Here is a 71,166-nt window from a genome sequence, read left to right as displayed (position 1 = left end):
GGTGCTCTGGTTGTTGACACCAGTGCCACTGAACCACAAACCATCTTTATGATGGTCTTCACGAGACGGCTCTGCCCCTTAACAGCCAAGATGGTGAAATCGTTGCGTCCGCAAATTAGATCACAGCTCAGCCAAACAAATGTGTATTTTATGAAGGATTTATTCTCTGTGAGGCCCCGCCATAGCCCAGAGGCTTATGCCTTCACATGAGAGGCCTGAGCGGGGATCTGCCAGCATTTCCATCTAATTGACTTCAGTGTGGGGACCCCTGATTCCTTCTCCTTTAATCATCACCTTATATTGGAAGCTAAAAGCCTGTAATTATTTGAAGTAGCTGAAATTCGAGTGACCCAGATAATTATCTCAGCAAGATGGGCTTAAACTTTATTGACACAAATGCCAGTTTCATTAAAGGTTTGGTACAAAAGGCGAGTCCGTGAGACAGCTGGTCGACCGAGGTGAATCGACAATGAATGGCACCAAAGACAGAATCACCAGGGGCTTTGAAGTAATTGCCATCATTTCCATAGACAGTTAGCAGAGGATTATGGGAGGCCAGGAAAACCTTGATAGTTATTATCCTTTGCTTTGCCCAAATCGAGGCCAAGCTGCTTAGAATCAGAGGGCTTCTTCCCTCCTCATTCCTCATCGTGGACCCCATGGCACCAGAGCTCAGACTCCACCCAGGCCTACACTTAAGTCTAAAAACTGGTTGATGAGTCAAAACAAATAAAAACTATGCTCTTCCCTAGACTGTGGGTAACCAAAGCTGACACCATGACAATAGTAAAATTGGCTCAGGTATAGATCTTTAAATCCTACCTTTGGAGTCTATTTCTTTTGCATGTTTAATGGATGACTAAAAATGGTCCCATACCTGCCTGCTAGAAAGTTAAAAAAAATTTTAACAATCATCATCTGAATTGAAACACACACAATTAAGCCCCCAATACTGTATTTAGGGTTTATTATTTATCATGAAATAGTAAGAATTCCACTGTAGATTAACCATAGATCACTTTGGAAGTTGAACATGTCTTGTACCACTTGTCAAATGCACCCCTCCTGTTGGTTAACAGAAGGAGGCATGTCATGTTTCCCCAACTGGATTATAAGCTACTAAGGCAGGTGCCTCTAGTAACAATAATAGCACAAATTTAGTGGCTTAAACACATCCTGATTATCTCATAGTTCCTGTGGGTCAGGAAACCAGGCATGATTTCACTGGAGGCTCTGCTTCAAGATTTCTCAAGATGTGTCATCAGAGCCACGGTCTCATCTGAAAACTTGAATGGGGAAGGATCCACTTCCAAGCTTGCAGTCTTACCATTGTTGTCCCCTCCAACACCTGGCACTGTGCTTTGCACGTGCAATAGGTATTTGTCAAGAACAAATGGAGATTTTTACTTCTCCATGTAGAAATATATGGGGCGGGTGCATAGCTAAGAATGAGTGAACCCACTCTCCTGGGCTTGACCTCCTCTCTGAGGGAATGGATGGGGCAGAGATAATAATTTTCCAATCCGGGTGGACTGTAACCCAGTTTTTGAATAAGCATCTGGACCGATCACACCTCTGGGTGGAAAAATGTAACTAACAATGACAGTAGCTTCCATTCACTGAGCACTTGACCTGTCCCAGGTACTGTGCCGAGCAGACGAGGAAGCAGAGGCCTAGAGAGGTTGAGTGTCTTGTCCAAGGATCAGGATGCTGGTAAATGGAGCTGGGAAACCTTGTTCTATTGGTGCCAATGTGCGTCTTCCCATCCACTATGCTTTACTGCCTGTGAGAGGTGTCTCTCTGGGTTGGGCATGGAGCAGGTTACCTCTGTGGGGAGTGACGTATACTGCTGCCTTAGTCTGAGGGTTCTTTTGTCCAAGAGAAGACTTGAGAAGGGATACAAACTCTCACAGCAAGGTACTGTTAGAATTGCTCTCCTCTTTATATTGGCCGGTTTGAACAGCAAACAAGCAATAAATCAACGTCTAACCCCTAGCAGGTTTAGCAGTGGGGGTCGGGGGAGGAGGCAATGGTCACTCAGCTCGCAGCAGTGTCTGGAGCCGGTGGCAGGGCTCGTCTCCGGGGCAGGGGGTCAGCAGAGCATGATGAGAGAGCAGAGTGGGAAGCCAGTTGCACACATGCAAGCTATGTTCCTTGTCAGCTGTCACTCTGGCCTCTAGCCAGGGCAGGATTTTCCCCCCAAGTCAGGTTACTGTGCCCTTGTGGTTTGGGGGCCTCAAGGTCCCAAACCATTAACGTAATAATCATATCGCTCAGGGCAGATTTCTGCCCAGCGTCCTCTGTGACATATCGCAAAGACAAATCAGAGACACATTCATCAGTCAGAACAAGTCACCACCAGTCATCTCAACTAGCAAAAATAACTTAACGATTGCTATTTCTATATATTGCACTAGATGTGCACTGACATTGCCCTTGAATACAGGCACTGAGCAAGTGACTATCGTTATGTGGTGATTTCTCACGGGAAGGAGCAAGGCCATGGTTTTCTCCAAAAAACTTCAGACCCAGCATTTACTGGTTGGTGATGATACAGACCCAGCGGTTGCTGTATGTCCTTATGATGGTGGCTCTTAGTCTGTTACTTACTACACTTATAAGCTAGAATATTTGATGTTTTCTTGAAACTTCTTAAACAGTGCCAGGCTGTGTCACTGATGGGTCAGAAATGTTATACCTCATCCCAGATTTCCAACTCCTCCTTCCCTCCCAACAGACACCACCACCCCACACCACCCAACTGGGTGCCATTACCATGGGGCCAAAGTACAGGCGCCACGGAGGCCCACTTCTCCCTTTTCGGAGTGTCACTATCTATAGACGCCATATAACTGCTGGTTTGTCAATGCCGTTTGACTGGAACACAGTATTAAAGAGTGAGCATGTACGAGGGAGGGAAGGATTATGCGTTCCCAGGCAGACCAGAGTCTGAAGTGAGTATGAAGTACGGTGATTCGTAGGAGAGCATCTGAGAATAGCACAAAAGTGACAGTTGAAAAGGAAACATGAAATAACAGCCTTTGCAGGGGTTCCCAAATTTTGCAGCAGATTAGAATCATCTAAGTCATGTCAAAAAATTGTAACATCCAGGCCACGGCTCAGACCAATTAAATCAGAATCTCCGAGGGTGGCACTCAGGCAAAAGCATTCTTGGAAACTCCCCCACTCCCTACACTGACGACCTGAAAGGAGAGGAGGACGGTCAGTTGTCTATCACTGTGCAAGAACATCACCACGAACTTGGTGGTTAGAGAACACACATTTATTATCTCGCAGTCTCTGTGGGTCAGGAATCCAGGCATGACTTAGCCGGGGGCTCTGCTTCAAGGTCTCTGCTGAGGCTGTCAGTGCTGTGTCATCAGAACTGAGGTCTCATCTGAAAGCACGAAGGGGGCAGGATCCTCTTCCAAGCTCATGTGGCTGCTGCAGGTTCAGTTCCTTGTGGCCCAGGACCCGCTGGTGAGTAGTAGAACTGGAAATAAAAACAAGAAACCCAGTCCAGATGGTTTCCCTTTGATATTTGATTTATTATGAAATATTTAAAAAATCATGAAATGATTGCATAGAATAATAGAATGATCCCCTTCGTACCCCACCCAGCTTTATAAACAGTTTGCCATGTTCCAGTGATGTTTTCACTTCACTCTATTTCTTTTCATGAGGAAACAGGTGGAAGAAAGGACGCTCTTGTCACAGGAGGGAACAGGGTGAGCTTGTCTGTCTTTGCCTCTCTTTCTGTGGTCATAATAGGAGGAAGGATCCCATCACCATACAGTTCATGGTGTCATGTGTGTTAACACGTAGCTAGAGGGGCGGAACCTGGAGGCTTCACAGGAGGTGAAGAAGATCGTCTTTCCCAAACAGCCTCAAGGTGAGCAAGATGCCAGTCGGAGGACAAGCGGCCTTGCATCAGGACCACCGTCCAAGACGACATGGTGAACGTAAACCCAAGGGAAACCTGGGCCCAGTGCCCACGGGTACCGATAGCTGCTTACCGCGGACGGTGGTGAGCAGAAGTCACTAACCCGACTCACCTGGGATTTCCGGGGCACATCTCTACTTCCATCTCCTGGTTTTGGCCTGAGTGACCACCTAGGTGTTGAGTTCCACGTAGGCAGTTAGTCAGGGTCAAACCGCAAATGTTACAGGAGTGTTTGCAGAGTTGAGGGATCTGCATTGTCCTTGGTACGGCTTCAGACAGTCTTGGGAATGGATGCTCCATAACTCACAGGGCCTGCAGGTTCCGGGGTCAGGCCAGGAATGACAGATTCAAGGAACAAGCGAGGTTTTGGGGATCTCAGCCTTTCAGGAGGGACAGCCACAGCTAAGCCAACAGACTGTCGTAGATAAGTCCTCTTAGTGCTTTAGTATTGGGCTTGTATTTATTTTAGATTTTCTTGTCCCATAGTTCAGATGCGTTTCTCTCACACTTAGGTAAAAAACCTCACTTATGTCCAAAACCCTCATGAGGATGTTTAAACCTGCTTCACTGATCCAGGAAATGGTGCCTGGTAAGAATTAAAAATAAGCCAGCAAGGCTCAAGCGAGGTTTCAATGGCAGAATCCAAGGAGTTCCAGGGATTTCTAAACTTGGCCAAAGGCTTTCCTGGTTTTCTATTTCAAGTTCATTCACTTGAGGATTTTCCAGATCCGAAGATCATTCCTTCCTTTTCCTGGGGTTTAAAATAGAAGAGCCCTGGCTTAACTTTGGAGCAGATTGCAACTTGTACTTTGGTCCTTCTGTGCTGCAGGTGACGACTGCATAATGAGGTGGTAAAAGGCTCGGCCATCGAGTTCGACAGCCCGGGTTCAAGCCCCAGCCCTGACTCTCCGTCAGTCCTCGGGCAGGTGACGTACCCTCTCAGCCTCGGTCTCCTCTTCTGCGAAACCAGGGGTGACACAAGGATTCAATAAGAGAATGCGTGCATTTAACAGGGGTTCTAGAGCACAGTAGGTGCTCAGTGAACAGTAGCTCTGACCTCATTGTGTTATTACAGTAAACATAACCATCTCTGTCTATAAAGGTCCTGGAAATGAAGCATCCAGATTTGTGGGGGGCGAGGGGGAGATAAATATACACAGCTTCTGGGTCAGAGATGGCTAAATACTAAATAATCTGCTTCCTGATACTCCTTGGCACTCAGCGAAGACTATATTTCCCAACCTCCCTTGCAGATAGGTGAGGCCATGTGACCAAGCTGAATGTGGACAGAGTCACATGTCCCATTTCTAGGCCGTCCCATTGACATCTCCCTTAAACACGCCTCCGTGATCTTTGCCTTGGGATGGAGCTGACTATGCGGCCTTAGAAACCATATGAGGAAGATGGCAGAGCCCCTGTCAGCCTGAGTCCTTGAATGACAGTTGGGTGACGGAGATAAGCCAACCAGCACTGAGAAGGAACACGCACCTTAGACTCAGTTGACTCAACTTCTACTGCGTTTGAGCCATTCTGTGTTTTGTTATTTCTTACAGCAACTGGTTCCAAATGCCTGGTGCCATCTTGGCCACCTCCTTCCTTAGCTGATACTCCTTTCTTGCTTCCCATTTCCTGTTTAAAATTCCTGAATTAAGTAAAAGGAGTTATAAAGGTTCTTGAGGAACCAACTAACCAAAATAACATCTGGGCTCCCATTGACTTCATGGAGCACTCCGCTTTTCATTTTCTGGGACTCAGGAATCTTGGGAACTCAGTCTCATTAAGACAGAGCTTTGAGGGTGGATGTGGGAGGGCTCGGATTACCTGGATTTTACTGTTCTTGACATCAGAGCCTCAAGTGTGACAAGTAAGATTCACCTGGCGGTGTATCTCCAATTGAACATACTCAGAAAGGTTCGCGAAAGTGAAGAAAGAATTGAGAACGACTGAACTCACTGATGGAAATTAGACACAATTCGTACACACAGGAACTGCAGGAACTTGAGAGAACATACACTGGTTTTCACATCAGTCTCCAGGTCCTGCTCACCACAGAACGTCGGGCGCCCTTAACAGTGAGGGTCAGGAGAGAGTCTCGGCTCCAGGGCAAACTGCATCTTCTCTGTGGTTCCCTGTTCTATTGTTCCCAAGTCGCTCTGTGTAGGACCAACCTTCTTTCCTTCCTTCCTTCCTCGCTCCCTCGCTCTCTGTCTTTCTTCACGTTCTTGCTTTATGTACTGACTCTTGCTAATGAATGTTTCTGCACGGCTCTGCTTTTTTGCAGAATGCTGGTAAAATGCTGGCTGCTTCATTCACCTGTTGATAAAGGTGGCTGCCTGTTAACGAAATGGCTGGCTTGCTGGAGCCCTCTGCGGCCCTCTCTCTGAGCTGTGAAAAGAATGGGGTTCTAAGCTTCCAGTTTGGAAGAGAATGTCACGTCTTGCTTGGAGCCTGGAAAGATGTTTCACCCTTGGACAGCCCCTTGACACTTCCTTAGCTGTGTGTCACCTCGTTAACTGTCCTGTAGCAGCAGATTCAGAAAGAGTCCTGCTCCAGGCCTTGTTTCTCATGCAGAAGGGCTTGGCAGGGAGCTGCATTCTTGGATTCTATTCTAAGGGCTCACCATCTGAGGAGTTGTTGTGTAAATGTAAGATGCGACCACAAACCAAAACTCCTTATTAGGTCTCCTAAATGCAGGCAGGCTTCCCCATAAGGGATCTGAGAAGAGTTCTGGCAGCCTGAAAACAAGTGTCTGGAGGGGTATTGAGGGGTGTTGGATTTGGGGGCAGTGACTCTTCCAGTCAAACTAGATGCTACGTAGCTTGTAAGTAGATGTGTAGATGGACAGATAAAGCCCTTGCTTGTCAATGGGTCAGCACTTAGTTAAAAAAGCAGAACCATAATCATAGATATAGCCTCCCAGGATACCTCACACTGTAGTTACAAAGATTAAATATTATTCAGAAGAAAGGAATTTTTATGAAGGAGAATTCCAAAATCCCATAGCCTTCATATTCCAAAAGCATTTTCTCATGAAGAGACTTCCAAGATACATTGTAAAACAGAGAGCTTTCTAATTTTTAAACCCTTATTAGGAAAACTCACTCTGAAATTATGACAGAGCAACAATAATTTTTACAGGTAATGACTGATTAATTGAAGTCAAGCCTTAAATTAGGACTCCACGTAGGACAGATTGAGCCCCTCTTCTCCTAGACGGGCTGTGGGCAGCAGTCTCGTGCTGGGGTGGAATGGGGAAATGGCTTCTATCTGGGCACGCACCTTCCTTAGGGGAGAAGAGAAAGGAATGTGGGTCGAACAACTCATGTGCAGCAGGTGCCTTACAGATACATTATTTACTCACTGATTTTCTCAAATATCAAGGTTAGTATTATTATCCCCATTTTGCTTATGTATTTATCGACTTGAAGAAGTTCTCTCAGTTGTTACGTGGAAGACACACTTCTCTGATCCAGGTCTCCCGGGCTCCAAAACTCACATGTTTCCACTGTCCGATGCCCTGGCATTTATCACGGAGCGTGTGCACACCGTGTTCTTGTCCAGCTACATGGGGATGATTTAAGAAGACAAATAACACGAGAATGACTATTCTAATGTCAGCATGAAATTCTAATTCTACAACTGAGCCTTAGAACTTTCTCCTTTAACATTTCAGTTAGGGTCTTGTTTTTTCCAATGTTCAACTCCCTTCTCCCAGGCCAAAGAGCCCTTTGAAATTAGTAGGGTTTCAGTTCACAGAGGTGCGCAGTTCAGAGAAATGGGGAGCATTTGATTTCTCCTGCATCTCAGCATCAAAGCTTACTCTGCTGTCTTTTCTGCGGCCTTCAGTGAAGTGATTGTCGGACTCTGGGATGCCTAAGAAACATCTGATGAAACTGTTTAAAAATGAATGCCTTGGGGGCCGGCCCAGTGGCCTGGGATTTGCTGGTTTGGATCCCAGGTGCGGACATGGCACCGCTTGGCACACCATGCTGTGGTAGGCGTCCCACATATAAAGTAGAGGAAGATGGGCACGGATGTTAGTTCAGGGCCAGCCTTCCTCAACAACAACAACAACAAAAAGAATGCCTTGGGTCAGCCCAGTGGTGTATCAGTTAAGTTCACGTGCTCTGCTTTGGCAGTCCGGAGTTTGCCAGTTCAGATCCCGGGTATGGACCTACACACAGATCATCAAGCCATGCTGTTGTGGCATCCCACATAAAATAGAGGAAGATGGGCACAGATGTTAACTCAGGGCCAATCTTCCTCAGCAAAAAGAGGAGGATTGGCGGCAGATGTTAGCTCAGGGCCAATCTTCCTAAAAAAAAAAAAAAAGAAAAAGAAAAAGAATGCCTTGGCTTGCATTCTAGAGATTCAGGGGGTCTGAGGCGAGACCAGAATTTTTAAGTTCCCTGCCCTCTTGGCATTGGGATTTCTTTTCTAAGCCATGCTTTTTGGTTCTCTGCCCCTCTGGAGCTGCTCTGATGAGGTATGGCCTGAAGCCAGAGACAGGGAGGGGAGATCTCACAGCCAGAGTCTCCACAAGGGAAGATGCCTCCCTTAGGAGGGACGCAGGAGGCTGCTAAATAAAGTGTTACTCTGTGAAAGAGAAAGGGCTGATAGTCAAAGACAAGTGCAGAGCGTGACACAGACCTGAAGGAGTCACGCCGGAAAGGGGAGGGCGCAGAGCAAGTGGAGGCTGGTGGAAAACGCTGAGGGTGAAAACAAGGGCTTTGAAGAAGCTGCACAGGGATCAGGGACGATGGCGAGATGAAGGCCAGGAGCGGGCACGGAAAGTTGAGGACGCAGCGCAAGCGCCGAGCTCGCTTCCTGTTCTTCCCTAGACCATCAGGGAGCAGGGGCTCCAAACTGGAAATTTGCAGAATAAACGGGGCTTAGAGGGCACGACACCTGACGACAGGAGGCGGTGGGAAAGAGGCCCTCACGGCACAAAGCCAGTGCAGCTTTCAAGACAAGACGGGTCATAGCTCAGGGCGCCAACAATTGGCGGGAGTGTCATGTTCCTGGGGTGGGTTCTCTTCAAAGCCTACAGAGAAAGAGGCACCAAGTGGCGGGGGATGGGGAGGCCAAGCAAATAGCCTGGTTTTCCTGAAGTTGGCTTCTAGAAAGCACAGACGTTAATACCCTGTAAACTCCTAGAGGAGATGACAAATCAGACAATTTGCAGAACTTAGAAGAGAGTGGAGCCCACCAGGGGCCAGAACGGGCCCTGCGGAAGCACATTTTGTCCAAGTCTCTGCTTCGCCTTTTTTTATAATGTTGCCCTGCGGGTAGATTGGGGAACAACGCAGACCGGGTTCAACAACGTCAGATCCTGCATCGGGAGCGTCTGCCCAGTAAACCACTCTGGCGAGAGAGGACCCCACCACTTGAAAGAGGCTTGTTCAGAGACGTGTAGATCATCTCTGGACTTAAATCAGGTGGCTTCTCTCGCTTCCCACCCCTTGGTTACACCATCAGACTCACATCATTTCTTGTGAATTCCATAGAACAAGTTGCCATGGTGACAAGGCTCGTTTGTCTTCAGATTCCAGCGCTGAGGCCTGTCCCGTCTCCCTGGTTTCACTGGGTGTTCAGCAATGTCTCTCGACCTTCCGTGCCCTGTTCTGACTCCACCTTCTCCACGGCACTGCCACTGCCTGTCCAGTCTGCAGTCTGGTGTCCCGGCCGCCTTCCTGAGCTTGGTTCTCACCATGGGAACTCTCCAGACCCCACTCCATGCTCCGTCAAACAGCTTCCAGCAAAGTTCCTCAGGTCATCCCGCATCAAAGCCTTAAACAGTGACTCACTGGTCCTCTGCTGGGAGGAATTCAGAGCTGTTCGGACCACCACGCCCAGGACCGCTGTTGCATGGACAGACCTCTCCCACGGACAAGTCTCAAACAACCACCATCCCGGCCGATATTTTCATTAATAACCTCGATGAAGACCTGGAAGGTTGGGTTTTCAAATATGCTGGTCCTGGAGACCTTGGATGAGAACAAATGTATTGGAAGGTAGGACTGAGATTCAAAAAGACAGACAGCTCAGGAGGCAATGTGAGTAGAGACAAACGAAACCTCCAGCGATCAGGTTAAAAGAATCAGCCGCGTGGAGCTGGTACTGGGGCCACTGCCCGCGCTGACAGGAGTGAGTGTGAAAACCCCTTGGAGGTTTGTTAGCTCCAAGCTCCCTGCGGGTCAGTGATGTGACATGGTTGTCAGGGAGCCAACGTCATCATTGGCTATTTAAGGAAAGCGTAGACTTGGTGTTCAGAGAAGTAATGATCCCACTGGCTGAGGACGTGGGGAGACTCCTGAAGTCTCAGTGACGACACCAACCTGAAGTAATGACATGAGGATGGTCGTGTCACAGAACGAGCTGGGCCTTGCAGAGACCTGCTCTGTTTAGGTATTTACGGCACAGGCTGCTGGCATCACCCAAGATGGGGGAGTGGCAAAACGTGAATCATGGGGGGTTTGATTCTGAATATGCGTCTTTTGAGGGGGACGCTGGCAAAGAGGCTCAGCCAGGCCAGAGCCGTGTCTGCAAATCATACCCCAGGGCTGATGCTCACGCAGCCGGGACATCTGGCCCGTGGGAAGGCACAGTCGAGAGACCCGGCCACGTGTAGTGTTCTGATGGGCTCAGACACAGAAGGAGAAGGCGTCTCCTGCTCACCAGGTGGATGTGGGGCCCCAGGGCAGGAGCTGTCGCCAAACACGGGCACCTCTGACTATGACAGTGTCCCGGGTGCCTTGTGAGGTGGTCAGGGCTCAGCCTGGTACAGGAGCAGAGGGTGGAGCCTCGGGGGCTCGTAGGGGCTTCTCGAACCTCCCCTGCCCCAGTGCTCTAGGCTTTAGAGGGAAGAGGTCCTGAGGTGTCCTGTGACCTGCTCCAGGCATGTCCCCAAGGTGCTCAGTGTTGATAGCAGAAAGAGTGCTTCTGTGGCCAGAGCCTGCAGGCATGGGGACAGGAGGGTGTGAGGGAGTTGTCCCTCCATGCTCGAGTCCCTGTTGACATAACACCTCTCACGGTCCACTTCTAGCCGGGACCCTTGGGGGCCAGACTGCCAGGTGCCGGGGGACGAGAAGTTGGCTCCCCTCAGGCCCACTCAGGGCAGGCCTGCTGGGAAGCGGTGTGGCCCAAACACAGCAATTTCCCGGCAACGGCATCTCCCCTGCTCCACCAGGGTCTGAGGAGAAGGGACGTGGAGAGAGGGAACAGGAGAGAGAAACAGAGCGGGGTGGCAGGAGGGAGGGGCAGAGGCCGCCTCTGTGCTTGGGTCTGGCATTTGGCATGAGCGCCACCAATTTCTGAGTCATTGATGAGAGTCTGAGGCAAAAGAATAAATAGCTCAACAAAAGGAAAAAAGTGGGTATGCTGTACCATCCAGATCCTTCCCGGGTCCTCCAGCTGGTGACGTGACCAGTAAGAGGACAGGGACCTCTGAGGGAGGAGATGCCGACCAACAGGACCTCGGGAAAGGTGTAGAATTAGGCAGGGGAGCAAGACTGACTCCCAGGGGACATTTGGCAATGTCTGGAGACATTTTTACTCGTCAGAGCTCTGGGGAGGGGATGTGACCGGCGTCTAGAGGGCAGAGGCCAGGGATGCTGCTAAACTTCCTCCGATGCACAGCACAGCCCCAACACTGAATGTTCACCCACATGTCAACGGCGCTGAGGTTGAGAAACCACGCCTTGGAGGGTTTAACCCCAGAGGCCTCAGTGCCCAGGGCCCAGCACTGCCCGGTGGAGTTACCGAGCCACAGGGCCTTAGAAGTCACAGGCTTCCTCTTGCACAGGGAGGATTTGAGGCTCGGAGGGTGAAGGGCTTGTCCAGGACTCGGGCCTTGGGCAGAAGAGATTAAGAGCCTTCGAGGAACACAGAGCTAGTCCCAGATCCCAGCTCAGCTAGTTAACATCCGTGCAACTCGGGCAAGTTACTTCACCTCGTGGAGCCTCGATTCTCTCACTGTTAGTTGGGCATCACTTGATAACTCCTTCCTTTTAAGGAATATGTGAGATGAGGCATGTAATAAATGGCTCCTCTGATTAGGAGTGGCAGAGATGGAGCGGAAGTTTTGGCTCCTATCCCCAGTCTCTCCTTCCACGGTGCCGCCTTAGCGAGGCCCAGACCAGCCGGCCGTCAGTTCTGAGAGGCGTGTGGCGTCGTGGCTGGGAGCTCTGGCACTTGGCCCAAGTGGATCTGGATTCAAAGTCCAGCTCTGCCACTTTCAAGCTGATAAATTGCTTAGTATCCCTTTAGGCCTCAGTTTCCTCATCTGTAAAACGGGGTAGTGCTACTGCCTGCTGTTTAGGCTGGTTGTGGGGTGTAAAATGAGAGCTCACATTACACAGGTTAGCCCAGAGTCTAGAAGACAGCAAGGACTCATATATATTATAGCTCATGTCTGCGGCAGGTTGGAGCTCCCAAACTGCCCGCCATGATGTCGCTCATCCAACATGCTCTTCTCACAATGTGAGAAGACACCAGGGGGGTGTCTTCATGAATGTGGGTGGACACGTGGCTATGAGGACACCTTTGTGGCTTCTGAGGCCAGGTCATCAGAACGTGACACAGCTTCTGCTGCTCTTCTTGGCATGCTCACACTTGAAACCCAGCCTCCACGCTGCAAGGAAGCCCAAGTCAGCCCGTGGAGAGGGCCACTCGAGGGGGAACTGACCACACAAACCTGCCGGCATATGAATGAGCCGTCGTAGAAGTGGACCCACCGGGCAGCTGCCTCCGCTAGTGCTGAGTGGAGAGAGAGGAGCCAGTGGAGAGTGTGGGACCGGGACACAATTCAACTCATCTCTTTCGGGAACAGGTTAATCCCAGGGCCTGATAGGATTCTTGGAGCTTGAGAAGAAGGCTCCCCGAGTGCACATTCTCCAGTATTATGCTTTCCTTCCTTCCTCCTTGGTTTCTGCCATGAGTGTGAGAGGCAGGAGTCACTGCCTTTGTCCACTTGAGTTTATCCACCCCCCGTGCCTCACTTATGATTTCAAAGGATGAGAGGGGAGGCTAGAGGGCAAGGTCTGATGGTGATCAGGGGGAGATTTTTGCCCTCCTTAGGAAAACAAACCATTTATGATACCAACCGTGGTGTGTGCGTGTGTCTGTCTGAGTGATGGAATGGGGAGATGCTGCTGAGACGAGAGGCTAAAGAGCCTCCTTGTTCCTCCTCCTGAGCACGGGAGTCATTGCAAAGCCCCTCTCCTTCACCCCAGTGGGAAGCCGCCCAGTGTGACCGCCGAGCCCTCAGGACCACCAGGCCTAGCAGGCTCTCTTCCTGAGGGGTGAGGGCCACGTGAGAACTCCGAGCCTCAGTCACCAAAACAATCCAGCCCTTTTTGGGTTTTGGCAGAAGGATGGAATAACAATGAGCCATCTGCTCCCTCCCCTGGGAACTCCGTCAGGTGGACTGGTGACAGTGACCCCAGCTGTCTTGGGGCAGATGTCCAAACCTGGGACCCCGGGTTAGAGGAAGGGCAGACAGTCACTTGCTGGTTTCTGAGAAATTGACAGTATGTTGGAAACGCAACTTCTTCCTGCACCAAATGTGAGACGTTTCCAACCCCCAAGGCCTCCCGTGCCCTCTGCTCCTCCGGCAGTGTGTGTCGCCTTCCTTGGAAGACCAGTGAGCAGCAGTGGCTTCCATTCTGGGATGTGCTCGAGAGGAAGGAGTGGGAGGTGGACCTGCTGCCCCTCAGCATTCCCAGTGCCCCCACCGTTGGAGCCTCACTTTTGGAAAAGGCCTGGGAGAAGGCGGTAGGGTGTACTGAGGCTGCTCTTGACCTTCAGCAGAAGGCAGCGACCGGCTTCTCAGTGCCTCTGGCTGCAGGAAGACGCAGCCTCACACCTTTACCTCCGCAAAGTGGTAGTTGAGCCATTTGTCATCAAGATGCGCTCCAGGTAGGGGCTGCTGTCCTGGGCTCTCCTTCTTGGTTCTTCCCTTGCAAAAAAGTTGGCATGTTTCCCGATGATATTAACTCAATAGGGAGGGATTTCTAGCATGTTGCTGACTGTCATACACATAGGTTATAAAAGCCGCACATACAAGGCCTCCAGTGAGGCTGTTTATTGAAAATGGTGCAATTCCTGGTGGCTAACGGCTTGTGAGCGGAATGAGGCCATGTGGCAGGAAGAGTGGCCTCTCCATTTGTCACTGGGGGAGGAGGATGGTGCAGGCCGCTGCGGGGAGACTGGACCATGAATCATGTCAACACGAGTGGGCTTGTGGGCAGAGAAGGCAGGTGCCCCCACACTCTGAGCTCTCCATGGAGTCCCCTGGTTTTCCTGGGGGAGGGGTAAGTGTCTGGCCCTCTTTGGTGGGTCAGGATGATCTCATTTTTGGCCTTTTATAGTTGGCTGTGGGAATAGCCTTTCCCCTCCAATGAATCACAGTTAACCCAGATGAGGAGTTTGGAGAGAGTGTGACTCATCTGCTCCTTGGGACAAACTTGTGAGGCTCCACTGGCAACAACACCGTGTGGATCCCTGGACAGAACTGGAGGCACAGCTAACACATTTGAGGAAGGCAAAAGGAAAGCAAGATGAGGAGGGCCCTCGTCAGCCCACCAGCAAACTGTCAGTCACTGCCCCCCAGTCAGACTGAGCTGGAGCCTGAAGGGGTTTGCTGATGCTCAGCCAAGCCTCCTTTTTGGCCAGGGCCTCCCATCTCTGGCGGCCACAGGAGACCAGACTTTCCCAGGCAGTGAGGTTGGATTCCAGCATGACTTGGAGGCTCCTTATCTGGCCCCTACTAGGGGTCCTGGGGCGCAGCCAGGCTGCTTTCCCTCTGTGACTAGGGATGGCAGAGACTCAGGAGGCAGCAGGCTGAAGGGAAGAAGGAACTGTTAAGAACAGAGGAGGCTGGGAAACTCTCCTCCAGTCTGAGAGGATGGGAGGACCCCTCTCAGGTCGGTTGCTTAGCAACAGTGCCTCCCCTCTCTTCACCGCCTCTCAGGCACCTGGGGTCTCTTGTCAGCTCCTCCCTTCTCATTTTTTCCTTCACAACTGCCCTCTGTATGCTCAATAACCAATTTCCCCTGGTTAGAAATGCTTCTGGGGGTGTGGGATACGGCTTAGCAGCAGCCAGGGCATATTTTCCTCCAGACCATGGAATGTCTTAGAAAGTTCTGCTCTGGATTGGTCTTCCTGAGAGGACAGAGAGGGTTTGGAACTTAGATGCTAGAGCCAGATCTGGGTTCAAATTCCAGAGCCAAGACTTATTAGATGTCTAACCTTGGGCACGTTTCTTAACTTCTCGATGCTTTGGTTTCTCCATCTATAAAACAGAGAGAATAATAGTGCCCACGTCAATTGAGGTAATGTGAGGATTCACGCGGATGGGTAGATAGATGGATAGATAGAAATAGATAGAAAGATAGATAGATAAATAGGTAGATGATAGATGATAGAAAGATCAATAGATAACAGATAGATGATAGATAGAAGATAGATATATATAGAGAGAAAGATTATAGATAGATAGATAGCAGATAGATGATAGATGATAGCTAGATAACATATAGATGGACAGAGAGAGAGAAACTTAGAACAGCATCTGGCACCTGAAACATCCACCTACGTGCCAGTTATTGACAGTCCTGGAGGACAGCTGGACACAGAATCTTGCTCCACGGTAGGCAGGGGGACCGGAGAGGGCCCCAGCGCTTCGACTTCACCATGGTGTGTAGGTTGGGAGATGTGGTTCCAGGCCTGGTTCTAACAGTGCTTTGCTGTGGGGTCTTGAGCATGTAGCAACTTTCCTTTTCTGCCTCAGTCTCCCCATCTGCAAGATCAGAGGTCAGGGCTGGAAGGGCCTGAATTTCCTCCCACTCTTCCTTGCCTTATGACTTTGGGATGTGGATGGGGTGATTAACCGCCTCTGTCCCCACAGCTATGGTGATGTTAGAAAATGTGGCAGTGGGAGGGGTTTCCAGCGAGCCCCAGAAGGGAGGTCTTGGGGAGCCACAGGCAATAATCCCTCCGCGTGGCCTCAGACAAGGAGAGTGTCCGGTCCAGACCTGGGAGGGCTCAGGCCGTCCCGCTCAAGCTCTATCTCCTCGCATTTATGTTTGGCAGTTGCTCTAGGGGTTACAATACACACCCAACTTTTCAATTGTATTTAAATTTAATATGGGGCTAATTTAAGTAGAACATAGAAACCTTTCAACCACCCATGTTCCTTTTCTCTCCCCCTTTACGTTATATGTGCATCATTTATGTTCCGTCTCCGCCATTAAGCGCCCCCATCCCCAAGTGCGTTATAGTTTCGGCTCTCAGTTGTCGTACGTGCTGTCAAAGCTTAGTAGAAGAGTAGTTTGTGGTATTCACTAGGATGTTCACCATTTCTGCTGCTCTTCCTTCATTTCCGAAATTCTAACTTCTCTCTGGGATCATTTCCCTTCTATCTGAAGAACTTCCTTTAACACTGATTTTACAGCAGGTCTGTTGGCAACGAAACCTCTTAGTTTTCCTTCGTCTGAGAAGGTCTTTATTTTACTTCGTTCCTGCAGGACGTTTTCATGGCATGCAGAATCTGAGCTGAGCGATCTTTTCGTTCTGGGCTCTGTGGTTTCTGTGAGAAAACTGCAATCAAATTTGTATTCTCCTGCTTGTAATGTGTCATTTTCTCTGGCCGCTTTCGAGATTTCTTCATTTCCTTTGGCTTTCACAGTTTATGACGGTTTTATTTGGATTTATCTTATTTGATGTTCCCTGAGCTTCTCACACTTATGAATTTATGTCTTTCACTGAATTGGGGAAATTTTTTGTAATTATTTCGTCAAAAGAGTTCTTTTATCCCAGTCTCTTTCTTCTCTCCCTGGAGCCTCCAATCACACACTTTAGACCTTTAAGTGGGGTCCTGAGGCTCAGTTCACTTTTTCAACCTCTTTTCTGTCTGTTCTTCGGATCAGATCATTTCTGTTTATCCATCTTCGAGTTAATGGAAGCTTTTTTTCCTGTCATCTCTAGTTTTTTGAAGGTGGACTCCAATTATTTGAGTCTTTCCAGTGAATTTTTCAAGAGTGTTCACTTTTACTCCATTTCATGCTTTGAGGTCTTTATCTGATGATTCCAACGTCTGGGTCATCTTGGGGTTAGCTCCTGTTGATTCTCTCTTCCATTTGAGCATTGGTCAGGTTTTCCTGGTTCTTGGCACGTCGGGTAACTTTGGATGATACCCAGGCCCATTTGCGTACTGAGCTGTGAGACTCTGAGTCCCATTAAAACCTTCAGGAGAATGTGGAGCTTTCTGCCTCAGCAGGCAATCAAGTCACTTAGGTTCAGGCTGCAAGTTCTGTCTCACCTTATGGGAATCGTGGTTCCCGCGTCACGCAGCTTTCAAAGCCTTTGTGATGCTGGTGGGGGCTGCCCCTTGCAAATGCCCTTGCCCGTGCTCCGGGACTTGAGTGGTGATTCATACGGTGCAGTTCTCAAAGGCTTTGCTATGCTTCTTGGGGTGTGCTCCACACGTGCACACTTGGCCATGACTCAGGAATTTTGTGGGCTCGCAGGTAGAAATGTATTCCCTCACCCAGGTTCCATTTATGCCAACATATTACACAACCCTGGTGCAGTAATCAAAACTAAGAAATTGATGTTGATACCACTCTTCACTAAACTATAGATGTTATGTGAATTACCCCAGTTTTTCCATGAATGTCTTTTTTTCTGTTCCAGGATCCAACCAGATACCATATCTTGTTTAGTCATCCTGTCTTAGTCCCCCCAACCCATGACAGTTCCTCAGTTTTCTTTGACTTCCGTGACCTCGATGCTTTTGAAGAGTAGTGGTCAGATATTTTATAGAATGTCCCTCAATTTGGGTTTATCTGGTATATTCTCATTAATGGGCTGAGGTTGGGATTTTGGGGAAAATATCACAGAAGAGATCTACTCTTCTCACACTGTGACGTCAGTGGGCATGTGGTATCAACGTGCGTTATCACTGGTGATGTCATAAGGCGGTACTGGCCGGCTTCCTCCACTGTCATGTTCTCCGTCCACAAATGATGCTTGCGAGGGAGTCTGGACATGCAGTTCACACCCAAGGGGAGAGGAGTTAAGCGCTACGTCCTGGAGGGCAGGGTGTCAAAGAGTTTGATCAACTGTTAAAACCACCACAATAATTAGTAAATTTGGGGAGAAGTGCTTCGAAGCTGTGTTTCCCCTTAGAGGTCCACCCACTAATTTCAGCATTTATCAGGATCCGCCCGCAACGGTCCTACTGTGGTGTTCTCACAGCCGCCTCCAGCTGACACCCCTTCTACATTTATCCCTGGAATTCTTTGTGAGGAAGATCTGTCCTTCTCGCTCATTGATTTCTTTAGTTAATTGTTTATATCAGAATGGACTTTTGGGTATTTATTTTGTTCTTTGGGTTATAATCCAACATTTTCATTATTTATTTTGGGGCTCAAGTCATCCTAGCTTTGGCTACTGAGAGCTGTTTCAGGTTGGCTCCTGTGTCCTTTTGACATGCCCCTCCATCCTGTCTTTCCCCTACAATCTACCATTTCTCCAAATAGCCTTGAGTCCTGTTGTTGGAGAAAGGCACTTGGAAACCAAGACCTGGGCCCTGGGCATGCTTGTGGCCACTGGGATGTCCCTCTCTCAGTGGGCAGAGCTACGACATTTGTATATGTACATATGTGAGCCCATGTAGGGGCACAGTGTTTGGGTCACATCCCTCCTACGGGTGCCTCCTGCAAGGTGCTGCCATCTGCCTTGCTTTGTGCTGTTTGTGTAATGGCTCATATTCTCTTCCACCAACAAGCTCTCAGAGCTCAGAGTTCATGCCTGAGGGTATGTAGCACCGGATAGGAACCTGGGGCATGTTCACTTGGGGCTTAAACGAGTGGTGGGGGTCACAGGCTTTGTGACTATCTTCTTTTTTTGTAAAATGGTAAGAGCCACAGGTGTTGAGCTGAATGATATTATTTTAAATTATTAATATAAAAGAGTTTTGCTATTTGAGGGGAGGTCCCACTCGTGTAGAACAACTCAGGCCTTCATTGTGCTGGAAGCAGGAGAGGGCCCTCCATTGTGATTGAAGCAGCTGCTGTGTGGAGAGCTGAGTGGCTCCCGGCAGGGGACAAGCTGTGCTTCTGTTCACGGGTCCATATTTAGCTCTCGCACAGATGCCCGGGGCTGGTGCTTCGTCTGCCCTGCCCCCAGCAGGCCGCCCGGCTGGCCATCTCACGTCCCTGCTTAACCAGCCACTCCGACATGTGAGCACAAACATTCCGTGCTTTCCCCAGTCCACTCGGTCCGCGCTCCCCGAGCCCAGGCGCCGTGGTCGTAGTGCACGACTCAGAAAGCCTATCTACCTGTCAGCTCGCTTCTCGTTGGCAGGCCTGCCTGGTTTCGGCTTCCAGTTTCCTCTAAGGCCTTCTGGGTGGGAGTCCAGACCCTCTGCGTCTGGTGGTGATGTTCCTGATTCCTCTCCTGACCCTGGTTTGACGTTGGGAGGGCGGCTCCAGCGCCTGGGATGGCTGCATCTGGGGCTCGGCATGCTGGGGAGGGGTGCACCTGGGTCTGCCCGGCCCAGGCCCACAGCAGGAGAAGAGCCCCCGGACCCCCGACGGCGGCTTTCTCCCCTGCTCGACTGTCTCCTGCCTGCAGAGGCAGAGCAGCGTGAGTCGCCCAGGCCCTGGGTTGGGCACAGAGCCTGCAGCCCAGAGTCCACTGCTGTTTCATCTGCCTGAACCTGGTTCAGCCACGACAGGGCGCCAGGCAGGCAGAGTGGCTCCTTACAGGTAGATCCACACCGGCTGCTGTGAACATCGACCTGCTGCTTGCTCTGGCTGTTTGCTGTAGGCATGTCGGTGAGAAGCCAAAGTGGGCTTTGCAGGGGGCGGGGGGGAACTGAGGGTAAGAACGGGCCTGGGGAGACGGTCAGACTCAACTAGGAGGTGGGAGGAGGCAGGAGCGTCTTCGCAGGACCTGGGCCAGCAGGAGCTGAGGCTGCTGCCCTGGGGATCAGCAATGAAGTGGCAGTTTTGTCGCTCATGTTGTCTCTCTCTCTCTCTCATACACACACACACTTCTCTCCCCCTCAGAGGACCGCAATACTGAGTGACAGAGGGCAACACCTTATTCGTACCCTGAATGTCGCCAGTGGAAACTGGAAGGATTCCTGTGAGCGTCTCGTGCCCCTCCACAGCGCAGCTAAACTGTCCCCGGACCTTGCCAACAGCTGGCCGTCCTTCCCACCCCACCCCAGGGCTGCTTCCCAGGCAGCCTCTCAGGAGCTCTGCAAGGGACTGGCCCGCACTTGCTTCTCGCACACCCTGGGCCTCCTGTCCCACAGGCCCTGCCCATCTGTTCCTCCCGAGCTGCTGGGAGGCCAGCAGGCAGGGCGAGCCCACCGCAGGGGCTGGGGCGTGCTGTGTGTGTGAGCACTTAACTCACCCAATGGCTCCAGCCCAGCTTCCTTCTTCCTCGGTTAGGGGGCCATTCCACAGTTCTAATTTCCGCTGCATCATTTTCTCCCTGGGCTCCCGGGCCACTGTTGAGAACTCAGACAGGCAGCATGACCTCCGCCCAGACTGCGCAAACCCCCCCAAGCCGGCAGGAGGTGGTTTCTAAGGCAAATGAACTTCAGAACATGCCAGGACACAGGGCACCCCAGGAACCACTGGGAAGGTGCCCGGCGGCTCAGGTGGCAGCTAGGCAACCCTGGATTCAGGGGAAAGAGAAGACAGCAACGCCTCAGAGACCATCCCTGGGTGAACCTTCTAGAAGAGAAAATCGTATTCTCGCAAATGTCAAACTTTGAATATATTACCATTTTAGGTGAACAGATAGATACGTGTCTTTATTTTTTTCTGAATCGCTGTCATTGGACCTAATTAACTTTATTCTTTTTGGGGAGGCTCACTGGCGCGGGCCGTGACAGTCAACCCGATGTGCTCAGCGCCTTTTGAAATGTGCGGTCCTGCTCCGCCCAGCCCTGAGTGGTCCTAGACTCCTGAGCCCCTGGAGTTCTTGTGTCTTCTTTTCCCTACTTGTTTTCCTTCTGTCTGCTTTCCTGTTGACTGTGTGTCGTCTCGTAGGGATACCCACGGACCTGTTTCCTGGACCTCTCCTTTCCCTAATTTAAAGCTTTCGGTCATTGTGAGCTAGCAAACTGGATTTACAAACTTATGATTGTTTAAAGTAAGAATGATTAGGTGAAAAATCCTATGGAATACACGCAATTATTAAAATTGCTAAACAAGTTCAGTAAACTCACAGCATACAAAAATCAATTGTATTTCTATATACAAACAACGAACACTAGATAAATAAAGAAAACAATTCTAGTCACAATATCATTAAAAAGAATAAAATACTTAGGAATAAATTTAACAAAAGAAGTGCAAGATTGAAAAGTGAAAATTATAAAACACTGTTGAGGGAAATTAGAGAAAATCTAGATAAATGGAAAGACATTTTATCTTCATGGATTGGAAGACTCAATATCATCAAGATGGTAATTCTTCCTAAATTGGTCTATAAATCCTATAAAAATTTCAGCCTCCTTTTTTTTTCCGCAAAAAGTGACATCCTATTCCTAAAGTTTATTTGGAAACCAAAAACCTAGAAAAACAAAACAATTTTGCAAAAAAAAGAACAAAGTTGGAGAACATTCACTTCTCAATTTCAAAACTCACTGTAAAACTATAGTTTCAAGACAGTGTGGTCCTGGCATAAGGACAGGCATATGGATCAGTGGAACAGAACTGAGAGTCTGGAAATAAACCCTGAGTCAACTGATTTCAACAAAGGTGCCAGGCATCTATGGGGAGAGGACAGTCTTTTCAACAATGGTGCTGGGACAATTGGACATCCACACGCAAAGGATGAACTTACACAGTTACCTCATACAATATACAAAAGTTAACTCAAGGGGCTGGCTCCATGGCCGGGTGGTTAAGTTTGCACACTCCACTTTGGTGGCCCAAGGTTTTGCTGGTTTGGATCCTGGGCGTGGACCTAGCACCACTCGTCAGGCTGTGCTGAGGCAGCGTCCTGCATAGCACAACCAGAAGGACCTACAACTAGAAGATACAACTATGTACAGGGGGCTTTGGGGAGAAGAAGAAAAAAAAGAAGCTTGGCAATAGATGTTACCTCAGGTACTAATCTTTAAAAAAAATTTATAAAATACATTAACTCAAAGTGAATTATACATCAAAATGTAAGAGCTAAAACTATAGAAGCTTTAGAAGAAACTACAGGAGAAAATCCTTGAGACCTTGAGTTAGGCACAGATTTCTTGGTTGACATGAAAAGTGTGATCCATTGCTGTGGTCTGAATGTTTGTGTCCCCCTAAAATTCGCATGCTGAAACCCAACCCCCAGTGTGGTGGTGTTGGAAGGTGAGGTCTTTGGGAGGTGATTGGGTCATGAGGGTGGGCTCCCCGTGAATGGGATTAGTGGCCTTACAAAAGAGACCTCTGAGAGCTCCCTCGCCCCTTCCAGGATACATTGAGGAGACGCTGGCTGTGGACTGAGAAGAGGGTCCTTGCTCGAATGTAACCATGCTGGCACCCTGCTCCTGCAGTCCAGCCTCCAGAGCTGTGAGAGTAAATTTCTGTTGTTTATCAGGCACCCAGCCTGTGGCATTGTGTTATAGGGGCCCGAATGGACTAAGATGTCCATAAAAGAAAAATATTAATAAATTGGACTTCATTAGAATTGAAAACTTCAAAAGAGGCTCACTAAGAAAATGAAAAGATAGCCCACAGACTGAAAGAAATATTTGCAAATTGCATCTGATAAAGGACTTGTACTGGGGATATGCAAAGAATTCCTACACTTCAGTAATAATAAGATAAACAACTGGATGAAAAAATGGGCAGAAGACCCGAATAGACAATTTACCAAAGAAGATATATGAATGATCACGAAAGACCTGAAAAGATGCTCACCATCATTAGTCATTAGGGAAATGCAAATTCAAACCACAATGAGGCACCACTTCACACCCACTAGGATGGCTATCATCAAAAAGACAGATGATGACAAGTGCTGGTGGGGATGTGGAGGAAAGGGAGATCTTCTACATGCGTGTGACCATGGACAATGGTACGGCCACTCTGGAAGAGAGTTTGACAGTTTCTTTAAAATTTAAACATCAGTTTACCATACAGCCCAACAATTCTACTCCTAGGCTTCTACCCAAGAGAAATGAAAACATGTGTCCACACAAAGATTTGCACGGAGATATTCATAGCAGCATTATCCATAACAGCCGAAGGGTGGAAACTATCATATGTCCATCAATTGGTGAATGGATAAATAAGAAGTGGTCTTTTCATACAATGGAATATTATTCAGCCACAAAAAAGAAAGAAGTACTGATACATGCAATGACATGGATGGACCTCGCAGTACTATGCTGAGTGAAGGAAGCCAGACAAAAGACTACACACAATATGATTCCATTTGTATGAAATGTCCAGAAAAGTCAAACATGGAGATAAAAAGTACACAAGGGGTTGGCTGGGGATGCAAACAGGGATTAACTCCAAATGGGCATGAGGGTTTTGCTGAGATGATGAAAACATTCTAAAATCAGATTGTGGTGAAGTCTATACATCTCTGCAAACTTACTAGAAATCATTGAGTTGTATGCTCAAAATGGGTGAATTTTATAATACTTAAATTTTATCTGGATAAAGTTAATTTTTAAAAAAGAGTAATTAGGTGCCAGCGAGGGGCCCAGGTACACTTCCTAAAGAAAAGCACTTAAACTTCCATCACGTGTGAAATTGTAAGCTCTTCTACCAGAAGGAGCATCTGGGAGGGCTCAGTCCTGTTGTATTCACCTCCTTACCTTCCTTTCTAGGCACAGAAGTTCTCAACGCGTCAGTGGAAGGAAGGCGTGAACGAGCCATGGGTCCACTAGTTTGGCTTCTGGGGTGACATGCTCTTCCTTTCTTGGTTCCCGGGCATGGCAGATGGCAGGAGCTCCCCAGGCACCCCTGTTCCAGCTCTCCTTACCTCCCTGCTCTGAGCTGCTAGAGGGCCAGTGATGGCCCTGCAGTTAGTGCTTACCGAAGGTCCCTTTATCCTGCCGCTGATCCATGGGTGCTGGTCAGCAGGGCAGAATTCTTGTCCTGCCACCCCTGTGGCCCTCAGATGGCCCAGCAAGACCATCTCATGTTGATCCATTTGCTCTTAACCCCAAAGGTGTCAAGTCACTGGGAGGCAGAGCCAGAGAGATGGACCTCGCCGAAGGCTGCGGGGCAGTCAGCCAGTGAAGCGAGGGCTGAGCTGGGTCTGCAAAGCTGGGCCTTTGAAGCAAAAGGCGGGGTCTTTCCATCTTGGCAAACCAGACCTTTTTGTCTCTTGTGCTGTTCTACTCATTTGTTTTTTCCTCTGTTACTCATTCCCTCCGTTCGGTAACGACAATAAAATTGCAAAATGTGACAAATGTTCTCAGATCTGCAGAAATAAGATGTTGTCCTTTTTATAAATGGGGAGAAGAAAAGATAAAACAGAGTGCACTCAAGTGGATGTATTTTTTTAAAACCTTCGTGCTTTTATTCTTTCACACCACAGAGACCATCTAACGCCGCGTGTTTTACAGATAAGGAGACTGAGACCTGCAGAGGGTAAAAAAACCGGCCCAGATTGACAGGGCTTGGAAGGGACAAGATTCCAGCTCAGTTCAGACCCTGCAGAGGTCAGCAGCTCCCTCACTAGAGCCACCTCGCGGGGGACGTGCAGGTGGGAAGGCAAAGGGTAATTACTTGATTTCTAAGTCAGTTCGCAGACACCTGGAAGATCACAGGCTGGAGGGTAAAAATAAAACCCGCTCTCTGACAGCACAAATCTTGTCAGGGCGATCTAATTCCTCCTTGCCGGGGGCTGGGCTTGGCGGTGCAGGAGGAGACAGACGGCGGGGTCAGGTTCCTTGTCCTCTTGGGCACGGGTCTCTGGAGGCTGCTGCCAGGTGGGAGGGAGCTTCCCCACCTCCCCATCCCCAGGAGGGGGACACGGCCACAGGGAGATGAGAGTGGAAGGTACAGAGAAGCCGAGTCTGAGCGAAGGGCTTCCTTGCTCTTTATTCCCTTCTGTTGACTGTCAGGTATTCCCCTAATCTCTTCAGCCCTCCACCTAAAGCTGGGATCGTGCAACCCTCCAGTCTCAAAACCCCGAAGACGGGCTGCAGAGGGGTGTGTAGCTAGGGGCCGGCGCTGCGCCCTGAGCTTGCAACCACAGACCCCGCAGCAGGTGCGGAGGGTGGGGAAAGTCCTGACCCGCTTCTCTCACCAAGGGCCAAAGTCAAGAGCCTCGGGGACATCCACTCTGCATTATCTTTTACCCTATTTGGATGCGAGTGGACAAGCTCTCCCCTCAGCTCTCCTTTAAAAAAAGTGTGGTCGTGTGGGTCATATCAAAAGAGCAGGCTACGGTGGCTTCTAAACCAAAGGATTGTGGACAATGACTTTCTGAGTCAGCATTGCCTTGATGGTACAGACACACAGCCTGTCCCCTGGAAGGGGCTCCGAGATTACGGCAAGGAACCTTGTTCCCATCAGCCCTCCAGGAGGAGAGAGCCCTCCGCTGTGGCGTGGAGGGGCCTCGGGCCCACGCGGTGAGGCCCGGTGCTGGCGCATGGTCCATGCCCGGTGACTGTCCGATGCCTGGCGCGGCCGGCGAGCGCCCAGGGGGAGGCAGAGGGCTGCCAGGTGAAGCTGGGCCAGCGATGTCTGCTTCCTCCTTCCCTCCGTCGCTCCTCCATCGCCTTCACCAGGCCTGGACCCTCCTGCATTGCTCACGGCTGCCCTTCTCCAGTTTCACGATCTCCTCGCTTCAGACCCCGTTGTCACCAACTGTGTCCTCGCTGGCCCTCCTGCAAGGCCCGGCTCTGCTTTCGGCCCATTTTCTGACACGCGGCTTCCCTCCCAGCATGAGGCCGGCACTGAGGACAAACTCCTCTGTGCGGCTGTCGGAGCTCCCAGGGACTGGCTCTGCCCCAGGTCTGGGTCGTTTCTCAGCGGCCAGTGCATGCCACGCTTCAACTGGGCAGGTCTGCTCCGGCCTGTGGGGACCAGCACCACTCCCGCCTTTGCTCCTGCTGTCAATTCCCCCCCATCCCGGGATGTCCTCTTTTCTTCTTCCCACTTAACCAACAAAACTTCCTCTGACCTTCAGGCCCAGATGCTATTCTTGATGGAAACTCTGCCAAATAGTGTGTCCTACACTAGCGATGGTGGCCAGGTGGTTGTGGTACAGACGGTGGTCCTAGGAGGAACAAGGACAGATTACGAAGCACGTCCCGTATCAGCCAGTGTGGTGCGGTGGGTAAGACTGCTGCCTGCCGGTGTCTGAGAACAAATTCGGGTTCCGCCACCTACTAACCATGGACCTTGGGCAAGTCACCTGCATCTTAGCGACTCGATTTCCTACTGTATATACAGTATCTGGCACATGATAAACACTACGAGAATGTTATCACTATATAGTGATTGACGGATATTATCTGTAATCTTTAACTCAGCCCAGAAAGGGGAGCATTCTTCATCCCATTTTACAGACAAGGAAAGTGAGGCTCGGAAGACTAATGGTCCAAGGCCACTCAGCTAATGTGCAGCAGGCTGGAACTACGGCTCTGGTCTGCCGGTCCCTCCTGACCAATACCTACCTGTAATTTCTGTAGCACCTACAGCTGTTTCTACAAAGTTTCACGTTGGGACATCCTCCGATTCTCCCCGCACGCGGCTGGTCTCTCTCCCAGGTTTTAAGCCGCTTAGGGGCAGGATGGCTCCCTGCACATCGTGAAGCGGTACAGTGGCTGGTGGGGAGGCGTCAAGATGCAAGCGCGCTCTCTGTGAATAAAGGATGCAAACAATTAACTGCAGGCAGACGCCGTGCACAGCTAGAGACCAGCAGGATTCTCCCATCGGGAAGGCCAGGTCCTCTGGCCTTCTGGTCCCCATGGCACTGTCCAGTGATCAGGAGCCCACCAACTAGGGGGACTGTCAGGTCCTCTGAGACTGCCTTGCCGGCAGGTGCACATAAAACCTCTTTAGCAGCCATGGAGCATGGGCCTGGGGCAGTGAGATGCAGCATCTGGATATCAGTCCTGCCTGCGAGAGTTGTTATACCCTCCTGACTTCTCCTGACTGTCTGGAGATTCTAGCTCTGTGTTTGCCCGTCCACCCTGGCAAGTAACTGGTGATGACATCAGCACCTTATGCCACAGCAGGACTGGGTGCAGGGCAAGTCAGTTTCTCAGGTCAGATTCCCAGGAGAACCCTTCTTTTTGTAAGTCCCTTCAGGAGTGTCACCTCATGGTCACAAGATGGCTGCTGCACTTCCAGGCTTCACATCCGAGGAATAATTAGGCCCTTTGCATGACAGCTTTCAGTTTCCCTCCAGGTAGCCTCTCCATTCTTCTGCACCCTACCCTCTACCCAGGGGACTGACATATGGGCAGTTCGTCTCCAGCTTTTGGTTGGGATGGGCCAATGAGGAGCCTCAGCAGGAGACTGGAGTGAGGGTGGAAAATGAGGTGAGGGTGCGTACTCCCTTGCTCCCTCCCTATGGAGTTGCCTGGGCTGCCATGCTCTCAACCAAAGGCCACCAATCCTCTCCAGGCAGCCCTGTCCACACGACTCTCTCCTTCTGGGTCTGGTCACTGCTCCTTCTCCTCAGCGGGACCAGAGCAGCTCTGCTGTGGCACTACCCTGCCCACGCGAAGGAGGCTGGAGAGGCAAGGATCTAACTCTCGCAACCTCCATGAGGGAGGACAGTACGGAAGAAGGGATGAGGGATCCAAAGAGTCTGCCACGAACAACAAAGACGTGGAAAGAATTTTAAAAACAAGCGCAGACTTCCAGGCCCCAGGCGGGCTCCTGTGCCCTGGCGGCCTGTCGGCTCAGCGTTGCCCTCTCGCAGGGTGAGGCCGAGCGGATCCGGTCGGATGTCAGGGGCAGAGCTGAAAGCTCTCCTGGCCGAGCCCTTCCCTGAGACTGAAGCCATTGGTGGCAATCCTGCCGTGTGGCCACCCAGATTCAACTGAAATACTTACAGGGACGGGAAGCTCCCTACCTGGGGCCCGAATCATGAAAGGGCGCTCCCTCCCATACAGCCAAAATCTTCCACCCGTCCCTCTCTGCCCTCCAGGGGGGCACAGACGGGTCCCTTGTCCTCGCGCCACCCCTACCTATGTGAAGGCTTGGCATCCCCTGCAGAGGCCTCTTCTCCAGGTTCTGCATCCCCGGTTCCTCTGGTTTCCTTTTTCCTGAAATACAAAGCCCTCTGCCAATAAGCCTCAGGGTAGCTTTTTTCCTCTCATTTTAAAGACAAATTTAAATTACTTCCTCCCAAGCATGTCAGGTTTAGGGACCAGAATTCCCATGTAATTGCTGACTCAGTTGCGTGTCTCTGCCATCACCTCACTGCAACATGCTTCTGGCCTGGAGAGAGTCTCATGCCTGTGAAGGAGAAAGGGCGTTTCTCTGTCTGAAGCGCTCACGCGCCCTTCCAGCCTCCCGCTGTGTGCCCTGGGCAGTGGCCGAGCGGCCCTGACCACTCGGTGGAGGGAGAGGATTGACGGAGAGGAAGTGCCCAGTTTAGAGGGGGCACACTGGAATGGTGTTAATTGGTACTATCTGCATTGCAGAGTGTCTTCCAGTCTGCTCAAATACGTTAGCAATGCCTCCCACTGGCAAATTAAAAATTAACCCTTCGTGGATGCCTCCTGATACACCGCAGTCTAGGGAATTATTTTAAGATGGAGGCTGACACTCTAATTAGAGGTGTCAAAGCTCCTGAGTGGGTCCTGCCCGCAAAGGCAGGACAGACAGGAGGGTGTGGCCACGAGGACCAAGTCTATAGGAAGGGATGGGTGAGTGTTAGGGAGGAAGTTGAATTTGAAAAAGCCTGAAGTGAAAATCAAGCCAAAGGGATGGGGCAGACATGCTGGTACCTGGGCACAGAAGTGGTCAGGGGCCCTGGTGGGGTGGGGGCAGAGCTGCAGGGCTGACCAGCCCAGGAAATGAGTCCTTTGACTCTGAGGAAACCGGCAAACGTTGGTGCTGAGCTTGGAGCATCTTCCCCGAGCAGGTCGCTTCATTTTTGTTGCACGGACTCTGCTCAGCCTGAACTCGTAGAATGTCAGCCTTGGCTATGACCTTGAGGAGCTCTCATCCAACGGCCTCTATTTGTAGACAAGGCAACAGAAGCCCAGAAAAGCTAAGTAATTTGTCCAAAGGCACACAGGTGTGAAGTGAGGGAGCTAGACTCGAGGGCAAGGTTTCTGATCACCAGCTCAGCACACAGCGGACAGCCCGCCCCCCACCAGCTGCTCAAAAGCAAGGGGGATCATAAATAACCACAACTTGCTATTATCCACAACAAAACAAAAACTTGTAAGGGTTTCAAATAGCTCAGAAGTATGTGAAGCAGGAGGCGAATGACCCATCCGCCTCTCCCGCAGGCCTCGGTCCTGTGCCTGGTTTCTCTGTGGTCCTCTATTTCCCTCCCCTACCCTCTGAATTCCTGACAGGGTGACTTGCAAATGACTCAGGACTCTGTTCTTTTTGAGACACAGGAGCATTTCCGTGGCCTAGGACCCAGGAGGTATTACTCACGGCTGCATTTGGATTTTGTTGTTGTTGTTGTTGTTAGAGCTTTTGGAGAACGCCTTCGGTGCAGAGAGGAAAAGCACCAAAGGGGACTCTAACCTGCCTTCCAGATAAATATAGAGTGACAATCTCGCAAATGTAATGGAACTGATCACAGCAAAGTAGCTTTTCTGGTACAATACATTCTTTCAAAAGATGCCAGGGGCCTCGTGCTGTAGATTCTTCTTTGGAGGAAAGCGAAAAGCAGGCTTACGCAGCGCGCTGCCCCCATCCCGGCTGCAGCCACGGGTGGGACCGGGGTTAACGTCACTGGGGTCAGGGCTTAACGAGACCCCCGCATCGAGGGGAGACAGATGTCGTCTTCCCACTCAGCGCAGCACAGGGAAGAGGGCCCTCAGTGCCAGTGCCACGTATCCGCCACCCTCATGTCTGGAGTCAACGCCGTGATCCGTCGCCAAGGCCTCTCGGAGCTGAGTGGGCGGTGTGGGCAGGGCTGTGAGAAGCGGAGTAAGTTTGTCGGTGGAAGTCATCCGAATGCTCCCTCCCTGGGCCCTGTCGGCAGCGGAGTGCAGGGCCTTCAACCAAGAAAATGACGTGTTTGGAGCAGTACACGGAAATTTAAGTTGAAAGAAAAGGGGGTGTTGGCAGAAATTGTCAAGACTTGTACTTTGTTTTTCTTTGGGGAAAATGGAGATCTAGCTTTTCTTTGCTAAGACAGAGCCGAAACATATGACCCGCTTGTGTCAGGGATGTACCTGCAAACGTATTTTTTCATATTTTATATATATGTATTTATATAGTATAATACATAGAAAATAATTATCCTAGAATGACATACTTGTCTATATGTGTATGTGTGTGTGTATATGTATAACAAATGTCCATAACCCTTTGCATTGAGACTCTCCGTCCCCCCAGCTTTCCATAGGTGCTTAAGCCCATGTTTGCGTCATGGACACAAACAGAAGAGCTGGCAGACTAAAGCCTGACCCCGAGGCAGCTGCTTGGGGAGGAGAAGACAGTGTTGATTTCAGGAAGGTTTAGCTGACTCCACTGAGCAGCTATTTCCATGTCCCTTTTCCAGGTGGCTTCCTGCATTCCTCTCATCCCGCAAGCAGGGCTGGTGTTCACACCGATGAAAGGAGACGTGGAGGTCCTGATGCTGGGCCTTGGTGCCACCACCCCTCCACAGCGCAGGCAAGCACTCCCACGACACGCCCCCAGCTGAGCACAGTGCCTGGCGCCAAGAGGGGGTCTACAGTGGAGATTTGTGGTGGGGGTGGCACGGGGCAGGGACCCGTGAGGCCTCTTTGTCTACACTGTGGCCGCAAAGCTGGGCGGCTCTCCCCACATGACTCCCTTCTCTGGGCCTGCCTCTCCTTGTGGGGTTAATTACACCAACCTGCATCTCAGCGAGGGGGAGTTAATTGCCGAACACTTTACAGTTATCAGGAGCCCACGAGGTGCTTCACCGCCATAAAGTATCACATCTAATTATTGTTCACCATCAGGAGTGCCGAGGGCTCCCATGGCAACCTTAACTCATCTCCTTTCTCTTGCACACGCGGTGATAGACTTTTTCATTATAGTATTAAATGTGCTCGTAAACCTGCCTTATTATTGGGAAAATATTTATTTGTATAGCTGAGATAAGCGGGCAGTGCTGGGGTAATGGTTCCTGTCCCAAGGCTCTGGACAGCGCCAGTCCTCAGTCTGCTGGCACAAACGGGGCACCCAGAATATCAGCTGTGTGCTCGCTTCACCTGCAGCAGCAAAATCTTCATGCAATGGACGTCGTGAGGCAGGATGTGGAGCGGACTTTATTGCCATGGTATGTCAGTGAGGACAGCTCAGGCTGACTGAGAGTGTCTTAGCCCTAAATGAGCAACACAGGAAAACACAAACCATGGATCGAACCAAAGGCTGACTTCAGGGAGACGATGGGACGTGCCCCAGAATGAAGCACGAGGCTCCGAGACTTGGCAAGTTCACCAAGGAGGCTAAATGAACCAAAGTCCAGCATTAAAGTGGTTGACTCCTACGTACACATGGCTTCACACGCAGTAATGGCAGCACCAATGGAAGGAAATCCACCTGGTGGACATGGAAGCACTTGAAACTCAGCCGTGTGTTGGGCCCGAGGCATCTGCAGTACGCAGTGTCCTAAGGGGGGTGGTTTGGGTGTCTGGAAATGCTGCTGCCCGAGAGGCCTCATGTAGGGGCTTCACTCTCGCCATTTGGTTGGGGTGTACTGGTTGGCTCTGTAGATATTAGTGCGGACCAGTGTTGGAATGTGGCTTGCTTCTGTCCTGCATACCTGGAGCCTAGAGCCGATTTCTCCTGCGAATTTCCTCCTTGAAGGAGAACAGCTCTGGCCGCGCTGCTTCACTTGTTTGGAGAGAAGAACCCCAGGCGCTTTCATAAAGCCTCGGATCTGGGGTGACGGCCAGGGCCCTTCACTGGAGGCTGGGCCCCGCCCCTGGGGCTGGGGAGGCGGCAGAGGAAGGGAAGAGCATTGGAGACAGGCAGTAAAGCCAGACCCGACCAAAGGAGCAAGCGCTGGTGAAGAGAAGGGAAGGGGCGTGAGACCTAGTGAAGGCGCGGCCCCGAGGAGTCAAGTGGCCAGACCAAGTGGCCAGCCAGTGTCCACGTGGTGGGTGTGCTCAGTCTACACTGCCTAGGGAGGGACTGCGAAGAAATAAAAACAGAGGACTCACCTTCCGGCAGCTCACAGACCGGGTGTGGTGAAGGGGGCCGGGGACAGGAGACCCAAACGGAAGAAGATCAATGGCTACAAAGAACTAGGCCAACAGCACACGCTACGACGGTGGACTGTGGCGGAGCCACCGGGCAGCGGTCAGAGCTGTGCCTGCACACGACGGGGTGCGGTCCTGGCTGGGCCACCTACCCCGTCAGACCTTCACCTCGCCAGGCCTCAGTTTCTTCCTCTGTGGAGTGAGAGACAGTGGCTGTGTATATATTGAGGGGTACTTATGAAAGTCAAGTGGGGTATTGGATGTAAAGCGTCTGCCTCGTTGCCTGACACACAGCGAGACACGTCGAGTAGAGACATGGAGACTGAGCGCTGCGTGCTGATCCGTGCCGACTGTCTGAGAGGTGCCAACCGTGCCGGTTTACAGCCGGGACTCAGGCTGAGGTCGTCCGGGTACATCTCGACTCCGCCTTTCACTAGACGTGCTCGGCAGGTTGCTCACCTCTTTGCGCCTCAGTTTGCTCATTTGTAAATGGGGATGATCACAGTCACACATATCACCGAGGGCTGTTATGAGCAGTAAAGGAGTTAACGTGTGAAACACTCAGCACTGTGTCTGGCTCTGGTAAGTGCTGTAAGTCCTGGCTATCATTACTGTTGTTGTTTTGTTGGTGTCGTGTATACAAACCGTGAAAGTGTTTCCTATTTAGCACTTAATAAAAACCTATACTGGTTATTAATTATAAAGACGAACCGTTCAACCAAGAGTGGCCGACAGAGTCCTCTGGGAGCCACCCCAAGTCAAGACTGAGCGCCCAAGGGGCACTCACAGGAAGAAAGGAGGGTGCTGGAAGGAGCAGTCTGTGGCTTCCTGGCGTGATGACACGTGGAGCATCTGCTATCGTGAGATCATGTGCAAAGTGCGATGCTGGTTGCCAAATGAACACAGAGGAGAGACGCCAACATCCAGGTTGCAATAGAAGTTCAGGAGCCGTGACAACGGTGGAGCCCAGCTGTGATCAGGGACAAACAGCAGAGAGGGGACGCGGCGCCTCTTGGCCGCTCTGCTTCATGCCAACCCAGGCAACCCTGCCATCCTCCAGCAACCACATGTGGTCATTAAAGGAGCAAGCACGAGGACTCAGATGGCAGTGCCGGGCGCCCCTAGCAAACTTGAGTCCTTAGTAGTTGCTAGTAGTCGTTAACAGTCAGCATGTTGCCTGCGCATTGTGCAGCCTTGTTTTGGCTTTGGTCTCATCAGAAACTACAGAGCACGGCGGGGGCGGGGGTGGGAGGAACGGGATCAGGGCTTTCAGCAAATGTGGAGACAAGCCCGGGTGGTGGGGAGCTCCTGCGGGCAGTCCGGCAGGTTCCAGCCTCCTCCTCCAGGGGTCGTATGTGAGCAGAGAGCTGCTGGCAACCTGGAGGGGTAGTCTGAGAAAGCACTCGCAGGGCCTTGCGCAGGAGATGTGACGGCATTCATCTGTTAACTCCTCCATCCACTTATTCAACACAGATTTACTGAGCATTTTCAGATGCCAAACTCTGAACTGGTCCCTGGGTTTCAACAATGAGCCAAACAGACCTGGTCCCTGGGCTGTTGACAGGCCGTGATGGTGCAGTGGCAGGTGTTGGGGGCGGGAGGGGGGTGGGGAGCACAGACAGTGAAGAGAGAAAGTCGAGGTTCTGAGCTACCTACAGTGGCTGAGAAGCCAAACTCCCTGCAGAAAGGGAGACAAACTGTGCAAATCTGGTGTTTACCTAAAGCAGAATCTATAAGTTTTGGCGAAGTCTGGTGGCGCTCTTGAAACCACACGGCTAGTCCCATGCTGGGCACCTACCCCATCTCTAAGCACATGACGCCGAGGTCTGGTAACTCCAGCAAAGCTTCACCTTGTGTCACAGGCTCCCAGCCTTGAGTGGTGACAGAGCAGCAGCCCTGGTGTCCTTGACACCCCCTACCCAACCCGAGGGCAACCTCTCACCCATCTGTCCTGACCTTTGTCATTTACTACACCTAAAGATTCTTTTTCTTGTTTATACTGTCAGCCAATCACATTTTCTCCACTTTACAGAGAGACCTCTATAAAATCAGAACGTAAATCTACAGCAACTGAGAAGAGAGTAACCAGTCACTCTAAAGGAGAATAGCATTGAAAGAATCGAGTTCCTCATTTACACGGATTAACTTACTTATTGACTGCTTGGTCTGAAAAACTGTGCTGTTGCTCTGTATTTTAAGCATCTCTTAAATAAGATTAATTTTTAGAATGACAAGTGATGCCACTCACAAGGGGAAAATAACAATTTACTTATCATCCTAGACTGCATATTAAAAAGCATTTCATTGAGACTTAACCTGGTGAGTCAGAATCTTCACGCGGAGATGGGTTATCTCCAACCTGGTGGGAAGCTCGTTAACTGGGGGAAACGTGGAAGAGGCAGAGCGGCTGGGAGGACGAGGCCCCAGGAGCCGTGGGCGTCGTGCGGCCTATTTGCGATCCCTCTGTGGGCAGCACGGGAGCCTGCGCTGGAGACGAGGCAGCCGCTTTACGTTGTCTGTAAGCAGCAACATTTCAACAAGCAGCGCTGTCCTTTATGACCTTGGCTTTCATGTAAATCACATTTACTTTCTGATTACAAAATAAACGCATGGTATCCTTTGAAAATGTAAGAAAAGTTTTAAAAAGCAGAAAGGAGAAGACAGTAACTTTCAAATCCTACCTCTGCGGACGCACACTGGTGCCATCTCCTCTGGTCTGATGAGTTCACACCTGTAAGGTTTGGAAGGACGGACGAGGCTTGATGGAGAGTGCAGCAGGCCTGTGCCAGAGCAGGTTGTCCACTGGTGTCCAAGCAGAGAGGCCAGTGCGGCTGGAGCAGAGTGAGCCACCAGCGGGAGGGAGAATGTGGGAAGAGGCGGCCAGAGAGATAAATGGGGGCGGCACTTAGAGGTTCTCTCAGGTCAGAGGAAGGATGTGGGCTCTATTCGGAGTGCGATAGGAAGCCACTGAAGGGTGTTCAAGGGAGTGACATAATATGACTAATCTTCTGAGAGGATCCGGCTTCTTGGGGGAGAGGGGAGGGAAGCACGAGGGTAGAAACAGGAAGCCATTTCACTAATTCAGGCAATGGTGCTGGCTCAGATGAGGACGCAGGTGGAAGAGGTGGTAAAAAAAAAAATGGGATAGATCCTGGATGTAACTTGAAGGCAGAGCTAAAGAATTACTAATAAATTGCTGTGGGGTTTAAGAGCGAGGGGAGCGAGGATGATTCCTGTGACTTGTCCTGAGCAGCGGGAAGGATGGAGCTGCTGTTTACTGAGAAGCGGCCGGCCGTGAGAAGCAGGTCAAGGTCAGGACAGCCGGAACTCAGCTTTGGGTACATCACATTGGACACGTCACTCAGACATCCAAGTGGAGGTGGCAAGTAAGCAGCTGGATTTATGACTCTGGAATCTGGAGTGATGTCTGGGCTAAAGAACTAAATTTCGGAGTTGTCAACGTGGAGATGGTATTTAAGGCCACCAGACTGGATGAGCTCACCCCGGGAGGCAGTGTCCACAGAGATGAGAGATCTGAGGACTGAGCCTCCAGCGTTTAGAGGAAGGCAGAGCTCCAGAAGGATCAGAGGGGGCTGGGGACCGGGAGGATGGGTCCCAGAGGTCCGTTGGGGAAAGTCCTTCAGGAGGGGGTGGACATCAGCCATCAGATCAACACTGCTGATTGGCTGAGTGAGATTTGCTGGGCAATGCCATTGGGTATGACCATGCTGATGTCATTGTTACCGAACCTGAAGTGAGTTCGCTCACCCGTTGCACAGCAAGCCAATCTCTGACACCGGGTGTGATGGAAGAAAGTAGGAACTTTATTTTTGCACAGCGCTGAGCAAGGAGAGAGGGCAGCTAACGCTCAAATCCCAAACTCCCGGAAAAAGCTAAAAGGAAGGGTTTTTATTTGGGGTTTTAGGTAGGGGAGGGGGAGCATATGGCCTTGCTGGTCGGAGCTTTCCCACCAGCCTGTCTTTGGCCTGGAGACACTTGCAGAGAGGAGGGAGCTCGTGACCTTGCTGGTCAGAAGCTTTCCCACTAGTCTGTGTCTCTTTGTGGGGAGGAGATAGTCCAGGTGCTTGTCCTTGATGGTGTCTGTCTCCATGGAGGATAGTGGATTCTGGAGCCAGGAAGCCAGAGAGTAAGCAGGCAATGAGTGTTTCGGTTTTAACCCCATATATGCTGGGTTTAATGTGGGGAAACTGATATCAGGATCAGTATCAACTTCCCCCTATTTTATGTCCATCCCTCAATCTTGAGGGATTTGGGGCGGAGACCGATCTAGCTACTTCCTGCTGAAATGGGGTGTAGATAGTTTCATCTCATTGAATCAGTCTTTTAATAAGGTGGTGATGCTGGTGGGCTCCTGAAGTTAGGCCTGTATCATGTAAGTAAGTAATCAGGTATTTAATAAGAAGTTTTTCTAGAGAGACAAAAAGAGAAAAACAAGGTTAATGATTGGAGCAAATTATAAACCAGTTTCTGAGCCCAGGGGGCAGACAATCAAGATTCCTAGAAGTCAGGGTCGAAGCATCTTTTGCAGTTTGAAATGTCTCTGATGGTGTCATCGGGCACTCGGGTAGCTTTTTGAGTGGCTTACACAGCAGTGGACATGAATCTCTCTTAAGTTTATATTAGGTCCTCCAGCTTCAGTTTGTAAGGCTTTAGGAAAAACGGTAGATTTAGTTTTCAATGACTCTAAATGAAAATCATGGGGAGAAAACCCTGAAAATGTTAGTTTGGAAGTTTTTAGCCAGATATTTCAGGAGATGAAGAATTCAAGATCTAGTCCACTTAACAGAAGTAAAACAAAAATTTCAAAGACAATTGAAAAAAATTAAAATCTAATATCTATAAACATGTATTAGTTTCTATTGAAACATAATTTTCCTCCCTAAAATCACCCTCAATTTCACTAGACATAGCCAAATTAAGACTAACCGGTTTGCATAATAAGTCTAGTTTTAATAAATTTGGCATAATTATTTACATAAGTACAGCAAGAATAGTAATTGATCATATAGGCTCTTTTAAATCTGCTTTGCTGGAACCTTATAAGGAATCTCAGGTTGAACTTTAAAGGCCTCTCCAGGCCAGGAAAGCCAAGTAAAGGACCTGTTATCAGATTCTGCCAGCAGTGCCTGCAGATTTGGGTGAATCCCTCTCTTTACGAGGTTCCCCAAAATATTGAGGTTCCTTGTACCTCCCAAAAGGAGCGACATTCTTTGCTCAACCTTACCAGGTTACAGAACCCATAAGCACAGTACCAGGCCAATATTTCCAAGTGGCTTTATTCCAAAATGTCAACCTTCATTCCTCAAAAGCTGTCTTGTTATATTTAAGCCCATATGTTTTTTCAAATATGACGTTCCAGTCAAAGCCTTGGTAATATAAATAGTGTTTCCAATTGTGTCCTGTTAAAAGAAGAACAGATTCTTATTGGACTTATGCAAATAACTATATTGCCATAAGAATAAGAATACTTACTCATCAGGGGTTTCTACGTTTTTGGGGGGCTCAGATAGGGAGGAAAAGACAAATGTTTAAATTTTGTTTATAAATTGCTGTAAGTCATAGTTCTTTAAGAGAATAGAGAAAAAGGTTTTCTTAAGTCTGAAAAAAGCAAAACATCAAAAAATCAGCAATATCCCAATCAAAAGGTCATAAAAATTATAATCATCCCTATCAGTTTATTCTGTCCTCTGTAATTGATTCTTGATCTTAATCTTCTGTCAGCAGTTTGTGAGGTTATCAGTTTCTCTGTTGGAGTTCTATAATTTTTACCCAGTTTGGTTTTATAATTTGAATGTTTATTAGAAACCTATATTCTAGAGTGTCAGAGTCCTTTCCATAAATTTCTCTGAAGATGAAACATATTTTTAAAAACATCAAAGTAAAACAGTCACTGTTCATAAATAACAAAACATTCCAAAATGGTAACTGACAAAGGCATTTGACCATCTCTGTGATATACAACATTTTGAGATAATAACCAGGATTATAGCTGACAATCAGAACAGATCAGATAATTTTTAAAATATTTATATCAGTAACATATCAGATAATTTTTAAAATATTTATATCAGTAACATTTATATAATATCATTTAAGAAAGTTTATCATTACTTATTTGACAATGCTTCTCATGTAATTTAACATATAAAATAAGCCTTATTAGTTTAGCTTTCTTTTCTTATAGGAAGAGAGCAAATTTCTCCGAGAAGTCCCAGGGGCCCTCTGAAAATCCCCAGAGAAACCTTCTCTCCTCTTCCAGGTCAAAAGAAAGCTTTTATTCAATACTTGAATATTTGTGTCGGGGGGAAGCTTGTCAAAAATATTAAAAGCTTTAAAACATTTGTTCAGATAAGAAACAAATTTCACTTGTAAAACCATCTTCAGGTATCTATTCAAAGTGACAACAGTAACAGTCAAGGGGAAACAGCTAAAATAGTAAAAAAATATATATATAGCCTTTTTATAATCTTTTTATAAAGAGCAGATTAAAAATTTAGGAAAATTATCCTTTTAAGAAAGAGGAAACCAAGTTTTAATTTTGTACCAGTTTACTTTTGACATATAAGTTTATTTACTTAATTGGATTTACTTTAATCCTGGACAACTTGACCATATATAAATCTCTTTAGGGTTTTACTTTTACAAAGCTCTGGTTACTTTTTTTACATTCAGAATTTGTCCCAGCATTTTAGGACAAATTTATTTTTCTCAACTCAAGAAACAAAAATATTTCCATTTTTTATATCTTTTTATTGAAAACATTTATTTTATTTGTATACAGACCTTTTAGAAATATATGTTTTCTCATAGAAAATTTCTCAGCATACATAAAACATGTTTATTAATAAACCTAAGCACTTTTTAGTCTCTTTGACATAAGAAACCAAAGGCAGACAAATATATGCTTAGTAGTTAACCTTTAATATTTTATCTTATGTGGAAATGACCTAGATACCCAATAAACTGTTATTTAATTTAACTTAGTAAAACTATAAAATTTAAGTTTCCAAAAAGATTTTCGAAGCTGTTTTTTAAGTATTCAGACTATAAAACATGATTATTGTACTTAAAACTCTTACCCAGTTTTAACAATTACTCTTAAAAACTTCATGTGACATTACAGCAGTGAAGTATTATCCTCAGTTGTTTTAAGTACACATATCATAATATTATACATATTATTATACGTATAATTATTGTTAAAAAGTTTTTCCAAAAAACTTTTATTTTTTATATTTATTTAGTTTACCTGTTCTTAACAATTATATTTAGATCATCTACAAAATCTCCATGAGACGTTAAACAAAATTAGCTATTACACTATTATGAGTTTTGCTGATAAATTTTGTAACAGACATGACATGAGCTCATTTGACCAGTAAACCCAGGCCGTCTGTCTGCATCATAGCCAATGCTGATAACTTTGAGGACATGTTCATTTTAAATGAGACCAGCAAACTTAAACAGGCTTTCATTCATCAAAGATCATTTTATATCATGTTAAATAACTTTTGTCTCTTAGAAATTCTTGCATATTCGTTAAAGACTGCATTCCATTATGAGAGATTTTGAATCCTCTTCTGAAACACGTTTTCATAACGGTCGTTACAATTCCAAATTATCTCAAAAGTTTGCTTATTTTTACTTGTTCAATTTTAGGTGAGGAATTTTGGGGGAGTTGAAGCCAAGCTCAGCTTGCTGGGAAGCTCAGCAAGAGAGTAGACAAAAGCAGCAGATTTGGGTTCGGCTGCCGGCATCTTTAATTATTTAATTATTTTCTCTTAAAGAGGCAATAAAGTATTTCTAATTTTATTTAGAAACCCCAAAAGATTAAAACAGGCTCCCCATTGTTGTAGCTGGTTTTTCCAATTGCATACATCAGATTGCGTGAACTGAAATTGGCCTAAGTATATCAGTTTTTACAAAACTTTATCTTAGTTTTATTAACCCTTATGCTTTTCATTATAACTTACATTAGAATTCTATTAACAAGTTTTGGTATTAGAATATTGTTCAGCGGAAGCATTCCCAGTTAGACATAACATTTATTCCCAAAGAAAACATCCAGGCAAAGTTGACATAACCTCTTCATATAATATTAGCTTAAACACTTTAATCTTTATAGTCTTATTAATCTTAGTAGCCTAACTGTTGCCCCAAACAATTGTTGGTCAGGTTTTTCACTCTGATTTTTGCGTCCTGACCTTTTACATTTTTCAAACTGGGGTAAATAGAACAGATTTGTCTGATGTCCTTTAATGTTGGGGAGCCAATAGGGTGGGTCCCTTTAGCCCATCCAACCTTAGGCAGTGTTTTATTAATACCTTTGTTTTAACCTCATTTATATCTGTTCCATTTATCCCATTGAGATGAGTCCTGTGACTCTTCCCTTTCTGATTTTTCTTTGTTAACTTAACATTTTCATTAGCATCTGTAAGACTATGAGAAGCTGAGACCCCAAGTTTGATTAAGTTCTTAAGACTAGTCATTATAGTTTCCTCTTAATTTGGTCTTTTCATAGGTACCAATAAAACAGTTGTTGATCATAAGAGCTCTCTAAAAAGTTTCCCAACTTGAGGATCCATCTTTTGGTCATTTTTTTTTTCCTCTGGAGTCTAAAGAATATTGTGGCCACGTGGTGTTACAAAAGAAAATCATCCCTCTTTAGACATTGGCTTATAGCTATAGGTCGACCATCAGCCAAAGTTTTTCCCAAGGGGCTCTTAGGTAGAATAAATGCAGCATCGCCCATGTTAACACTTTTAAAAGGACAAACAGACAGATAACAACAAATACCAAACTAGCGCGCATTCCCAAAAACCCTTGGCCACAAACGGAAGCCAAAACAAAGACCAAAACCAAAAACCAAAGTGCTTCCAGTCCCAGCTTAGTCCGTGTCCTACACTTGGGGGCGCCCAACAAGGGACCAGGGACAAATGAGCAAGGACAAGGGACCTTGGTTGTACACACCCGGGGGACTTACCAAAATTTGGCCGGGGCGTCGCGGCGACTTCAAAACAAACGGAGCCCAGAGGGTTGCCAAAGTACCCATTATTTCCGGCCGGTCCTGTTGGAAAAGGTTAATACAAAGACAAAAACAAAAACTACCAGCTACTTACAAGAGACGTCTTCCTAAGTCCTAAACCTAGTTTCTTCCACTACCAAAGCAAAAGCACCGTGGGACAACGACGTCTGGTCAGCAGCCAGTCACTTGGGGCTGTCCCTGAGACAAGGGGCTCAGGCAGCTGCAGGACAGCTTCCAAGAGAGGCCTTTAGCCAGAGGCCGGTGTGCCACAGGCGAGATGTCCACCTGGGACGTTGTCCCATCTGGGTCGCCAAATTGTTACCAAACCTGAAGTGAGTTCACTCACCCGTGGCACAGCAAGCCAATCTCTGACACCGGGTGTGGTGGAAGAAAGTAGGAACTTTATTTTTGCACAGCGCTGAGCAAGGAGAGAGGGCAGCTAACGCTCAAATCCCAAACTCCCGGAAAAAGCTAAAAGGAAGGGTTTTTATTTGGGGTTTTAGGTAGGGGAGGGGAAGCATATGGCCTTGCTGGTCGGAGCTTTCCCACCAGCCTGTCTTTGGCCTGGAGACACTTGCAGAGAGGAGGGAGCTCATGACCTTGCTGGTCAGAAGCTTTCCCACTAGTCTGTGTCTCTTTGTGGGGAGGAGATAGTCCAGGTGCTTGTCCTTGACGGTTTCTGTCTCCATGGAGCATAGTGGATTCTGGAGCCAGGAAGCCAGAGAGTAAGCAGGCAATGAGTGTTTTGGTTTTAACCCCATATATGCTGGGTTTAATGTGGGGAAACTGATATCAGGATTGGTATCATCATCAGTGACCTTGACAAGAGCGGCCGCAGGGGAATATTGGACGTGCAGGGGGTTCACGAGGGGACGGGAGGAGAGAAAGTGGAGAAAACAGGGAAAGGCCAAATAGTAGCACAAAGCAAATACTCGGTGAAAACCTCCAGGCGTTTGTTGTTGGCGTGATGGGATTGTGAAAGCCAGGTGTTCACTCTGGAAGAGGGACGCACTCCTGTCCACGGGCTTCCGTGGGGGTCGGCTTGCTGGGGTCTGCTGGACGAGGGATGTGACGATTCCCCAGCCAGGGGCGTATGTCCTGGCACGACTCTAAAGATGGAATTCGGAACATCCATCAGGGAAGCCCTTTGCCGTCTGTCTGTTGTCATCAGAGAAGCAATGCAAAGAGCGGAATAAGTCGATAAAAGCAGCTCACATTTTCCCCATGGTTTTCACTTTGCGAAAGTGCCTTCACAGCCTCACCTGCTCCTCACTTGGGCGGGGGAGGAGCCGGCGTTTCACGGCAGAGGAAACTGGGACTGGGTCAAGGTCACAGGTGGTGGGAATAGAGGGGCCAGGACTCAACACAAGTTTTCTGACTCTAAATCCTAGCTCTTTCCACTTTATTATCCTGTGTCTCTTAAAAGGTGGACATTGCTTTTTAAAAAATTTTTTAAGCTTGCTTACAACAATTAACTATTTTTCATGAGTCAGGGCCCCCATGATGGGCTTTCCATGACTGTACCACGTAATCCTGAGAACAACCCTATCAGGCACCCACTGTTACTACCCTCGCTTACAGAGGCGGAAACTGAAACAGAGAGGCTAGGCAGCTCACCCAAAGTCACCCAGCTGGGAAGCCGTGAATCAGCATCGGAATCCGGGCATTTGGGCTTGAGAATGCATGCCCCTGAGCACCACATTTTCCCGTTTCATCTTCTACACACGCAGCCCTTCAAGCAGAGAAAATGTTAATTGACTTGACCATAGTCACATGCTGATTGATCGTAGTCCAGAACTCTGATCAATTAAAGGGAGTTTTATCGAGCACCTTCCAGAGTGACGCAGAGTGTGAGGTGCTTTGACATCAGGCAGAAAAGAAGCTGGGATGTGGCTCCTTCCAGGAGGTTGCAGTGTCGGCCGCTGAGCACCAGCTGCCTGTTTGGCGTTTCCGCTGGGATTCAGGGCAGCCGGGGAAACACACCGTCTAGCAGCTCACGTTATCCTTCAGCAAACGTCCACTCTCCCTCCACCTTCCTCCCACCCGCAGGAGAGTGTACTTCCCCGCCCACGTGGGCTTGGCCACGTGACCTGCTTGGCCGCCAAAATATGGCAGATGCACTACGGGCAGAGGCTCTAGTTGTGCTGGCGGAGTTTGGCTCGGTCTCCTGCAGCTCTTCCTTCCACCATGACAGGGACACTCCCCAGGCTTCGTCAGCCTGGTCCCAGGACGAGAGACACGGGGAGCAGACCCGCCTCTGACCTGCAGCCTGCAGCCCAGCTGACACCCGTGGAGTTCAGCTGAGCCCGACAGAGCCACAGCTCAGATCCATGAATGAGAAGTAAATACTGTTGTTGGAGTCACTGAGGCCATTGGAGTGGCTATGCAGCATTGCTAGAGAAAGAGCTGGTTAACCCACATAGGACGTGTCAGTTGAAAATTCACAAATGTGGTTTGAAAATGTAGTTACCATCTTACAGCGGTACGTTGAGAGGCGACATCTGTCCGTGGGTCAATAACGGATGGGGTCCCCTCGGCCCCAGTTAACAGCCATCCTGTCCCCCTGGGAGCCGGACTTTGGGAGTGGTCTTTGAAGAAGAGAAAACCAACTGCCCTTATCCATCTCTCTTTTTTTCTTTTATGTTAGACATGGCAAGCACAACAATTGCCACACCTGCAGACCCTTTAGGAGGCAATGCACGCGGCCTCCGGTGAGGGGCGGACCTAGGCAACCACGTTTGAAGTCACGTACTTATAGCCCAATCTCTCCCAGGTACATCCGATTGGACCAGAGGCAGACACCTGACCTAGGAGCAGCTGACCCATAGGCTGGCCTGAAAAAAGGGATTGGCTCAGCCAATCAAATCTCTCCAAAATTTGAAGTAGGAAGAACAGAAACTTACAGGATTATGTAAGTAGAGAGGCAACGAGAAATAGAGCAGAAAAAGAGGAGAGGCGCAGTCTCCTTGAGACGTGAGAGACAGCTACAGAGTGGAGCTCTGTGCGGCCCGCCTGCAGGGGCCCCACCCTGCCTTGGCTCCAGAACTGCCCTCCAGCTCCGCTGTCCGTGGGCTTGGCCCCCAGGCACTTCCTGTTGGAAGTTCCTGAGATGTTCTCTCCAGTGTTGCTCCCTGTGCTGTCTCCCAGCTGAGCCCCACACTTACCCGAGCTAACCCAGGAGTAGTCTGTTCCTTGCACATTTACCACCTGCTCCGGAAAACTCCTCGGCTCGTCTTCTCCTCGCTCCACGGCTGTGACTGCGAGAGGAAGGCATCGGCCGCCTCTCCCACTGCTTTGATGACCTTCTGTGATGTAATATGCAGCTGAACTGCAAAGAGAATCAAGTGAAATAAAACACCACCAAGTGTGTCCCTTTCCCAGGGAAGGGCAGAGAGGTTTTGCAGGCTCTTGATTGGCATGCACAGCCACAGAACCAAGCTCAAGATTCAGTGCTTGTGGCAGACACCTTCGGGAAGTTTCCAGGACATGGTGGCCTGAAGGAGGCAGCTGCAGAGACACAGAGGGCAGGAAGGGATATCCGGCTTCAGAGAAATGAGTCTGCTGGGTAAAATGAACACCACTCACTTTTGCATTCAGAGAGGATGTTCTAATTTCTTCTGAAAGTGATAAGAACAAATGAGGTTATTAATATGCCCCATTTTGAAAGCTGTTTCCTCATTCTTAAAAGCAAAATGAGTCATCTGTTTCTCTCACCATCCCTGAACAATAAAAAGAAGGTTCAGTGGTTCCACTGTGCACCCTTATTCCACACACCTGACGTGAAGTCAGGCGGCCTGCGGACCACAGCCCACAGTGGAGGCTTGGGGGACGTGGGTACGTGCTCCCCTTCTGGTCCACCAGACATGGGCAGTGGGTGGGCCCCTCCATGGACATCGTGTCTGGCACCAGGGCCTGGACATTTAATACCCATGGAGTGATCACTCCAGTGTGTTTATATGTAAGATGAGAATCTGTTTATAACAACAAAAACTGGTTAATTCCCTTATCAGACATGAACAGATAACTGAAATAATGCAGAGTAGCCTAAGTAACATAATTTCCTAAATAGAAAAAAGAGCTGGATGGATGTCAAGGGCATTATGCTGAGTGCAAAAGATGGGTCTCAAAAGGCCGTAGACGTCATACCCAGCATGACTCCGTTTCCACACCATTCCTGAGATGACTCCACTACAGAGATGAGACCGGAGCCATGATTGCAGGGTTACAGGTGGTGGGGGTGGGAAAGGGTGTGGCCATGAAGGGGCGGCATGAAGTGGTGGGTCAGTTCTCAGGGTAATTGCACAAACCTGAGAGTGTGATAAAATGGTGTATTGCCACACACCCTGTATGGATGGCAGTCTTCCGGTTTTGACATTGTATTATCGTTACGCAAGATATAATCATTTGGGGAAACTGGGTGACCTGCTGTGCTGTCTTTGCAATGTCCTGTGAACCTATGAATCTATAATTATTTCAAAATGAAAAGATTTTTTTTCTTTTTTTCAGAAAACCAGCACACTGTGATTAAGAGTAAGAAGGCAAGCCACAGGCTGGGAAAAATTTTTTTCCAATACATTGATCTGAGAAAGGGCTCATATCCAAATATGTAAAGAGTTCCTACAATCCAATAAGAAAAAGACAAAGAACTCAATAAAAATGGGCAAAAGAGGATATCCAAGCATCCAATGACCATTTGAAAAGGTATGCAACATCATTTTTCATCAGGAAAATGCAAATTAAGACCACAATGAGACACCACTGGAGACCTGTCAGAATGACTAAAATTTAAGAGATCCAGGATATCAAGTCTGATGAGGATATGGAGCAATTAGAATTCTCAGATGTCTCAGATGGGAACGGAAATCGGATCAGCCACTTTGGAAAACTCTGGAGACTGAGTCCCCTGGAAGCAAACTCTGTGATGGAGATCAGCATGTAGGAAGTTTATTCGGGAGTATGTTTGGGACCAGCACCTGGGGAAGGAGAGGAAAGGGAGGAGCAGGAAGGAGGTTGGGCAGAGGGCACAGTGGGCTGCCAGGCAAATGCAGGGGAGACCTCACAGGGAGCTCTCAAGCCGGGGTGGCCGCTCGGAGTTGTTCTGAGTTGGGGCAGGGGCTCAGTTTTATACCTCAAATTGGTTGTCAGTGATGGATTGGGCCCTGGAGGTGGGCTGGCCAGGTGAGGAGGTGTGGTCTTGGGCAAGGCCCTCTCCCCAACCAAGGCAGTTCCTGAAGGGGGCTGCCTGTGGAGGGCTGTCCGCCACCCACCCTCCCGACAGCGAGGGAAATAGTGCTTCAGGCCTGAGAGGGACCTGAGTGGCCATTGTGGCTGCACCACCGTCCACCCCTCATACCGCTTGGATTCACTGCTTCATAAAGCTTTCAGGGAAGCTCCTCCAAAATTCAGATGGACCTCTCTTTGGACAAACTGTAGTCTCTGCTGTTTCGCTGGGATGGATACCCACCTTCCCCATCTCCTATGACCCAATCTGGATTTCCTTCACCATCAGTTAGCAACTCTGCTGGTCTCAGTGGCTTCTCTGCTGGTGTGACCCAGATCCTCACTCCTGAGCGGGCTGAGTCCCTGCTTACCATGCCCTTCTCAGGCCAGGGTTGCTGCAGCTGTCCTTTTACCACCACAATTGGGCACAGGAATATCAAGAGGCACCCAAATGGGTCACCTGGATGTCAATTATGTTCCTCCCTGCCCTCCTCTTGATGACCTGGATCAACTATTTCTGCCAGAATGGTGGTTTCTTTTCTTGCCAGTTGGTCTCTTGGCAGAAGGAGCGTAAAAAGCTCAGGCAGCAGCCATGGTTCAATGGTGCTCTTGCTGCATCCCCTGGTGGAGGGGTGCCCTTCTGGGAAGCAGAACCTCTAAATCCACAGAGCCCGGGGTGGCAGGGACAGAGCATGAAGTCTCTCAGGGCATCACTGGGAGTCATAGTATGTGAGGCCTTCCTCCGCCCACCCCTTGGTTCCTGGACCAACGTACTCAATCTACTGGGGACGCAACACCATATAAATGTCACTGATATAGAATGCATGTTGGGTCCCGGAAGATGGCATCTATCCTTGCAAGGTACCACCTCCAAACTGGCAATTTAGCTGTTCCTTCAACAAGTTGTCCCATCACTCTATCAGGCTTGCTGCTTCTGGGTCGTATGGCATTTGATATAACTAGTAGATCCCGTAGTCGTGTGCCCACTCACATAGTTGCTTTGCTGTGAAGTCTGGCTCACTCTGTAGACCTCGGGTAGTAGAGCTGGCTTCGACTCTGTGGGCAGGACAGACAGACCCGTAACCAAATATGTATCTATTATTGTCAAAATGAAGCACTGCTGCTTCCAGGATGACAGAGGTCTAATGCAATCGAGTCACTGCCCCCGAGTCACTGGTTGACCTACTTGAGAGGTGGCGCCATATCAGAGGCTCATCCTTGGTCACTGTTGCCAACAGCTTGGATATTCGACAAGCAGCACGGGCAAGATCGGCCTTTGTAATGGGAAGCATGCTGTTGGTACCATACACAGCCTCCATCCCTCCCGTGATTCCTCCATTCATTCATTCATTCATTCATTCTCCATTGTGCTGGCACTCGCATGGCCAATGACAGGGGCTGACTCATGCCATGGATTTTAAATCTTCCTTCCAGGGTGGGTGTTACCATGAAATACTAAGATCTCCTCACTTCAAGTTCATTCCCAGGTGTCCATCCTCATCCCTCGCCCAAGACTTTTTGTCCCTAACTTTCCTATCCATCTCCTTGCAAACGTTTGAGCAGCTGGCCCAGGCATTTGCCACTGCCCATGGCTCTCTGTGGATTCTAACCTCTACCACTTCTCTCGCCACACAAAGTCGATGACCAGATTCACTGCCCAAAGCTCTGCTCAGGGAGAGCCATTCCCCTCGCTGCTGTCTTCAAGTTCGCTCACGGCTGTGAGCTGTCAGCTGGTTTTGGCTTATGCTCACCTCCAAACCAATCATTTGTGAACTGAATTTAGGCTTTTTTCTCCCCTGTCACCTGGTCATAAGGGATCCCCCGTGTGGCCATAGGTGTGAGCTGAAGGAGAAGCAATTGCCGAAGAGGGGCTGGCAGCTGGCACCAGTCCCAGGAGCGAGGAGGAACCATCTGAAGGAGACGCTGAGGAATGAGCTGCAGCGTCCTCCAAAGTATCAACAGCAGCTGAGCGTGTGCCTGCCCCATCGCCCAGACACGCCCCTCCTGGGGACCTATGGACTGAGCATGCGCCTGCCCCATCGCCCAGACACGCCCCTCCTGGGGACCTATGGGCTGAGCGTGTGCCTGCCCCATCGCCCAGACACGCCCCTCCTGGGGACCTACGGGCTGAGCGTGTGCCTGCCCCATCGCCCAGACACGCCCCTCCTGGGGACCTACGGGCTGAGCGTGTGCCTGCCCCATCGCCCAGACACGCCCCTCCTGGGGACCTACGGGCTGAGCGTGTGCCTGCCCCATCGCCCAGACACGCCCCTCCTGGGGACCTACGGGCTGAGCGTGTGCCTGCCCCATCGCCCAGACACGCCCCTCCTGGGGACCTACGGGCTGAGCGTGTGCCTGCCCCATCGCCCAGACACGCCCCTCCTGGGGACCTACGGGCTGAGCGTGTGCCTGCCCCATCGCCCAGACACGCCCCTCCTAGGGACCTATGGACTGAGCATGCGCCTGCACCATCGCCCAGACATGCCCCTCCTAGGGACCTATGGACTCAGCGTGTGCCTGCCCCATCGCCCAGACACGCCCCTCCTGGGGACCTACAGGCTGAGCCTGTGCCTGCCCCATCGCCCAGACACGCCCCTCCTGGGGACCTATGGGCTGAGCGTGCACCTGCCCCATCGCCCAGACACACCCCTCCTAGGGACCTATGGACTGAGCATGCGCCTGCACCATCGCCCAGACACGCCCCTCCTAGGGACCTATGGACTCAGCGTGTGCCTGCCCCATCGCCCAGACACGCCCCTCCTAGGGACCTATGGAGAAGAAATGGGCACATAGGTCCAACAACAGAAAATCGCATAACAATTTTCACCGAAGCTTTATTCCTAATTGCCTCAAGCTGGACACAGCACAAATGTCCGTCAATGGGAGAAGAGATCAATAAATGAGGAGTATAGTCATCCAACACAATGTAAACCACAACATTAAAGACCAACGACTGATGTGCACAATAACGTGGATGAATCTTACACACCTTGTGTTGAGTAAAAAGCCAGAAGCGAATGCTGCCTGACTCATTTCTCGCGTTTATCGAGGACAGGCAGAACTAACTCAGGTGCTCGAAGTAAGGATGCCCTTTCCTTCTGGTGGGCTTGCTGGGCATCGCTGGGGAGCTTTCTAGGGTGGGGGAAGTATTTTGTATCTTGATCTGGATGTTGATTACATTGATGTATGTTTATATACATATATGTGAGATTCATGAAGCTATACACATAGATACGTATACTTTACACATTTGACCTTTTTTGGTAGTATCTTATATCTCAATTTTAAAAAAACAAATAAATGGCATGTGCAAGTTAAATAGAAAATAAAAGTGCACAATAAGAAGAGACAGTATGCAGTTCCTACTGTGTGGCGCCTCTGCTTTGACCTGCTCAGCCGTTTTTACAGGGCAAAGCCCCAGGGCGTAAGTCCGCTGAAAGTCCTGCTCTGCAGTCGATAAGTTACTTAGAGTCACAGTGTCATGATCCGATTCTTTTTTGGGTCCTGGGGTTTCTGCTCAGCTGCACTTTCCATCTACAGCAGCGTCTTCTCTCTGACCTTCCTGGAATAATTTCCATTTCTGGAGCAAACTGCATTCTACAAAATATAAATATGCTCCAGGTCCCTTCCGTTACCTCTAACGTTCTGCCTGGCTGGCGTCCTCTCTCTGGCTATTGTACTGGGAGCATCTGATGTCACTATTCCTCAGCTGTTTTCCATCCCCGTCACTTCCCTTCCCCCTCCCCCGGAGCTCTCTGTGTGAGTGAGTTAGCCGGGCTCCGTAATCAGATATTTAAAGGAACCAGCTTCTTTTGAACCGAGGCGATTTTTTTCTACACAAAATTAACCCAGTTAACACCGTGGTACGAGTTATCTACAGCCTTGTTCCCATGGTGACTGCGCCAGGCAGTGATCTGTCAGTGTCGGGAGTAGACAGATGCGATAGGGGCATTCTATTCAAGTGATTTAACCATTTTCTTCATCTGTAAAATAGAGAAATAAGAGGCGATAATAAGATTGCTGTGGGAATCATGTCAATAGATATAAAACTCTAAAACAGTTCCTGACAATGGTGAGGACCTTAAGGAGAATTCTGATCAGAACCATAATGCTCACTGAGCATGTGCAGAACACAGCCATGGAAACCAACAGCAGGAAAACGTCTCCTGTGCAAACAAACGTGCCTCACCCAGGAAGGACGGGTCCCACACAGAAACGGTCTGCTGTTGTCAACAGGCCAAAAACAGAGAGAATGCTGTAAGTTACGTAGAGAGAATTTCTTTAAAGACTGAATCAATTATTAAAGATGTATGTGATGAGTAGGCAGGATAATATCAAGGAGCTCTAAATTATTTACACTTTATTGCTCTCAGTCTGTGGGTGTCTGACAAGCCTCGTGTTCCATCGGGGGATCCTGCAGAGTGTTCTCGGCCCAGAAGATTTTCTGACGATGCATCTGCTTTGGAAGATGTTGAAGCATCTTACTCACCTAAAGCAATCAGTCCTTGACTTCCCCATCATGAGGATTCTGCTTTTAGGACCATGTTCTCTCAGGTTGCAGCTGCGCCTTCTGCTCTAAGATGCGTGAAGGGAGGAGATGTCTGCCAAGAACGTGGTAGTTCTGCGTGTACGATCAGCTCTACCGTTTCTGCAAATCTTGATGAAATGGCACAAACAGTATTAGAGGGGTCTCACCTTCCAGAGGCACCTTACTGCTGCTACTGGGCCACCTTCTGGGGCCTTGAGTTCCAAATGGTCCACATATGCCCTCAGGCTGCGTTGTGTTAATTCCAGCTAAGCGACTCCTGTGTCGTGCCTACACATCTCCTGGGCCAGATGCGTGCGCATGGGAAGGGGACTGAGACGTCCCCATGGTACCAGCTGCGCAAACATGAGAAGGGGGAGGTGTTTGTGAACAGCTATGAAGAGAATTTTGACAAGGGACAAGGGCTCACTGAGTGCCCTGGGTTCGTTCTCATCTTTAACATAGAACTCCCACGCAAATCAGTTGTGGGTGCCTCTTGAGCACCCCAGATTCCCACCCTTGCTCTGCCTCCCCCAGGGTGAAAGGTTATGGGGTCCCAGCAAAGGTCAGATGCCTCGGATGGGTTCTAGAAGAATCCAATCCATCCACTATTTTTTACGTCAAATTTTCCTCCAGCCTGCAGAGGCCTGGCTGTGAGAAACAGCCTCACCCCAGGATCTGGGCGGATACGGGCGGCGGGCGTGGTGGGGCAGGAGACAGGAGGGTTGCGTGGGTTTCTCTTTGACTACTGCATCCTGAGGAAGAGGTTTGCACTCTAGGAATCTCAATGTCAAGATGCTTACCTTGACTGGCATCCTTTGGATTAAGGAAGAAAGCAGGAATTTGAGAGAGATGATTAGAAACCTGAATGAGGGGCCATCCATAGCCTGTATTTATTTTTTTGTAACCCCACCATCATCTCTGGGCATCTGATTTCGTCTTGACATGTTAGCGAGCTACAGTTGGTCCGAGTGACTCTAAGGGGCCTGCAGATTTTTAGAGGATATAGAGGAGGGGCCTGAAGTTCTCAGTCCTAATCCTCCAGAGGGCCTGGCGAGGCCTTGGGAATCTAAGCACCACCTCCTCCCTTCGTGGGGTTTGAACAGCCGGCAGAACCGCGGGTGGGTCTGCTTGGGCAGGTCTGGGCTGTGCTCAGGAGGCCATGGTCTGTTCCCCGGAATGGGGTGGGGACCAGAAGCTTCAGCGAGACCAGGGATGGAGCAGCCCCCCTGAGTGAGTTCTTACATGGCCACAGCAATCCTCTGTCTAACGTCGATTTCCAGACTCAGGAAGATCCCTATTCAAATGAACTAATTCCAGAGAACATCCCCAGATTAATTAAGCGTGGATGGCTCTTCCTGTTCCTCTGGATCAGAGCAGGCGCTCTCGCTGCCCTGTCCCACCCACCCGGCCCTGCAGGGTGATGGGGGTCCTGCCATTCACCACCTCCCGGGCCTCTCTCTCTCTCTCTCTCTTTCTCTCGGAAAGCTCTCCAGATCCTCTGCCCGTCTTTCCCCAAGATCCCTGACCTTTCTTAATTCGACATCCCGAACGATCCCTGACCTGCTGCTCTCGCTCCTTCCAGGACTCTGGCTGTGGCCCTGCCAGGCCTCAGGTCCTATCTGCCAGCAGGCCGGCTGACCCCTTAATGTGACTGACCGCTTTGGATTCTTAAGCCTCAGGTTCTGCTCCCCTCAGACTTGGGAAGCCTTCTGTGTCTTTGCCCTCGTTCTGGGATGGTGCCTTAGGTCCGGGAGGGCTCTTCGGGATAAATCTCAGCCTTTTTCCTTCAGAAAGAGGCCTCCAGACTGCTCTCCTTCGCTTCCTCCCTCAACCTTAGTTCCTGCCCACAGCAGCCCTGAGCTCGTCTCCAAGAGAGTGCGGGGGGTCCGGGAGGGGAGGACAGGCCAGACCCCACCTAGACGTCTCCATCCCTTGCTCCATCCGTGGCCCTGGAGAAGGGGCTTGGACGAGTACGGAGCCCCAAGGAGGGAACGTTGCCCCTCCCAGCAGGTCTCTGTCTTTCCTGAAAATGGCAGCTCTGCATCCCACGGATATGGGCGCACAGCCTTCCCGGCTCTGAGTGGGGGTGGCCTCCTGCACGTGGGGGCCGGGATGGCTGGGGACTTGGGCCCCTTGTTACTGCTAAGCTCGGCACTGCCATCCCTTTATGTAAACGGTCTCAGAGGCGCATCCTGTTACTTTTCCCGCTTTACAGGTGGGGCCCCTGGGACCCAGGAAGTGGCAGACTCGGCCTGAGGCTCCAGTCTGACCCAGAGCTGGGACGCCTGCCCTCGCCCGAGCTGGGGCCAGTCAGCCATTCCCTGACCGCCCTGCCCTGGCTCCTTGGCCGTCAGATTGGCTGGGAAGAAGCGTCAACTGTCCAAGGGGAGGGGACTTGGAGCAAATGGGCGCTCACAGGCTGGATCAGAACAGCAGCGTGCTCTGCCCATCAGCCTGGTTCTCGCTCCTCTGTGGAAGCCCTGATCGCTGGGGCGGGCGTCTGGGCCCCCACCACGTGCTCGCTGCAAGAGGGTCATGCTGGTGTCCGTGTACTCGGTGCAGCTTGTTGGGTTCAGTTTTGAGTGTTTTCATTTCTTTGTCCCCAGGCAGAATCGGATCCAGCCTTTCCGCCCCTCCCTCCTGGGAGACACTGCCCTTCTCTCCTCCATAAGAGATCCCCGGGGGGCCTGAGCCTGCCCAGCCGCCTCCTGTTTCCCCTCTGCCACTCTGCGCGTCCCCCTGGACCAGTGGTGCCTGGAGCATGACGGACAGTCAACAATGTTTGTTGAATGAATGCATGAATGAATGAATGCAGCTTTCCGTATGTGGAATCATGGCCCCTGACAGAGCTGCTGTTAGGATCCCTTGGAAGGGAGCCACAGGCTCGGTGCCAGGTTGGAGGATGGTGGCGAGTGCATTGTGCTGACTGTCGTCTCTGTGGACGGCTTCTGGTTCCTCCCAGACCCTCCCACGCCTGACAAACGGAAGCCCACGGGCTCACAGTCTCGCGGCAGCCGGGGCGAGGCGCTGGGGAGCACTGGACTGTGCCCCCGGCCCACCCTGTCCATGCATGGGCCTGGAGAAGCTGACCTTTGTCCTTAGAGCCAGTGTGACTTCCTCACGTTCATCTTGAGCCTCCGGGCAGGGCGCCTGGGGGTGGGGGGACCGCCACATCAGGTGCCGATTCCTTGTGGCAACTGGACTTCACTCCCAGCTCCGGAGCGGAGAGGAAGGCCTGATGGAGATGCCGGGCAGAGCGTGTGATTTATAGCCCCTCCATCACCGAGAAGGACCGGCCTCACTGAGAGAGGCTTTTAAAGATCCCTTGGCTGGGATTTGCCTCACCACCCCGTCTTCCGCTGGGCCTGACCATACAGTCGCTTCTGGTAAAAATTCCACTGTCACAGGACAGCTCGGCTCTCTGTTCCTCTCCCCTCCACTCGACCCACCCCCGAGCCTGACTCATCTCTTCTAGAACCTTCTCTGTCCTTCTACGTGTGATTTACTAAGTGCGTTTCCCAGCCAGCTCCCAGACGCTGGCTAGAAAGACCAATTTACAGGAACAAAATGTCCCCGAGTTATCGCCGGGTCACGGTCCAAACTTCATTTGAGGATCAGCTGTGGGAATTGATGTTTTTCTCATAGAAACAACAGTGGTGGAGGGGGCTCAGGGTGTCCTCTGAAGACATTTCGTCCTTGATGAAGCTGAACTGTAACACAGACAAGGGGTCTAGACACAGAATGTCTGTGTGGTACAGAAGGGGGGGGGTAGGAGGAGAAGCAGGAGAAGCAGGGGTGCTGCCCCCCTCTTTGTTAAGGCAGTTCTAATCCTGGGCCACAGTTCATAATAAACAGGTCTTGTGCATGCAGCCTCTTGTGGCCTTAGATCCAGAAAGGATTGGGGTTTGGAGTCTGACCCATGTTAAACAAACTCATACCAGCTTGATGTATTGACCAGAATGGCAGGTTACTCACCAACATTGCTGGCTCTCGAGCTCCCGGGGGAGCAGGCTGCTCCCTGTGCGATCCCTTCTTGGAACCGAATCTGAAGGGGAGCTGTGGCAAGCCTCCCCCCGTCTGGATCAGGGCTTCCACTGTCGCAGGCTGGGCACGCCTCCTCGGGCCCCGCCCTTCTGCCCTCCGGCCCCAGCACGCGTGTGGAGACTCAGGGCTTGCATCATCCGCTGCCCCTTTCCTAGACCTTCGGGCCCCGTGCTAGGCACCACCTTGCTCTCACTGCAGTGATTTCTTCAATCAGGTGAAAGCCAAACTGGTCGGCCCGGGGGCCCTCTGATTCTTTAAAGTGGGTGTAGCATCGCTTGCTGCGTTCTGACCGAACACACGTGGATTTTGTAGTTTAACCCAGCAGGAAACAATTTAATTTGTGTTATTGGGGACCCTTCAACTGGATGTTTCCAACCTCCCCGACAGTGTTCCATCTCTACCTTCAACTACAGACCCCCCCCCTCTTTCGTGTGTGTGTGTGGGAGGCAGGGGAGAAAGTAGAATCAGGCCATCTTATTCCATAAAATCCTCGAAATTCAAAATATCTGCTGTCTCAAATCCTTTTCAGAAGTAGCGGGAATATAAAGTAGAACAAAATACGTGAATAAATATAAAGAGTCGTTTATTACCTTTCATCCTTAGCAGAAACTCCCGTTCCCTTAGAGCAAATGATCTCAGCTGGATGTTTAAAAAAAGTTGGACAAATTAGTTTATACTAATGTGTGACTGACTAACTGATACCTCTAATAACGTCCTGGGAGTTTTTCGTCTTTTTAAAAGAGGGTATACAGTGATATGTATGCATCTCTAACCAGAATTTCAGGCAGGATAAGCAGCTATTTCACAGAGCAGAAGGGTTTGGGGAGTACTGTGGGAAGGAGATGAGGTTCAGCCCCGTCTTTTGCTCTGGAGTCCAGCTTCCCTCAGCTGTTCATAGCATCTTCTTCTCTCTCTGAACTCCAGTCCCAGAGATTCACAAGGCTCCAAGGTTTGTCACAAAGTTCCCGTGGCGGAACGCTCAGGACCCCTGGTGTGTGTGGGGTCTGGCTGCTCAGGGGCGAGCGAGGGCAGTGTCGGCCGTCTGTGCAGGTCCTCTGCCAGCTCACCTTGACCTTTCATCCGTCTCTTTCCAATGCCCCACTTCATTTCGTGTTTGGTATTGCTTTTGCAGACAAGCTTGGCACCCCGAGGGCTGAAGCGTCTCCCTGGAGCGGCTCCTGTTCGTCCCCTCTCCTGCCCCACAGGCCTCACTCCCAGGGGCCCGCTGGACCGACACCTGCTTGTTCCCCAGCAGCTCGGTGGATGCTGACTTTGCTGGGTCAGCCTCTCTGTCCTCCTGCCCCGGCTTGGGAGGAACTCCTGCACCAGCTACGAGAACCCTGGCCACAGGCCTCGCCCACAGTCCCACAACCCCGGTGCTCTGACTCTTGCTGGGGACAGTCAGAGAGGCCCTGGCGGCTGCTCCTGACCGACCCCCAGGAGATGAGCTGAACGGCATCTCTCCCGGATGGCTGGCGACATCGCGTGCCCGTCCCACCCCTGGACTAACCCCCAGCCCTGTATCTGGGCTGAGAACAATGGCCCCTCAACAGGCAGGTCTGGGAAATTATACGGGACAAGGTTTGGGGTTTTTCCCCTAGCCTTTTCACTGATACTCTCACACTACAAGTGTCCTGCTTGTGAGAGCTGACCTGGGGGCCTCTGCTGTCCTTTCGTCCGTGAGTCTTGGCCCCAAACAAGGCTGCCCAGACGGGACGTGGATGCTGGGGACATGGCTGCAACCGGGGACGTGCCACAGGAGCCTACCCTTCCTCTGGTCGAGGGCAAGTGAGTTTCTGCACAACCACCCCACTGCGTTACATAGGTCCTCTGTCACCGGTTCCCAAGAAGCCCGGTTCCTGGTTCAGCATCCTGTGGTTTAGCCTCAGGAACACGCAAAAGGTCATCGCATTTGTGTCTGAAAGTTTAAGAACCAGTGTTGCCAGGATCAAGAAGTTAGAAATGCTCCCACATGTGGTTACTCTTGACAAATCAGTTTGCAGACTCATTCAGCAGACACGGTTGGGGACCTACTGTGTGCTGGGCCTCAGGGACGCTGCGGTGAATAGGGAGGGGGTGTCTGCTCTCCCGGACCCCATGACGGCCTTCAAGGAAAAAGGATCCTGGTGCTCTTTTCTGGAAGGCAGAAGACTGAGCCTTCCCAGAGGCCGGCGCCCGGTTCGTCTGTCGTGAGCACATGTGGGGGTCCTCACCTGGCTTCTCCTGCCGGGTTGTAGACTCATCGGGGGCACACATGGCTGCGTTTCAGCCTCCTTCCGCAGAGTCCTCTCTGTGCTTTCTGAATGCTGGGCTCGCTGCTCTCTTGTCGCCCTTCTCGTGAGTGTGACGGCTGGTGCTGCTGAGTGCTGACTGAATGCCACACCCCCGCATTCACAACCTCACTTTTCTCTCTCTCTCTCTTTTTTTTTTTTGCTGGGCAAGATTTGCCCTGAGCTAACATCTGTTGCCAATCTTCCTCTTTTTTTTTCCCTCCCCAAAGCCCCAGCGCATGGCTGTATATTCTAGTTGTAAGTCCTTCTAGTTCTTCTGTGTGAGCCACTGCCACAGCCTGGCCACTGACAGATGAGTGGTGTGGGTCTGCACCCGGGAACAGAACCCAGGCCACTGAAGCAGAGCACGCCCAACTCTAACCACTAGGCCATCAGGGCCAGCTCCACCATCTCCCTTTACCAAACCACAACTCGACAAGGAAGCTGCCCTCGGGGACCCCATGAACACCGTCCTTACCTTGGCCTGCACGGCCCAGCGGCAGCCTGCCCAGCTGCAGGTCCTCCTCCCTCTCCCCGGCTCCCAGCTCTCAGCCACCCCCGCCCCTTGCTGGTGGCCACACCCCGCGGGCTCCCTCCTCAGGCTGGCTCTTGACTCACCCACAGCTCCAGAGAGGCGCCCCGACCCTCTGAGACAGCCAGCTCCTGGGCTCCCCCCCTCTCGCCCTGCTCTGTTTGCTTCATGGCCCTCACCACTACCCCACAGATCACGTCTCTGTGGTTCGTCTTCACTACCTGTTTGTTAACATCTGAAAGCCAGCTTCACTTGAGAGGGCTTGGTCCGTCTGGTCCCGAGCTGCATCCTCAGCACCCGCCTGTGCTCCCACCAAGTGGGTCCTCGACCAAGATCTGTTCGATCAATGAATCTCCACTTTATAGATGGGGATGCGAAGCTTAGAAGGATTAAGTGACTTGTTCAGGCCACATAGCTAGGAAATGCCAGAGACGGGATTTGAATCCACGTCCTCTGATGCGAACAGCCACATTTGGAACCAGTCTGTGTGTATCTGTGTTCTTCTCCATGAGGCTCTGAGATTCTCCGTGACAAGGACTGTTTGTTTAATATCTTTAGCCTGGATGCTTACAGAGTCTGACACTTGGGGCGGATTTTATAAATGTTGGATGAAAAATATGCAGTCAGCCAACGGATGGCAGCTCGAACAGGCAGAGAGGCACACTTCCAATGGGACCACAGTATAGATGACGCACGAGGCCTAAGGAATGCGGGGGGGATAGCAAAGTCCCCCTCTGCATAGTTAAACTGCCGGTGCTAAGGGGCTGGCTAGGCTGTGTGGAAAACGAAGTCTGGCGAGTGAGCGTTATCGCTGCGCCTTCACCTTCAGCAGCCGGAGGCCAGAGTCGAGGCCCCAGACCCTGCCTCAAGGGCACTGCAAGTGTCAGTGCCCGGGATGCTTTGCTGACCATCCAGAGGCTCCAGGGTGATGCTGGAGCCGTGGTAAAAACGTGCTGTCTTCACAATGGGGACAGATGGCGAGCTGGCAGCTCCATAAAGTGGCCACAGGGCTTCCCACTGGTTCTGCTGTCCACCAGGCAACAGACGCAACGTTCAAGTTTGCTGAGAGGGTTTGACGGAAAAGATCCCAAGGAATCTGGAGGTGTCTGAGCAACAGGAAAGATGTCTCTGGCTACTTCACTGCAGGACTCTGGACTCTCACGTCTGAACAACAGTTTGGTACAATGACCAGTTGTTCTGGTTTTCAGAGCTCATCCCTTCTCCTTTCTAACCTTGCGGCTCCTTGGCACAGCTCTCCTGCTTTCCTCAGTGCAGGGAAGCGGGAGGGAGATGGGACCACAGCCCTCCCTTGGGATCGGCCTGGGGGAGTCAGGACCCTCCGATGGTCTCAGCTGGCCCCCTGGAGGGGTGTCCGCCATTGCGTCCCAGCATCAGAGCTGTGCCGGGTGGACGCATAGCTCCTCTCCACCGGAGAGATGTGGTCACTTACACTGTGTCCCCTTTGTGGGCTGAAATGATTGGCGTCCTTTGCTCCCACCCGTTTCACACGCCCTCCTCCCTCCTCTCTCCTCCTCATCATCCCGCCCTTCTTGTTGATGTTCCTTAGCTCTGAATCACAGATGTGCTGCCCAACGGGAGGGTATCACTCCAGGGAAGCAGCATCTCCAAGCGTGAGTGCTAGTCTCTCTAAGGCGCTTTCTGAATTAAACCAGGGGGTTTCCCAGCCTCTCGGACACCTGTTCTTTCTGTGGGAAGATAGAGCAGATCTCTTGCTATGAAACTGCAAGGGAGGAAGCAGCCATCTTTCTCTGCCCACCCAGAGCCTCCTGGAGCCCTGGCACCGGCTCAGAGGTCTGAGAACAGCAGAGGGGGGAGGTGTGGCCCTGACGCAGGAGGTCACTGCCAGCACTGGCGGCCCGTGCTGAGAGGGCTGTGTTTTCCTTTGTGGTTTGTACTCCATGCCTCATATTTTAGGAATAATTCTCTATGCTGAGTTCACTCTCTCCTAGATTGCCTTCTAAAAATATTTTAGTTTTACCATGCACGGTTATGTCTTTGACCCACATGGAATTGATTTCTATGTATGGTACGAGGTGAGGAAGGACCAGTTTCCTTCTTCCTTATGAAAAACGGTCGAAACCCCATTTGTTAAGCAGCTCCTCCTCTCCCCACTGATGTGCGAAGCCTGTCGTTACAAACCCAGTTTCCGTATCGCAGGAGTCTGTTCCGAGGCTCTGAACCAGCGAAACCCTGGGCCGCCGAAGCGGAGCGCATGAACTCAACCACTCGGCCGCAGGGCCGGCCCCTCTAATGTCTCTCAGTAAATTTTTATAATTATAATTTTCTCCAAAAAGGGCGTGACATCTGTTTTTGCAATGTCCTTTTAGTTATCCCATTTTTTGCTCTTATTGTAAATAACATCTTTAAATAAATTGCATTTTTTATTTTGGCTAATGCATAGAAATACAATTGATTTTTGAATATTGATTTTGCATCCAGCAACCTTGCTACGAATTCTAATAATTTATCAACAGAGTCTCAGGATTTCTTTGTGAACAACGATAGCGTCTACAAATAGTGAGAGTTACATATTCTTTTCAAATCCTTGTGCTTTGTCTTCCCTTTCAGTCTGTGTGGACAGGCTCTCTGGTCCAGTGCTGAAAAGGAGCAGTGAAAGGGGATCTTGGTGCGTTTCCTGATCTCGAGCAGCCCACCAGGAAGAAGGTTGTTCGCTGTAATTTGTGTTTAAGAAGTTTCTTTTTTGGGCTGGCCCAGTGGTGGAGTGGTTAAGTGCACACATTCCGCTTTGGCGGCCAGGGGTTTGCCAGTTCAGATCCCAGGTGCGGACATGGCACTGCTTGGCAAAAGCCACGCTGTGGTAGGCACCCCACATATAAAGTAGAGGAACATGGGCATGGATGTTAGCTCGAGGCCAGTCTTCCTCAGCAAAAAGAGGAGGATTGGCAGCAGATGTTAGCTCAGGGCTAATCTTCCTCCAAAAGAAAAAAAAGCAGCAGTTTCTTTTTATTCCAAGTTTAAGAGGAGCTACACTTTTTGTTAGAGCTGAGTGGGTGTTATATTTTCTCAGCAGCTCTTTCTGCATCTCCTGGGATGGTCATGCATTTACTCTCATAGTTTATTAATAGGATGGATGGCATAACCACCTTTTTAGGGTTAAACCAATCTTCCGCTCTCGGGACGCACCCCACTTGGTGTGATGCCTTCTCTTCTCCACATGTTGCAGAATTCAGTTTGCAGTGTTTTGTTTAGGATTTTTGCACCTACTTTTACCAGCTGTCTTGGCCCCGTCTCCCTGTCCTTTCCCTTCCGGGTGTGTTACTGTGTATATTCTGGACTCAGATGAAGCACATCCTCTTTCTTGACTGTTTCCTTCTACAGTTTCATGGAGGTGTAATTGACAGACAGCAAAGTTCACCCTTGCTAAGTGTTCAACTTGATCAGTTTGGGAAAAATGCACACAATATGCAACTGTCACCACAATCACGTTTTAGAATACTTCCATCACCCTGAAAATCGTAGACAACGTACGCTTGGCTCTCCCTTTTTTATCCGGGTGTCAGTCTGTGCCTTGGTTGGAGTGCTCAGTGCGTCCACATTAACGTAATAATTGATGTGTGTGGGCGTAGATGCACCTTTTCGCTATTTCTTTTCCACTTGTCTGTCTCTCTTTTGTTGTCTGTCGCTGCAGGAACCTCAACTGCGGCTGTTGTGCTGCCCTTGGGGACCCTTGCTGGAGCAGATTAAGGAGCTGAGACGCAGGCCGTGGAGTCCATGGCTGTGTGGATGTGCTCTTTCTACTCTGATCAGAAAGAGTTCGTATTTCTACAGAATGGGCAATGAATATTCATCTACACGCCCCAGGGCCATGTTAACTTTCCGGCCCTCAGTCATAACAGATTCCAAAGAGACCTGGACCGTCTAGACATCCTTCTGAACATCACATCCATCTATCACATCATGCTGGTTGGAAAAAAGGAGCAAGAGGAGGCAGCACATTGAAGTCTATTTAAGACCTGTGGGCTCCAATGGGGTGGTAGAAAAACCTCGAGGATTCAGGAACCTGTCACTTCAGTAAAGGTTTTAGGGTGTAGCAGTCAGGGATGTGCTCAGATGTCTCCACCGAAGTACAAGGAACATGATGGTGTGTTGCGTCCCTGCCCACAGAGAAGGGAGTGCGTTGCCTGGCGCTGCTCTGGGTTCCAGAGACAAGACCCCCGCACCAGGAATACCGCTCTGGCCACGCATCTGGTGGCCCAGCAGGCCGCCAGCTTTGAGCGGGACCCAGAAGAGGAAGGAACTCTGCACGAGTCCAGGCTGCGGTGCAAGCAGTCCTGCCACGGAGGTCGTGCAACCCGGCAGGCCCTGTGGTGTTGGAGGGATACGCGGGGGGAAAGGATGCGGTGTGGAACTATGGCAAGCCTCTGTGGGAGAGGGCAACACAGGCTCTGGGCTCTGCAGCCAGGTCACGACACTTGCAGCAGAGAAATACATGCCTTGGCATGATATTGGGCCCTGGTAGACGCAGAGCGCTTGGTTATTTGGGGAACCAAAGGACCCTCCAGCCAGAACTACCCCTTCCAATATGGGGGTCTTCAGCTCTGTCCAGTCATACCTTTTGACAGGACTGGCATCGATCTACCATAAAATGGAAACGTTATAGGTTTGAGCCTACGCGGGACGGAGAGCCCAAGTTAACTGTGTGAGCAGCCAGTCCACACTTCCCTGTCACTTGCTATTGGTGTGGCAGCCCCCATCTTCCAGCTCACTCTGTGGCTGTAGGGAGGGTCTCAAGTGATCAGCTGAGGGGAAAGGAAGAGCCTGAACCTGGTGTGCAGTTGCGTTGACTTGTATGCGGCAATGAGCTGGGAACAGATGGGGCTGCGTCATATCCACATTCAAGGGTGCCCTTGAAAGGCAGAGAAAGAGACGGTCTTCCCAGTAGGCAGAGCTGTAAGTGACAGTCCTGGTTATCCATTTTGAGTGGAGAGAGAAGTAGCATGAGGAAAGAATATATATACAGACTCCTGGATGGTGTCCAGTGGCCTGGTTGGTCAGGGACCTGGAAGGAAAACAGGAGGATCAGAGACAAGGCTAAGAGGGTTAGAGGCTTGTGCATAGACACGTGGGAGTGGGGACAGTGTGTGAAGATTCTTGTATCACGTTTGAACACACACCAGAAACCATCCTGCAGAAGAGCCACCAAATAACAAAGTAAACAAGATGATTCAGTTAGTTGACATTAGCCAACCTTGGTCGTCACCATCCCAGAACTGGCATGGTGGGCACATGAACACAGTCGCCACGGTGGCAGAGAGGGAGGCGTCGGCTTGGCACCCACTTCACAGCAGAGAGTTTGTGGGAATGGACTCCTGACCATGGAAGCTGCTGGGTGTGTCTTACACTGCACCACACAGTGGCAGACAGCCACAGAACACAAGAATGGCCTCCGGACGACACAGCTGGACGCCCACTTGCCAAGGCCATTCTGACCACTGCTGTCTCTGAGTGTACGAGCTGACTGCAGCCACCAATTCTTAGCCCTCAACACTGGACCATTCCTAGAATAGATCAACTGGCCTCTTTGCGGCAGGTTAAATGCTTTGAGATCCTTCCATCTTGGAAGGACCAGAAGCTTTCCTTACGGGGCACACCTGTTCTGGTTATGGGTTTGCCTTTCCTGCCTACATAGCTTAAGCCAGCCCCATTACTCACGGGCTTACAGAATGCCTGGTTCACAGGTGTGGAAAGCCATACAACATAGCTGTCCAAGGGAGCCGTCTTACAGCAGAGGACTTGTGGGAATGTGCTCTTGACCATGGAACCCACTGGTTGTATCACATACTGTTCCAGAGAGGGCAGGCGGCTTCACAGAGCACAGGAAGGACTTACTGGAAGCACAGCTTAGGCACCAGTTTAGAGGCAATACTTTGCAAAGATAGGTGCCATTCCATAGAATGCACTATATACACCAAGTCAGAGACCTCTATATGGCACTACGTTCCCAATAAGAAGACATGGGTCTTGGCATCTACTGGTGGAAGCAGGAGTGGCTCCACTTCCATTGCACCCAATCACCCATTGATGAACTTCGTGCTTTCCATCCCTACAACTCTGAGCACTGCAATGTCAGAGGTCCTAGTCTCTAAAGGGGTGCACTCTTCCCAGGGTACAGAGCAAACGTCATACTGACTACCAGCTACGGCTGCTGCCAGAGCACATGGTCACCTGATGTCCAAGGTCCAGCAGGAAGAAAAGAGGAATCACCATCTTGGCAGAAGTAATTGACCCTGATCAGTAGAAGGAGGTCAGGCTGCTCTTACACACTGAGGCCTGGGAAGAATATAGGGGGAAGCCGGTTGATCCACTCAGGCACCTCCTGGTTCTCTCTTGTCCACTTTTCACTGTGAATGGACATATGCAGTGAGGCTGGCCTGAGAAGGCTCAAACCCCTCAGTGATAAAGGTGTGGATCACACCAGCAGGTAAACTGCCAAGACCTGCAAGAGAGCTGGCTGAGAACGGGGGAAACTTAGAACGGCCAGTGAAAGAGGGAGAGGACGAGAATCAGCTGCAGCTCCATGACCTGCTGCAGCAGGAGGGGCTGTCATCCCTCTGATCTCCCCCAGCCAAGTTTCTCCTGAAAGAGAGAGGCCCGTCAGGACCATGGAGGAGTTGCTCCTTGCACATACATGGGGAAGAGTATCCGTGCAGCACAAAGGGTGGTCTGTGGCAGCCACGGAGGTACACTGTGAAGGTCTCCTTCAGGAGAGCCTGTTGTAGTGACCTTGGTTGACTGACAGCTTCTAGCTACTGCTCCTTTGTATCTACCATGGTTTTCATGCCTAGGCCACACTTGTCTCCAGCTGCTGCCAGCCAATGCCTGAGGATCAAGGGAGTACTAGAGGCAGCCCATTGGCCCAATGCTAGACACATCCAGTGGACAATCTTTATTTAGGGCCATCTTTTCAGTTTGCTCAAGACTTCCTCAGAACCGTGTTGCAATCTGAGACTCTGCCTACACAATTTTATTCCCTCTCTCCTTTCACAGGTGTCAGATCTGCATCACAGAAGGATGACTCCACCTCCTCCTGCTCTCTCCCCCTTTATTCTTTACAAATATTTCCCATAATTTTGTATATTGTATATTGTATATAAATAATCCCCTCTTGATGTCTGCTTTTTGGACAACCCAAACCAGCGCTGTTATAAGTTCTTTCATTACAAATGAAGTGATAGAAAATTAATGCAAGATAGACTGGGTCAAGGATGCATATAATATTTCCTAGGGCAACCACTAACAGTATAAAACTAAATAGGGCATACAGCTGAAAAACCTATAGGTAAGGTAAAATTAAAAAAAAAAAATTTTCAGGGGCTGGCCCAGGGGTGCAGTGGTTAAGTGTACACGTTCTGCTTCAGCGGCCCAGAGTTCACCAGTTCAGATCCTGGGTGTGGACATGGCACCACTTGGCATGCCATGCTGTGGTAGGTGTCCCACATGTAAAGTAAAGGAAGATGGGCACCGATGTTCATTCAGGGCCAGTCTTCCTCAGCAAAAAGAGGAGGATTGGCAGCAGTTAGCTCAGGGCTAATCTTCCTAAAAAAAAAAAAAAAAATCAATGAATCCAAGAAAAGGCAATGAAAGAAAAATAAAGGAACCAAGAAAGAAGGAAAAAATAGAAAGGAAATAGCAAGATGGCAAAATTAAACCCAACCGTATCAATTAAATGTAAATGGTCTAAATACTCCAATTAAAAGGCAGAGATTGGATTGAGTGACATCAGCATCATGGCGGAGTGAGCTCTTCCCTTAGTCTCTCCCCACTAAAATACAATGAAAACAACATTCATGAACCCACAGAAGACATTCACACAACACAGTAGATGTCTGAGAGGCCCACACAGCCGTATGTCTGAAGGTGGGGGTGCTGGACGTCTCCTGGAGGTAGTGGAAGGAGATAAGGGCATCTCGTCTCCCTCCTGAATGGCAGTGATCTAGGGTACGAGACCTCACACAGTGGCTGGTGTGCAACTCTGAGAGAAGGGGGAAAGGGCAGCCCTCCATGGGAACACCTTCACTCTGGGAGTTGTCTCCCAGCCCATGGGAATGCTCCACACTGAGGAGGCTAAGCAACCACAGGGACATCTTCACCAAGCTGAGAACCCCAGGAGGGCAGACAGCAAGTGCAGAACGAGAGCACCTGGGACCACGCACAGATCCGTGGAACTGAATTGAAAGCCCAGAAATAAAACCACACATCTATGGACAGCTAATCTTCAACAAAGAAGCCAAGAATATACAACGGAGAAAGGAAAGTCTCTTCAACAAATGGTGCTGGGAAAACTGGACAGCCACATACAGAAGAATTAAAGTAGACCATTATCTTTTGCCATACACAAAAATGAAGTCAAAATGGACCAAAGACTTGAAGGTAAGATGTGAAACCATAAAACTCCTATAACAAAATATAGGCGGTATACTCTTTGAAGGATCTTTTCAAATACCATGTCTACTTGGGTAAGGGAAACAAAAGGAAAAATAAACAAATGGGACTACTTCAGACCTCAGAGCTTCTGCAAGGCAAAGGAAACCAGGAACAAAACGAAAAGACAACCCACCAACTGGGAGAAAGTATTTGCAAATTGTATATCCAATGAGGGGTTAGTCTCCATAAGACATAAAGAACTCACACAACTCACCACCAAAAAATCAAACAACCTGGTCAAAAAATGGGCAGAGGATCTGAACAGACATTTTTCCAAAGAAGATACACAGATGGCCAACAGGCACATGAAAAGATGTTCAACATCACTAATTATCAGGGAGATGCAAATCAAAACTACACTTAGATATCACCTTATACCCGTTAGAATGGCTATAACGAGCAAGACAGAAAACAACAAATGCTGGAGAGGATGTGGAGAAAAGGGAACCCTCATACATTGCTGGTGGGAATGCAAACTGGTGCAGCCACTATGAAAAAAAGTATAGAGATTTCTTAGAAAATTAATAGAAATACCATATGACCCAGCTATCCCACTACTGGGTATTTATCCAAAGAACTTGAAATCAACAATTCAAAGAGACTTCTGCATCCATATATTCCTTGCAGCAGAAGCAATAGCCAAGACGTGGAAGCAGCACAAGTGCCCATTGACTGATGATTGGATAAAGGAGATGTGGTACATATGTGTGATGGAATACTACTCTGCCATAAAAAAGGACAAAATTGTCCCATTCGCAGCAACATGGATGGAACTTAAGGGTATGATGTTAAGCGAGATAAGCCAGACAGAGAAAGGCAAACATTGTATGATTTCACTCATATGTGGAAGATAAACACACAGACAAAGAGAACAGATTAGTGGTTACTAGAGGGGAAGGGAATTGGGAGTGTGTAAAAGGGGTAAAGAGGCACATATGTATGATGACTGACAAATAATAATGTACACCTGAAATTTCACAATGGTGTAAACTATTATGACCTGAATTAAAAAAATTTAAAAAAGGAAAGTTTTATTATTTCTTTTAAAAAAAAAAAAAAAGCCAGAGATTGTTAGACAGAATCAAAAGGAAAGACCCACTTGTATGTTGTTTATGGGAGATGCATTTTAAATATAAAGACACAAAATTGTTGAAACAAAAGGATGGAAAAATTACACCATGCAAACACTAATTCTAAAAAAGCTGATGTGGCTTTATTAATACCAGACAAAATAAACTTCGTCAAAAAGCAATACAAGAATAAAAGAGGAACATTTCATAGCGATAGAAAAGTCAATTCATTAAGAAGGCAGAAAAAGAAGCCAAAAATTAACATAACTAGATTAAGAACTAAACCAATCCACTATTATGGGTAGAGTTTCTAACGCTCCTCTCTTGGCAACTGAAAGAACAAGTAGATTGAAAAACAGGAGCAATATAGAACAGGAGCTGGCAAACCACAGCCTCTTGGCAGATCTGGCCGTCCTAATTGTTTACGTATCGTTTATGGCTGCTTTGTACCACAGGGGCAGAGCCGAGCAGTTGCTGCAGAGAGTGATGGCCGGGAAAACCGAAAACAGCCGATGACAGAGAAAGTTTTGCTGACTCATGATATAAGAGATTTGAAGAACCCAGTCAACCAACTTAATCTAATTGATGTTTATAAAACACTCACCCAGCAATTACAGAGTTCACATTCTTTCCAAGTGCCCAGGGAACGACATAGACCAAGTGCTTAGCAATATCAAACAAGTCTCAATACATTTCAGATGATTGTATGTATGTTCTCTCACCACAGCACAATTTAGAATTCAATAACAGAAAATATGTCTGTAAAAACCCTCAATTATTTGGAAATTTAGCAATAGATTTTCTAAAGAAAAGCAAATTGAACCAAAATAAGTAGAACATAAAAATATAAAGAATGGAAATCAATAAAACAAAAAGCCTACAAACAATTGGCACAATCAACAAAGTCAAAAGTTGTTTCATAGAAAGAGGTTAACGAAATTGATGAATCCAGAGCAAAATGGATCAAATCAACACTATCAGGAGTGAGAGAGGGCATCGCTACAGCTCCTATAGACACTGGAAGGAGAACAAGAAAATATTATGAATCAGTTTTAATGCCAATAGATTTGGGAATTTAGGTGAACTAGACAAATTTATTGAAAGATATAACATAGCAAAACTAACACAAGAAGAAATACAGAATCTTAATAGCCTCATATCTGTTAAAGAAGTCGAATTACTAACAAAAAACCTTTCACACAAAGAAAACTCCAGGCTGCATGGTTTCACTGGTGAGTTCTAGTTAACATTTTCAAGCAGGAAATACACAAACTCTCAGAATAGAGAGGAAAAGGGGGTACTTCCCAACTGATTTCATGAGGTCATGATACCAAAAGTGAACAAGAACACCAAAAAAAAAAAAAAGAAGAAGAAAATTACAGATCAATATCTCTCCTAAAAGTAGATGCAAAAATCCTTAACAATATTAACATATTTAATCCAGCAATATATACAGAGGAAAATACATCAAGACTAAGTAGGGAATGGTTTCAGGAAGGCAAGGTTGGCTATACTAGGAAATCAGTAAAAGTAAGTCATCACATTCACAGAATCAAGGAGAAAAATGATGATTGGCCCAAGAGATGCAGAAAAAGCATTTGACCAAATTCCAACAGCCATTCATGGCAAAAGTACAAACTCTCAACAAACTAGGCCTAAAAGGAAACTTTCTCAACCTGATAAAGGCCATTCATAAGATAACTATAGGATCACACAAGTTCAATCTTGAATGCTTTGCCCCCTAAGACCAATAACGAGGCAAGGAGGTCTGTTCTCACCACTTGCACTCAGCATTGTACTGGAGAGCCCAGCCAGGCAAGAGTGGACGATGACAAAGACAGAAGGATTGGAAAGGAGGAAGTAAAATGGTCTGTACTCACAGACGCCATGGTTGTGTACACAGATAATCTGATTCCACCAGAATCTACCCCAAATTATTAGAACTAATAAGTGAATTTAGCAAGACACAGGATAATAAGTCAGTATCTAAAAATCAATGTATTTCTATACACTAGGAATAAAAATTGGAAAATGAAATATGAAAGTTTATGTTTACATTTACAGTAGCATTACAAAGCATAAAATCCTGAGGAATAAATTTATCAGAAGATGTGCAAGACCCCTATACTGAAAACTATAGACTACAAAACATTTGCAGAAACAAACAAAGACGACGTAAATAAATGGAGAGATACAGTGTTCGGGGTTGAGAAGACCCAATATTGTTAAGATGTCATTTCTCTCCAATTTAATCTAACGATTCAATGAAACCCAATTAAAATCCCAGTGGGTTTTTTTTTTTTGATAGAATTTGTCAAGCTGATATTAAAATTTAAATTAAAATAAAACGGAACTAGAAAAGTGAAAACAATCTTGAAAAAAATAACAAAGTTGGAGAGCTTACATTCCCTACTTTCAAGAGTAAATATAGCGCTATAGTAATTAAGACAGTTGGTACTGACATAAGGATATACAAATGGGTCAGTGGTATAAAATGGAGAATCCAGACATAGATTTATACATATATAGTCAGTCACTTTTCTAAAAGGCATCATCTCAATTCAATAGGGAAAGGAAGCCTTTTCTACAAATGATGCTGGAACAACTGGACACCTGTATGGCAAAATTGAGCCTCAACTCCTACCTTGTACCATCACTAGAATTAATTTGAGATGGATCATAGACCTAAATGTCAAGGCCTAACTTATGAAACCTCTTAAAGAAACTGAGGAGATTATCTTTGTAAGCTTGGGACAGGAAACGATATTTTTTAGACAGGACATAAGAAGCACTAATCACGAAAAGATAGTTTGTACATTGGACTTCATGAACATCAAAGACTTCTGTGCAGCTTTCTCCCAGTCTGAGGCACACTTCTTCATTTTCTGACAAAGGATTTCTAACCAGAATACTTAAAGAACTCCTTAGTATCAATAATTAAAAAACAATCAACCCAATACAAAAATTGACCAAACATTTGCACAGACGTTTCGTAAAGAAGATATGCAAATGATCTGCATGCGCATGAAAATATGCTCTACATTACTGGTCATCAGAGAAACGAAAATTCAAACCACAGTCAGAATACACTTCACACCCACTAGAATGGCTAAAATTAGACAGATTAACACAACTAAACATTAGTGAGAATGTGCACATTACTGGTACAATCCTTTTAGAAAATTGTTTGGCTCTTTCTCATCAAGTTAAGCATACATCTATCTTACGACCCAGGAGTTCCATTCCTAGGAATTTATCCAGAGAAATGAAAATGTGTCCACGAAAACACTTGTGTGAGAATCTTCATAGCCACTTCAGTCACAATGACCAAAGTCTGGAAAGAACTCCAGTGTCCACCCGCAAGAGGATAGACAAGTTGTGGTACATTCGTAAATGTAATCCACTCAGCAATAAATAGAAACAGATTACTGAAACCTGCAAGAAAATGGATGAATCTCAAAAACGTTAAGTAGGACAAAAGAAGGCAGACATGGAACAGTACAAACTATTATGGTTCCATTTATCTAAAGTTCCATCTGAGGTGATGGAAGTCGAAGCAGCACTGGTCTCCGGGAAGCACCGGGGTGCACTGGGGAGGCACACTGGGAACATTTTGGGGTGATGGAAATGTTCTAGATCTTGTTCAGGGTTTGGATTAATTGGGTAAATATATTTGTCAAAACTCAC

The 71,166-nt window shown here is 49.0% G+C and overlaps 4 long non-coding RNA genes across 5 annotated transcripts; all 4 read right to left on the bottom strand.

Moving 5' to 3' along the window:
- Positions 1-3,261: 3,261 nt before the first annotated feature.
- LOC139075195 (uncharacterized) lies at positions 3,262-20,510 on the bottom strand. The gene is made up of 2 exons (XR_011525346.1): positions 20,372-20,510; positions 3,262-3,493 (listed from the first exon to the last, which is right to left on the bottom strand). It is a non-coding gene; the product is annotated as an uncharacterized lncRNA (long non-coding RNA).
- A 21,218-nt stretch (positions 20,511-41,728) lies between these two features.
- Positions 41,729-44,677, bottom strand: LOC139075193 (uncharacterized). Its single transcript, XR_011525344.1, has 3 exons — positions 43,180-44,677; positions 42,967-43,081; positions 41,729-42,458 (listed from the first exon to the last, which is right to left on the bottom strand). It is a non-coding gene; the product is annotated as an uncharacterized lncRNA (long non-coding RNA).
- A 1,228-nt stretch (positions 44,678-45,905) lies between these two features.
- Positions 45,906-48,575, bottom strand: LOC139075194 (uncharacterized). Its single transcript, XR_011525345.1, has 2 exons — positions 48,373-48,575; positions 45,906-47,625 (listed from the first exon to the last, which is right to left on the bottom strand). It is a non-coding gene; the product is annotated as an uncharacterized lncRNA (long non-coding RNA).
- An 810-nt stretch (positions 48,576-49,385) lies between these two features.
- On the bottom strand, positions 49,386-55,206 carry LOC139075192 (uncharacterized). 2 transcript variants are annotated; one of them, XR_011525342.1, is made up of 3 exons: positions 55,073-55,206; positions 51,059-51,225; positions 49,386-50,552 (listed from the first exon to the last, which is right to left on the bottom strand). It is a non-coding gene; the product is annotated as an uncharacterized lncRNA (long non-coding RNA). The 2 variants fall into 2 exon arrangements; XR_011525343.1 differs by lacking the exon at positions 55,073-55,206 and adding an exon at positions 54,188-54,582.
- Positions 55,207-71,166: the final 15,960 nt, after the last annotated feature.

The sequence above is a fragment of the Equus przewalskii genome, chromosome 13, assembly GCF_037783145.1.
Source record: "Equus przewalskii isolate Varuska chromosome 13, EquPr2, whole genome shotgun sequence".
Taxonomy (NCBI): Eukaryota; Metazoa; Chordata; class Mammalia; order Perissodactyla; family Equidae; genus Equus; species Equus przewalskii.
This window is presented reverse-complemented; position numbering and strand designations above follow the sequence as displayed.